This window comes from Hakea prostrata, chromosome 6 (assembly GCF_041222555.1).
Source record: "Hakea prostrata isolate BN-2017 chromosome 6, UWA_Hpros_2, whole genome shotgun sequence".
In the NCBI taxonomy this organism is placed as follows: Eukaryota; Viridiplantae; Streptophyta; class Magnoliopsida; order Proteales; family Proteaceae; genus Hakea; species Hakea prostrata.
This window is the reverse complement of record NC_142605.1, coordinates 18166656-18235529: the sequence shown is the minus strand read 5'-3', so window position 1 is coordinate 18235529 and position 68874 is coordinate 18166656. Positions and strand designations below refer to the sequence as shown.

General features: G+C 38.8%; 5 protein-coding genes across 5 annotated transcripts; 3 read left to right on the top strand and 2 right to left on the bottom strand.

Moving 5' to 3' along the window:
• Nucleotides 1-7359: 7359 nt before the first annotated feature.
• LOC149012422 (acetylajmalan esterase 2-like) lies at nt 7360-9532 on the top strand. The gene is made up of 5 exons (XM_089157904.1): nt 7360-7630; nt 8212-8421; nt 8520-8674; nt 8933-9206; nt 9312-9532. The coding sequence occupies exons 1-5, from the start codon at nt 7360-7362 to the stop codon at nt 9530-9532; spliced, it is 1131 nt and encodes a 376-aa protein (XP_089014030.1).
• Nucleotides 9533-11463: 1931 nt separating this feature from the next.
• LOC149012421 (GDSL esterase/lipase At5g03980-like) lies at nt 11464-12989 on the top strand. The gene is made up of 5 exons (XM_089157603.1): nt 11464-11581; nt 11770-11979; nt 12061-12230; nt 12391-12664; nt 12772-12989. Exons 1-5 carry the CDS (start codon nt 11464-11466, stop codon nt 12987-12989), a joined length of 990 nt encoding a protein of 329 aa, XP_089013729.1.
• SOG1 (NAC (No Apical Meristem) domain transcriptional regulator superfamily protein) lies at nt 12418-22717 on the bottom strand. Its single transcript, XM_089158840.1, has 7 exons — nt 22585-22717; nt 20669-20810; nt 15071-15257; nt 14480-14994; nt 14099-14251; nt 13540-13935; nt 12418-13430 (listed from the first exon to the last, which is right to left on the bottom strand). The coding sequence occupies exons 1-7, from the start codon at nt 22590-22592 to the stop codon at nt 13374-13376; spliced, it is 1458 nt and encodes a 485-aa protein (XP_089014966.1). The 5' UTR covers nt 22593-22717; the 3' UTR covers nt 12418-13373.
• Nucleotides 22718-27530: 4813 nt separating this feature from the next.
• On the top strand, nt 27531-31879 carry LOC149012419 (uncharacterized). Its single transcript, XM_089157602.1, has 2 exons — nt 27531-27686; nt 28151-31879. The coding sequence occupies exons 1-2, from the start codon at nt 27531-27533 to the stop codon at nt 31877-31879; spliced, it is 3885 nt and encodes a 1294-aa protein (XP_089013728.1).
• Nucleotides 31880-33429: 1550 nt separating this feature from the next.
• Nucleotides 33430-64332, bottom strand: LOC149012418 (polarity axis stabilization protein). The gene is made up of 3 exons (XM_089157911.1): nt 62048-64332; nt 61677-61869; nt 33430-34275 (listed from the first exon to the last, which is right to left on the bottom strand). Exons 1-3 carry the CDS (start codon nt 63697-63699, stop codon nt 34063-34065), a joined length of 2058 nt encoding a protein of 685 aa, XP_089014037.1. The 5' UTR covers nt 63700-64332; the 3' UTR covers nt 33430-34062.
• Between the last annotated feature and the right edge of the window lie 4542 nt (nt 64333-68874).

The window sequence follows — 68874 nt, the reverse complement described above, 5'->3', positions numbered from 1 at the left end:
AATTCCAAACCCCTCTTTTGCAAGCCCTAGAGTCCCACTTTCATTAATGTTGGGTTTAGTGATGAAAATCACTTTATCTTTGTTTAAGTTCAAATTTTGAATTCGGTGGGTCCCACTTAGTGTTTAACATGGGTAGGTGTTTGATATCATTAAGAAGGCCTTGGGAGAGGTAAATGGAGAGAGAGAAAAAGTGAGTTTCTAGTGACTTCTAAAGAGGGTTTTGTCCAAAAACGGGATTGAATCTTTGAGGTCTTCTTCTTCTTGTGGTTTTGCAAGAAAAGGGTTTCTTCTCTCTTGTGTTCTTCTCCATTGCAACTCCATTAAAGCTTGAGCTTGGATTGAAGGGTTTTCTTCAAGAGCTTAAGGTGGAAGGGTATTCTAAGGAGGTTTGAGAGGTTATGTGACCGGTTGAGGTAACATTGTATCACACTCAAATCTTGTACTATTTTGAAGATTAAAATAGTGAAATCCCTCCCCGTGGATGTAGCTAATCTCGATTATTTCGGGTTAGTGAACCACGTAAAATTCTTGTGTGTTGTTTGTATTTCCCTTTTCATTCTTGTGGTGGTTTGTTGTTTATTTGCTTTGTGATTGTCTTTCAACTTATTTGCACAAGATCCTTGGTTTATTTTGTTCATTTGGGTGATTTGTTTAATCATCCGATTCCGTGGATTGGGTCTTGTCTTCTACAATTGGTATCAGAGCATAGGTTTTGAGCATTTATTTTGAAAACAATGAGTGCTCATACATTTAGGGTGGAGCCATTTGATGGAAAGACAAATTTTGAATTATGGAAAATGAAGATGAAAGATTTGTTGATTCAAAATGGTTGTCACAAAGCATTGTTGGGAAAAGATAAGAAACCGGAGGGAATGAAAGATGATGATTGGGAAGAGATGGATCTTAAGGCCATGTCCACTATTCGGTTGAGCTTGTCCAATGAAGTTTTGTTTAATATTGCACATGAAAAATCGGCGGCGGATTTGTGGTCAAAGTTGGAAAGCATCTACCAAACAAAGTCTCTCACAAATAGAATTTTCTTGAAGAGAAAATTATTTTCTTTAAGAATGAAGGATGGTTCAAATATTTCTAATCATTTGAATGAGTTCAACAATATACTTTGTCAATTGGAAAGTGTTGAAGAAAAGATGAAGGATGAAGACAAGGCGGTGATTTTACTTTGCACTCTACCGGAATCTTATGATCATTTAGTAACGACCCTATGTTGGAGTAAGGGGGATTCTCTTGACCTTGATTCAGTTTGTAGTACATTAATTGCCGATGAACTCCGGAAAAAGGCTTCGTTGGGAAGTTCTATGGAGGTGGGTTCGGAAGCTAATATGACAAGGGGTAGAAGCAAAGAACGTCATGATTTTTCAAAGGGTTCTTCTAGAAGCAAGTCAAGACATCGTTCTAAATCCAAGGGGCATGATGGCAAATATAATTGTTGGTTTTGTGGAGAGAGTGGACATCTTAAAAAGAATTGTTTCAAAAGAAAGAAAAATGGTTTTAATTCGAGAAATTAAAAAGGTAAAGAGATTGTTGGTGAACATTCTAAGGAGGCAAATCAAGTTGTGGCTACCACATCTAGTGTTATCGAAGATGAAGTGTTGATAGTGGGTTGCAATTCGAAATTTCACCAAAATCGGGTTCTTGACACCGGTGCTACACATCATATGTGCCCACACAAATCTTGGTTTAGCACATATGAGCCATGTGAAGGAGGATTAGTGAAGATGGAGAATAACTCATCTAGTAGAACACTTGGCATTGGATCGGTACACTTGAAGATGTTTGATGGTATTGTTCGCACACTTGAAAATGTTAGACATGTTCCGGATATGACAAAAGGTTTGATTTCTTTATCTACTTTGGAGAAGGAATGTTGTAAATTTTCTGGAGGAGATGGAATACTCAAAGTTTCAAGAGGTGCTCTTGTTATCATGAAGGGAATCCGGGTTGGTCTCTTGTACAAATTGTTGGGTAGTTCCATTGTTGATGATGTTGCAAATGTGGTGGTTGACAAAGGAGATGCTTCTCTTAGGTTGTGGCATCGAAGACTTGGGCACATGAGTGAAAAATGTATGAAGATTTTGATGGAAAAGAAACTTATCCCAAATCTGAATTTTTTAGAGAATGAATTTTGTGAGCATTGTGTCTATGGGAAGCATCATAAAAGGGCTTTTAAAACGGGTATGCACACAATTAAAGGGATTGTTGATTATATTCACTCGGATGTTTGGGGTCCATCACCGGATGTGTCTTATGGTGGCGCTCAATACTTTGTTACTTTCATTGATGATTTTTCAAGGAAAGTATGGGTGACAATTCTCAAGTCAAAGAGTGATGTGTTAATGGCATTCAAGAACTTCAAGGTTGAGGTGGAGAAAACAACCGGTAGGAGTATCAAAGTTTTGAGAACGGATAATGGAATGGAATATGCAAAGAATGAATTTGGTAATTTTTGCAAAGAAGTAAGAATTGTATGGCATCATACGATTGTGCATACTCCACAACAAAATGGAGTGGCGGAACGCATGAATAGAACATTGATGGAGAGGGTTCGGGCTATGCTTAGCAATGCAAACTTAGAGAGAGAATTGTGGGCCGAAGCGGTGTTGACGGCATGCTATCTTGTGAATAGGTCTCCTTCAATGACTTTGGGTGGAAAAACTCCAAATGAGGTATGGCATGGAACTCCTTGTGATTATTCAGATTTGAAAATTTTTGGATGTGATGCATATGCATTGATTCCAAGTTGTCAAAGGAGCAAACTTGATCCAAAATCCAAGAAGTGCATTTTTGTAGGATATGCTAAGAATGTGAAGGGGTATCGATTATGGGATCCAAGTACCCATAAGACCATCATAAGTCGTGATGTACATTTTGATGAATCCTCTATGTTGATTAAGAGGGTGGAAAAGAAATGTGATGAAGAAAAATCAATTGTTGAGGATACCTATGAATTTCACATGCAACCTACAAGTTCTTTAAATGAGGATGCTCATGATGAAGATGTTATGGATCTTGATAATCAAGATGTACAAGGAGAAATTCAAGAAGAAACACCGGTTGGTGTTGAAGAAGAAATTGTGGTACCTTGGGGAGAAAGGCCAACAAGACAAACTCGTTTGCCGGAAAGGTACAAGGATTGTGTTGATCCAAATACTCTTAGAGCTTTGGTGGCTTTAAATGAAGAACCAAGTACATTTCTTGACGCCATCAATGCGGATGATGCAAAGCATTGGAAGAATGCAATGAATGAAGAATTTCAAGCACTTCAAAAGAACAAAACATGGGATTTGGTGGAATTGCCAAAAGGAAGAAAAGCCATTGGTTGTAAATGGGTGTACAAACTCAAGAGAGGGGTGGATGGCAAGGTGGAAAGGTATAGGGCAAGTCTTGTTGCCCAAGGCTTTGCACAAAAAGAAGGTATAGATTTCTTTGAAGTCTTTTTCCCGGTTGTGAAGTTGGTGACTATTAGATTGGTGCTTGGACTTGTTGCTATACATGACTTGGAGCTTGAACAAATGGATGTAAAAACAGCGTTTTTAAATGGTGATCTTCTTGAAGAGGTGTACATGAGACAACCGGAAGGATTTGTTGAGAAAGGTAAAGGGAAGCTCGTGTGCAAGTTGATGAAATCCTTATATGGACTTAAACAAGCTTCAAGACAATGGTACAAAACTTTTGACTCCTTCATTTTAAGTCTTGGTTACAAAAAAAGTGAATATGATCATTGTTTATACAATAAGTTCTTTGATGATAGATCATATGTGATTTTAGTTTTATATGTGGATGACATGCTCTTGGTGTCCAAGGATAAAGCTAAAATTGAAGAGCTCAAAGGGTGTTTGAGCAAGAGGTTTGAAATGAAGGATCTTGGTCAAGCCAAACAAATTCTTGGAGTTGAGATTCAAAGAGATAGAATGAATGGGACTTTATCACTTTCACAAAAGTCATTTGTGAAAAAAATTCTTGAGAAATTTGGCAAGTGTAAAGAAAAGACGGTTTCAACTCCATTGGGATTTCTACCAAAAAAAAAAAACTCCATTGGGATCACATTTCAAATTATCTCCCAATGATAGCCCAAATACGGAAGATGAAAAGACCAAGATGTCAAAATACCCTTATGCAAGTTTAGTTGGGAGCTTGATGTTTCTAATGGTGTGCACTAGGCCGGATATTGCTCATGCGGTTGGTGTGTTGAGTAGGTTTATGGCAAATCCCGGAAAGAAGCATTGGGAGGCGGCAAAATGGGTGCTTAGATATTTGAGGGGCACAAGTGACTACTCTATCACATTTAGTAAAGGTGGAGAGCAAATTCAAGGCTATGTGGATGCTAGTTATTGTGATGATCGTGATAAGGGGCGATCTACAATGGGGTATGTTTTCAAGTATGGAAATGGTCCAATAAATTGGATGTCTAAGCTTCAAGCGACGGTGGCATTATCAATTACCGAAGCGGAATACATGGCGGCAACCGAAGCTTGTAAAGAAGCGGTGTGGCTTCAAGGTTTGATGGGTGAGATTGGCATTGAGTCAAAAGGTATGCATTTGTTTTGTGATAATATGAGTGCAATTTACATGGCCAAGAACCCGGTACATCACAAGTGGACAAAGCATATATTGGTACAATATCATTACATTCGGGAAGTTATTGAAGACGGAAGGATCCAATTGTTAAAAGTTGGAACCAATGAGAATGTGGCGGATATGCTTACCAAGGTTGTCCAAGGAGAGAAGTTGAATTGGTGTCAATCTTCTCTTAGTTTCCAGAAACATGATTCGACAAGTAGGTGATTTCCATCAAGGTGGAGATTGTTGGGTTTAGTGATGAAAATCAATTTATCTTTGTTTAAGTTCAAATTTTGAATTTGGTGGGTCCCACTTAGTGTTTAACATGGGTAGGTATTTGGTATCATTAAGAGGGCCTTGGGAGAGGTAAATGGAGAGAGAGAAAAAGTGAGTTTCTAGTGACTTCTAAAGAAGGTTTTGTCCAAAAACGGGATTGAATCTTTGAGGTCTTCTTCTTCTTGTGGTTTTGCAAGAAAAGGGTTTATTCTCTCTTGTGTTCTTCTCCATTGCAACTCCATTGAAGCTTGAGCTTGGATTGAAGGGTTTTCTTCAAGAGCTTAAAGTGGAAGGGTATTCTAAGGAGGTTTGAGAGGTTATGTGACCGGTTGAGGTAACATTGTATCACACTCAAATCTTGTACTATTTTGAAAATTAAAATAGTGAAATCCCTCCCCGTGGATGTAGCTAATCTCGATTATTTCGGGTTAGTGAACTACGTAAAATTCTTGTGTGTTGTTTGTATTTCCCTTTTCATTCTTGTGGTGGTTTGTTGTTTATTTGCTTTGTGATTGTCTTTCAACTTATTTGCACAAGATCCTTGGTTTATTTTGTTCATTTGGGTGATTTGGTTAATCATCCGATTCCATAGATTGAGTCTTGTCTTCTACAATTAATTCTTCTCTAAATTTCGATGGGCTAACTGAAAGCAAAATCCCAAACTCGGTTACCTACTTCCTGTATCTTGAGGACCCTGGATAATAAATTCAAAGAACACCTTGGAATCAAAGATTGTATATCTTTCAAAAATGGAGACATTAGGCATTGAACTTGCAAGGGTTTCCCTAACAACCCAAGTTTATTAGCTTTAAATAGTTTGAGAAACTAAATTGTTCCTAGCACTCATTCCCTTCTAAGTTATGTTCATGATTTTAAAAAGATTATTGTGGTCTTGAATCGGTTGAGGTGGCTATGGAAATTAAAAGAAAGATGGTACCCTAACATTCAGATCTTGTGAAACCAGATTTTAGGATTTTTAAATTATTTGTACTACATACTCATGTATTTACTTTCGGTCAGTCTCGATTTAATGAAAGTGTCCTGCAACCATAGAAATTTAGAGAAAAATGAAAGAAAATGAGGCACTAGAAGCAGAAATCGGAGCAGTGGCAGAGGAAGAAGAGGAAAACCACTAGGGCTTCTACAACAAATGAAAAAAAAAATCTTATTTACATGATGCCCCTGCATCTTCTATCACAACCCTTGGATCTATTATTGTATACCTAGCAAAATCCTGACCATTGGCTACAGTCTACAGCAATTACTGCAAATAAAAATCCATGTCAGATCTGAGTGTGGGAACCTCTAGGGCAATGGAACCCTTCACAGCTCTTCTGGCGTGCATGAACTTAGTAATGGTTGGTCTGTGTGAAGTTTCAATCCAAAACATACATTTCCCAAACATCGGTCTTTTGCTATACTCGACCTATACTCCAAGGTTCAGGGTCGAGCCCCTGGGTCCACTCATGAGATGGTTGTTCAAATGGCATTGCTTCGGGACGGAGCTCAAGTACTTGACACACATTGGCATAATAGTAGGCTTAAACAAGGTGTCATACACCATGCATGAGTTAGTTCTTTGTGATTACGGGTATAATTACATGCCTTCTACATGCGTTAAGGGGATCAGTTAGTAGTTGTTACGTAGAGCCATGTATTAATGGGGGTGATAACCACAAGCAATCCACAATAGCCTACTTCCTTATTGTGTAAAGGGTTACGAGATAATCATTCTAATTAGGGAAAGTTACATATAGACTTCCTAGATTTCAAATCAATTACATCCACTATTTCTCTGAGAAAAATCGATTACAAATGCCTCCTGTTGTTAAGTGTTGGGGTTAAATGATGATGTCATTGATAAATAAATATATTAAATACCCATTTTACCCTTCTTTTTTCTCGTGCCTTTTAAAGAGAAAATTACATATAGATCCCTTAGATTTCAAATCGATTATATCTACTACCCTTAGAAAAAAAAAAAATCAATCACAAATTAAGTGTTGGAGTTAAATGAAAATATATTACACAAACCTAAAGAAAGTAGTATAAAACTCCCTAAAACATAGTAAACTTAAAATTTTCAGATGTAATTGATTCAAAATCCAAAGGATCTATATGTAATTTGCCCTTTAAAGGGCACTAGAAGAAAGAAGAATAAATTGGGTATTTAATATATTTCTTAATTGATGACATCATCAGTTACCCCCCCCCCCAATACTTAATAGGAAGGAGCATTTATAATTGATTTTTTTTTCTCGAACTTTTAGGAATAGTAGATGTAATTGATTGAAATCTAGGGAGTTTATATGTAATTTTCCCTTCTAATTAAAATTCTCTTAAGTTGAAACATTTCCAAGCTTCCTAGCTTGATTTAGTTCTATTTCTATAGTCTTTCTTCTGTATTAACTTTTCACTCAGTTTTTTCAAAGAAAGATAAGGGAGCACAACCAGGGTCTCACAGTGACATTGGTCCTTCAATATTCCTAGTCTCGCTTTACAACCATGGTCACCTCTCAAACAAACTTGATCTTCTCCTTCCTTCTGATGTTCAACTCTCTTGTTTTTCTTCTTCCCCTTCCTTCTTCTGCTGTTTATTTTTGCTACACTAATGCCATATATCAACTGGGTGATTCTTTATCTGATACTGGAAATTTCATACTTGAAAGTAAATCTCCATCTGCTTCTATCTGTGGCCACCTTCCCTATGGTATTTCTTTCTTTGGACATCCTACCGGCAGATGGTCCGATGGTCTTCTCATGATTGATTATATCGGTAACAAAATTCTCTTCAAAAAAAATCTCTCAGTATTTCATGTATTAATTTCATGCAAAGTACGACGGAGGCCTGAGAAAATCGAGTTCGAATCCTCTACCAGTCAAAGTAGAGGGTTTATGCTCCTCCCCTCACATCTCTTGGGCCTGCTGCAAATCTCACCTCTGATTTATTTTATCAGTACTCATCATAGATAGACTCTACCCTAAATTTGTGGTGAAGTATGAGAGGAGCATAGACATCTAGCCTAACGGGTAAAGAATCCAAACTCAAAAGGAGAACACCCTAGCAAAGTGGAACCATATGTTCCTCATCCAAGAAACTATCATACCTAGGGGGAAGCCAAAAATGACAATCCATGGTTTTTGGCCTTGACACCATGTAGCTGAGATTTACCTGTGTTCCTCGGCCTTCTTCAATCGTCTTAGACTTTCATCTCTCACTCCTAACTTCTCTACCTTTAACATGTTTGCATTTTAGTTTTTGAGATGGTCATGTAGACAATTCCATTTAGTTACGATAAGGCTCTCTAGTCGTTGCTGTTAAAAATCACGACTAATTCATTGTTTGATGATTTGCAGCTTTGTTTCTTCGTCTCCCACTTCTGAATCCTTACTTGGCAAAGAATTCTGATTTCACCTCTGGTGTGAGTTTCGCCGTGGCTGGTGCTACTGCTCTTGATCCATCCTTCTTTGCAAAGAAGAATATTACTGTATTGACTAACAGTACTCTCTCTGTGCAACTCAATTGGTTGAAGTCACACTTGAAATCCACTTGCAACCCAGAAAAAGGTCATTGATGTAGCACAATCAATTCTATTAGTTGAGCTTGATTTTATTATCATTTTAACCTGATGTTTGTTCACTTTGCTTAATATATAACTTCATAGAGAACTGTGAGAAGAAGCTCAGAAGATCAATTTTCTTTGTCGGGGAGATCGGTGGGGATGATTATAATGATGCCTTAATAAAAGGCAAAACCACAGACGAGATACAAAAGATTTTCGTCCCCAGTGTTATTCAATCCATCAAAACAGCTGTTAAGGTAAGGAGGTTTCGAGCCATCAATGCCAAACTTGCACCTGTAGCTACTGATGAGTGTTTGAATATTTTGATAAAATTTTTTGCTTATAAAATTTGACCCATTCAAGAGAAGTGTGAGGATGAGTGGTTCCACCAAAAAAATCTTCATGTCCCTCAAATGTAGGAAATCAACAAACTTGCTTCTTCTTTTTTTCCATTTTTTTACATTATCACAGATTTACTTGATAACAACCTTGTACTAAATTTTAATTGAATGCAGGAAATTATAAAACTTGGAGCAACTCGACTGGTAATTCCAGGGAATTTGCCAATCGGGTGTTTACCAATTTTTCTCACACTATTCCAATCCAACAATACAGCAGATTATGATGAACTCCACTGCCTCAAAGGCTTAAATAACTTCTCAACATTTCACAATGATCAGCTCCAAGAAGCCCTGCAACAACTGAGAGATGAATACCCAGATGTTGATATTATTTATGGCAATTATTATGATGCCTACAGATGGATCCTTAAAAGAGCTCCTTTTCTTGGTAATTCAACTTCAATTAATACACATTTGATCTTAGAACTGAGGACTTCTATTCACTAATGATCTTAGTTTTCTCTGATTTTTTCTCGCAATAATTAAATTTCAGGGTTTGACATAGATTCTCGACTGAAAGCCTGTTGTGGAAGTAGAAAAGGGAAATACAATTTTGATCTTTCACTTTTCTGTGGAGCTCCAAAGTCTACAACCTGTCAGATTCCTGATTCATACATGAGCTGGGATGGCATTCATTTGACACAGAAGGCAAATTGGTTCATGGCACATTGGCTTATTCGAGAGATTATACCACAGCTCAAATGTCTATTTTAGGCTTTCTTTCATTTATTAATTTTTATGTGTAGAAATACAAATTATGAGAATAAAATATCTAAAAATGATTGGGAATTAACATCAAGATCAGATTGCCAATGCATGGTCAGATCTAAGCATGCACCACTGCATGTAATGTATTATGAAGATTTGCCAATTGTATTGAATTAATTGATTTAATGGATAATACTGCAATAACATGTGTGGGAATTGAACAATAAATATTCTTCACCAAATATAAGTATATTTAACCCTAAAAAAAAAAAAAAAAAAGACTACTATTTTAAGATTCACTTATTCACACATTTTTCAAATATTCAACTCAAAAGAATCAGGTTGAACCAGCTTTGATGGACATGGCTGTCCAAGGAGATTTGGGGGGTTTGAGTTGGTGAAACATCAGTTAAGTTACTTGAGATGTTGACATGGTTTAAAGTATCCAATGATACGAAACAATGATAGCTAGTATGTATCCATACTGTGTTTTTGGTGAAAATACGTAGCCATATTAGAAACAACTAAGACAATACGTATTGATACGTCTCTCTTCTCTTTCCCAAAGGGCACGTATTGGATTGCATCAAAATGTATTAACTAGTACAATACAGTATTCAATACCGATACTCTAAACCTTGGTCATGACACAACGAAATGAAAAACACAGGAGGAAAAAATGTCAAATGGAGCAGGTGGAGAATAGAGACTACTTTTAGGACTTCCAAGAAGGAATCGGATTGAATCTCATGCTGCAGCTACATGGGTAGGCCACCTTAGCCTTGAGGGGAAACCTGAAGATACAACCCAGGATTTGTGGCCCTTATCAGGTTCTTCAGCATATTGGTGCCGTGGTTTACAAACTCAAGTAAGCTCAACAATCCATCCCAACAACTCTAAGGTGATGAGGAAGTTTAGCACACTAAGCCGATCTTCGAGCACCAAACACACAGAAGAAGAAGCAATATTACCAACAGCAGACGCAACTTGGTAGGCTTAAACAACGAAAAAGCTTATGTCCTACGCATTTAATGCACAGAATAGTCCAATGAAGCCATCCCGGCCGTCGGATGGAAAAATTTCAGTCGAGATCAAATCTCGACCGTTCGCTGCTTTCAAAAGATCTTGATCAAAACAAACAGTCAAGATTCAATCTTGACCGAAATTTCAGCATTAGACTATCGAGATGACTTCACTGGACCGTCCTGCGAATTAAATGTGCAGGAAAGAAGCAAGGTCCCTTAAACAAGGTGTCATGCACTGTGCATGAGTTAGTAATTGAAGTTTATGGGATTACTTAGTAGTAGTTGCGTAAACTACAATAGCCTACTTCCTCATGTGCAAATGGAGGTTATGAGATAGTCATTCTAATTAAAACTCTCTTAATTGAGATGTTAATTTCCAGGTTACGTAGCTTGATTTAGCTTCTACTCAGTTAAACAAGATAAGAGAGCACAACTAAAACTTATTAACACCAGCTTCTCACAGTGATATCTGATCTTTCAATATTGATAGTCTCACTTCACAACCATGGCAGCCTCACAAATAAACTTGATCTTCTCATTCCTTCTGATATTCAACTCTCTCTTTTTTCTTCTTCCCCTTCCTTCTTCTGCTTTTTTTTTATGCCACACTGATGCTATATATCAACTGGGTGATTCTTTAGCTGATACTGGAAATCTCATACGTGAAAGCAAATCTCCATTTGCTTCTGTCTATGCTCACCTTCCCTATGGTATTTCTTTGTTTAGACACCCTACAGGACGATGCTCCAATGGTTTACTCATCATCGACTATATCGGTAACAAACTTTTTCTTAAGAAATCTCTCAATATTCATTTATTAATTTCATCTATATACAATGGAGACCTGAGAAAACCCTAGAAAAAGAGGAATCATCCATTCCTCAGTGAAAGAGCTACAGGGGGAAGGCTAAAATGACCATACATGAGGTCACGAAGAAGGACATGCATGGTCTTGGCCTTGATCTGACTAGCATGACCTCAGATAGAGCTTCAAAGGGAGGAGGGAAGGTATCTGTGTTGTTGACACCATGTAACTGAGATTGTCCTGTGTTCCTGAGCTTTCTTTGATCATCTTACACTTTCACCTTTCACTCCTCAATTATAGTTTCTCTCTGTTTTGTTATGAGATGATCATATGATCAACCCATTTTTTTGAGATAAGGATTTCTAGTTGTTGCTGCTGTAATCATGACTAATGTATTATTTGATGTTTTGCAGCTTTGTTTCTTCGTCTCCCACTTCTTAATCCTTACTTGGAAAAGGATTCTGACTTCACTTATGGTGTGAATTTTGCTGTGTCTGGTGCTACTGCTCTCAATTCATCCTTCCTTGCAAAGAACAATATTTCTTCTCCATTAACTAACAGTTCTCTCTCTGTGCAACTCGATTGGTTGAAGTCCCACTTGAAATCCACTTGCCATGCAGAAGGTCATACATATAACACAATCAATTCGATTAGCTGAGCTTAATTTCACCATCAACTGATGTTTGTTTACCTTTGCTCAACAGATTACTTCATAGATTACTGTGAGGAGAAGCTCAGAAGATCAATTTTCTTTGTGGGGGAGATCGGTATTAATGATTATAATTATGCCTTCTTACTTAAACGCAGTCCCCTAAAGAAGATACAAAAGACTCTTATGCCTCAGGTTGTTCAGTCCATCAAAAGAACTGTTATGGTAAGTTTCCTACATAACTGGAACTAATTATTTTATCAAATCCAGAAATGATAATCTAAATCAAATAACTTAATCAAGTTTTTTTTTTTTTGATAGAATTTACTCTTTAAGTTCACAATATTTAATGCATCATTATAAGCTTCGATTTAATTGGATGCAGGAAGTCATAAAACTAGGTGCAACCCAAGTAGTAGTACCAGGGATTTTACCAATTGGGTGTTTGCCAAGTTATCTCACAGTATTCCAAACCAATGATACGGCAGCTTATGATGAACTCAACTGTTTGAAAGGCTTCAATAAGTTAGTAATGTTTCACAATCATCAGCTCCAAAAAGCCCTACAACAACTGAGAAACAAATACCCAGGTGTTCATATAGTTTATGCTGATTACTACAATGCCTTTGAATGGGTCTATCACAGAGCTCTTTTCCTTGGTAAATAAATCTTAATTAATAACCTTTTCTTCATTGATGAATTAAAAACATGGATTTTTATGTGCTAAATTTCTTTCTTTAATTCCCTCCCAATATTTGAATTTCAGGGTTTGACATAAACTCTCTACAGAAAGCATGTTGTGGAAGTGGAGGGAACTATAATTATGATCTTAAGAATTCATGTGGAGCTCCAAAGGCTACAGAGTGTGCCATTCCTGATACACACATCAGTTGGGACGGCAATCATTTGACACAGAAGGCATACATGCATATGGCAACTTGGCTACTTCTAGATATTATACCCAAACTCAATTGTCTATTCTAAATTCTCTTTCATTTATATTGTATGCTTTCATTATTTAACAAAATATCCACACAAACAACCATGGTAAAAGATTCCAGAATTATTGAACACTTGAACCAGTGTATCTTAAATAATGTGATTCCAATTACAGCATAAGTTCAGTGTCCATACTTACAGGTGTATTGTAATAAAAGCTCTTTGTATATATAACAAAAGAAAACAGTTGCAGCTGAAAAAAGAGCTTCAAAAAACTAAAGACGATCTTAGCGCAAACAAGGAAAAAAGAACACCTATACTTCCTCCACACCTGGCATTACATATGTACCAAAAAGAAGATAGTTGCAGAAGCTGATGATGCTAGACAAAAAATTTGGACCATCTTACCAAAGAAAGCACATAGTTTAATCAATCGACTGTCTTGGTCCCAATCCAAGCAAATAGGCTATCTTGTGATCCAAACTCCTACAAAATCATTTGGAAGATCCATTACAAGGGAATGTCAGCACAGCAGTAGTATTGGGAGTTTCAACCTTGAACAGAGAAAATGAAATTGAAAGCAACAGAAACGTACAAATTGGCTGAGTCTGACATCTGCAGATGCATCAATGTCAATATCTCCATGATCAAGGGCCAAGTTCTGGCACTCTTCTAAATCCTTCTTCAAATCTTCTGGACCCAAGCGGGCATAATCAGAAAGACGGGGTTTGGCCTTTCTTTCTTCACCATCTACATCAGGATTTGAGGACTGACTCTGAAGAAGTTCATCACATAAAGACAGCCCTTCCACAAGCTGCTGAGAATCTAAAATAAACTGTGATTCTCCTTCCCACCATTTTGGATCTTCCTCGTTGTGATCATGATCATTTACCATGTGGTCATGTTGATTTAAGACTTCTTGGCAATCTTGATCATCAAGCTTTTCCCACGAAACTTCCACTCCATCTTGTACATATGTTGTCTCAGGATGCTGAGGTAGAAGAACAGAAAAAGAAAATATTATGTATATTATACATATAATATATAATATTAGACAAGCAGGAACTGGCAACCCAGCACAGGAAGGTAAATGGGGCAAAAGTAGAAAGGGAAGGAGATCAATGAATTTAACCTTAATTTAGCAAGAAATATACCTGTGAAGGTTTCATGCAAGAAAATGTAGATTCTTGTGGAAAGTTAAGGGTATGCTGCTGGATATCATGATCTTCCATTTCATGGTGTACTTCTCCATTAAGATTTTCCCCTGGAAATTGCACCCTATCTTCACCATGTGGTTTCTCAGGATGCTGAAGTAGCAGATCAATGAAAAAAACACAAATGGTAGATATGAGAAATCTTCCGATTAGTAGCTGTCTGCCTTTGTTTTTTCCTTTTACCATTTTTTTTGGGAGGGGGGGGGGGGGGAATACAGTTGCGATACATTATATAGAATTTATTGTTTAAATGGAAAGCTTTGAAAAACAAGAAGTAACCAAAAATATGTTTAAGGGGTGCCAGATGAATCTTTCTTTTACCAGGACAGAGGGGTTTACTGAAATAATTGAAGGCAGTTGTCCAACATGAAGATCAGAATGTCGCCTATCAGTACGACGAGGTTCAGGAGTGAGTGGATCAACTTTTACAATTGGAGCTTCAGGCACATCAGAAGGAACATCTTGTGCTTCAGGCACATTGGAAGGCATGTCTTGTTCGATTGTATCACTCTGTTTTCCTTGTTGCTGATAAAAAATTTTAGAAATGACATATTCCCCATCCTTCTCATCCTCGCCTGTGCCTAGGTGATACTGGTGCATAACCCAATTAGTCTTCTCAGGTTTCCCACCCTTTGCCATGCTCATATAGAGAACCATAATTTTCTTGCATCCTCGCTGTATCCCATCTAAGATTACAGGTTTGGTCCTGCCAGTTTTATGCCAGCGGACATCACCACAATCATCACCTTGTATTTTTCGACGCTTTCGTGATCCAGTGTTGTAAGCTTTGATTGCTCTATGAAAGAAATGGGACACACTTCCATCCTGCTTAACACCTAAAAGTAGTTTTTTGAAAAATTTAGTACAGTGCAAGGGTCAAAAAGTAAACCATGCTGATACTTCAACACTGACCTGGTAAATTCTGAGGGTGGCTATAACAAATTCCTTCATCTTTATCAACGGTTAGAATGAACTCATCAATAAAAGGATGGGGTTTTGCATCCCCCTTACCAACCTTTGCAAGTAAATGCCAAATTATCTCTTGATCAGACGGATCAAATTTCACACCTTTAGGAAGACCTGGCCACTCATGACTGATCTGAAAACAGACAGATTCCACATGCTAAACATAGATGGCTAGTTCCGCTCTAAATATCAAACTGAAAATTGATTGAGGAAGCATACTACAGATAATTGAGCAACCCTTTTATCTTTTAACAAGCAATAAATGCAAAAATAAAAGAAATGACACTATTACATGCTGAGTAACAGATGCAGCCAAATTGGACAATAGTGTTGAGTAAGAAATAGGAAAGTGCTAGGAGGAATAAGGAAAAAGAAAATCTTGTTCAATCTTATTACATGCCAAGCAACAAACAAGTCTATTATTGTAAATACAAACCTGAGAACTCATAGTCCAATCTCTGTCTAACTACAGACGATTAAAACATACATGTATAAAATCAAAAGACTAAATAATATAAGATTAACTCTTTGACCAGGACAGTAACTCAATTTAGGAAATTTAAATTTATTAGAAACCAAATATCCCAAGAATCTGACTGCTAAAATAAACAGGGTAAGATAAAGAAAGACATTGTTTCCCCCAAATAATATATTTCCTGGAATCCTACTAGACCATGACTTAAACTGGACCTGGTTCATCTTGGTCTGGTACCCAGTTGGGCTTCGGTCAGTCCAAGGCTGGGTTCCTGCATCACTTTTCCCCAGCAATAGAAGGGAAATAATGAACTTCAAAAGATAGACATAGATTAAGCAAACAGAAGACTCTCTTACTGGTGATGTATAACAGCTCCTCTTTAAAAGTGAACTTATCTTCTCAGCACTTAAGCACTTGGCATCAGCAGGTGGCAAGAGACAACATAATTGGAGAACTGAACAGTGCAAAACTCTAGTTGTTTCCTGTTTGCCAGTTTATCGAATCATAAAGTTAAGCTTTTCAAGAATAGTGCATGTGAACTGGAAGGTGGTTGAAAGGATCTGACACTTCGTGTATGTTCCTTCATTTTGAATGAACTCACTCATTACAAGTGGGAGTCAAGTGTTAACAATATGGAGTAAAGGATTCAAACTGTTGCATGCTGGCACCAAATACCAATGCCTTACTACTTGGCTACACGTTCAATTGTGTAAGCCATCTTTGTTTGGGTTCCAACTAGATATAATCATCAAATGGTTTTTGAGTGCTTAATTGGTCGTTACTCCTTTGCATAGTTGCGGCGGGGGCAAATTTTCTACTCCACTGCCTTCCACTTGATAAAGGCACTTTTTCTTTATGGATCCACCAATTCTAATATCTCTGCATATTATTTTAGGCACAGCCTTCTACCCAATAGAGGCACTTTTGCTCTTTACGGATCCACTGATTCCAAAATCTGCACAGACCTAATAACTCTGCAAATTACTTTCTCCATGGCTCCATAAGTCTAGTACCGTCAGAGTAAGTTTCTCTTATTCAATTTTCTAGACATTTTCATGTCTTCTATATAGGTATTTAAGGGAGGCCTACACTGTACATAAATTTTGATACATGAAAAGCTGTTGCTGCTCTTCTTCTCGATGTTGAATATTCTTGTGAGTGATCAAGACCCCTTCTGTTTGGTCAATGTTAGTTGGAATTTGAATCATCCAAGCACCTTGCAGTTTGAAGCCCAAGCGTTTTTCCATTATATTAATTCTTCCATCTTCTTCCTTTCTATCAATTCAGGCTACTGGAAAGGGCGAACCTGCACCTAAGGCTTCCATACAAGCAGAGTCCAGGGTCCCTAGCAACTTTTGCTGAGAGGCTGCTTTGATGCCTTGACATCAGGCTACAACTGTGGTCTGCTGACCATTGTGTGAAGTCCTGCCCCTCAATTAAAGTAAGTTACTATAATTAATTGTCTGTAATTCATCCTCTATTACTTGTTCTAGTTCCTGCAACAAAATTCTGTTCAAGTTCAGATTCCTATGGAAGAATTGTTTTCATGAATTCTGATTAGGACAATCTAGCCATTAAGACCTGTTCTTCAACCCTAAAGAACCTGGCTCAGATTTGGTACACATCAGACCTGCTGATATTCACTTTATACTGAAATTTCTCTTCTGCTCCTATTTATATGTCCACTCTGGACCAATTCACCATGAATGCTGACCTGTTTTGATCGATTTCATTAATTAAAAACTTGATATGATCCTGTTCACTTATAGTTATTTCAATTAGCCAAATTTCTAACTTTCCTTCTCATAGTTTTACTAGGATTCATTCTTATCTCTAGTCCAGCCTATTTCTCTAGTCCAGCCTATTGATTACCCACAGATTTTCAGTACCTACTTCCTCCCCTAGATACTGACCTCGAATTTATTCATCTGATTTTAGGAGTGAAATGGCAAACATGATCCACAGGTATTTTTTTTAACTGGCAGGCAACCCTTGATAACTACATTGATTGGTTCTAATTTTCAAAAACAAAAAGGATGAAGTCAGCTCAAACTAAGTCCATTGGTTCAGTATGCGAGAGGATAAGGACCTACGCTAGGGACCTTCAAGAAAGTAATAAAGCACCCATACGTAGAAAAAAAAAATAAAAGAACTTGAAAAGAACAAAAGCCATCAGTTTTGATAGTCATAAGCAAACTCAAAATAGAAGAGGGCTCTTGGATCTGGGTCTTTGAGAACTGAATCACACGTAATCGAGTGGGCTAAACCTTAAATTTTAAACAGAAATAAGGAAGACCAGAACTCCTGAAGAGATCGATAACTAAAAAATTTGGTTGCTGGTACTACTGGATCAGGGAAACCAGGAAGGAGGATAAAGAGATTCACTTGTACCATTACATTAACAAACCCAAAATTCCATTCATCGAAAATCTCCCACTAAACATGAGCACTTGAAGAAAATAAACTAAAAGACTCCAAAGTCCTAATCAAATACTCCAATTCCTTAGCAAAAACTGTTACTCACTTGGCATTTAACTAGGACTCCAACTCTATCTAATCTTTAAAACAAAAATGTTCCTCAAATAACCTGGACTCTCACCTTTCCACAATTCTAACAAAAAAGAATGAATTATGAAAAACTGAAAGAAGAAAAAAATTCCCTATTTGATCCATCTTATAATTGCACCATATTGGTCTCCTTGTTGGTATTAAACACCATGTTTCCAATGTATACCTAATATCGTTTGAGTAAATGTTACCTTTAGTTAAGATATTTTTTATGCCATCCTAGTTGAATCCGTATAAACTAAAAACTCAAATGAATAAATAGTCAACCTCCATTAAGAACAAAGACAGGATTTCCAATCACCGGTGAAATTTTCAACTTTTTAATGCTAGGGTTTTTCATATCTAAAATTTTCATAAATCTTAATATGGCAAAAACATTGCAAAAGCCAAAAGCGCAGTAAACTTAATCATTTGTGTTGGTGTCAAAAAAAAATATTTTGATTCAAAGATTTTGACAATTTAGAAACACCAAATAAAGTTGAATGGAATGTACTCGTTCAATATAGATCATATTTGAACAAACTTAGAATTGCTGGAAAACTGGTTCCTGATCTACCTAATGCAAAAAGTCTCATGTAAAAATAAATCCATTAGACCGACAAAACTTCTTTGAGCACAAGAACATTTCTTTAAATTGTGAGATCCTAAGAAAACCTACAAATATGACACATTTCTAATCCCATAACTCAAATCTGAGAGTAGGTATATCATGACAGTGACCAATCCCAAAAACAGTATAAACCAACTGTTTGTTTTAAATGTTCAATACTAAAACTTGCAATGGCTTGCTTGACTAGCTCTCTTCTCTTCCAGTTTCATGTATATGTTTTATGACTTTAAGTGGCTTAATATTGATTTTCAATGACTTAATGCAGCTTAATGTTGATTTTTAATGACTCGATGCAGTTTAATGATGACTTTTTTTGTATGTACCAAGAAAATGTTAATTTTTTGTGATACAACATATATATCGTAACCGTACCAAATAAGTACAAAAAGGGGAGAAATTCAAAACACACACACACAAAACACAACAAAATTAGGTGCTTGAACGACTAGGTGGGACTGTGGGAGGCTTTGTAATCTAAGTGCTTATGCACCCCTTAACACAGGCTTGGGATTGGCTTGCTATGGTGGGCTTTCATGAGCGGGAAATTACAGGATGGGAAGAGGAAGAAGGGGAAATAGAGGCAGGGGAAGGAATCTCACTACCAAATAACAATCAGCTTATTTCATTCAATCTATTTTCTAGATCACATCCTAATACAAGCTATTTAAAGAATACAAAACACAATATCCTAGTGGAAATATGAAACTCAAAAGCAAAAAGCAAAGTCTAACTTGCTGCTGCGTAGGAAAACTAAAACAAATCAAAGACAAAAAATAAATAGGAACTATTTTATTTAACTAAGCCCACTATTATTGGACGAAACCCCACTGGACCAGTTCTTTTAGAGGTTGGACCAGAACCGACTGAACTGGCCTATTGATACTGCATCACCCTTCCATCACCTTGGATTGCCTTAATGTTTAGACAGCTATGCTTTGATCACATATGTTTACATTGTAATGGGCCACTTTAATGTGCTTATAATACTAGTAAAAGCTTCCTCATTTGTTTATTCTAATTGTTATTAAGTGTTTTTGTTAGGATGGGTTCATATTCTCTATGTCTAATCCTAATTAGAGTTAGTTTTTTCATTAACTCAGTTTTTCAGTACATTTGTGTTACCTTATTAGTTACGGATTTAGGTTAGGACTTTCAGCGTATTAGTCATTTAGTGTCAAGGGAGACTAACATTTTACATGAATTTTGATTAATGAAAAGCTGCTCTCCAAAGATCAGGAATCCTTGTGTGCCATCAGTTTGATCCGTCCCCTATGTAGGAAAATCTGATTTTTTGTTATCAATTTTATCCTTAGACTGGATTCTTCGGCATAAATATGGTTACTTGGTACTGTTTTGTTCTTAGTCTGGATTCTTTGGCATAAATACGGTTACTTAGTACTGTTTTGATCTTTCAAATAGTATTATGTTTGAGAAAAAGAGAGAGAAGTTCCCTACACCAGAAGAGAGTTTCTGGATTGCATGGTACAGTATGCTTGATTTAGGACAAAAGAAGAAGATAAAACTTGTCAGGTAAAATTTGTATTATATCAGGTCCTCCCTTGTTCTTGTAATGCAACACAGCCACTCATATAGTTATATTCCTTAAAAACAATGGCTCAGTATGTTATAGGCAACATGAAGCACACGTGACAAACCAATTCTTGCTTTAATCAAATTATAGGTTCTCTGTTGTTTTGGTTTCAAGATAGAGGTCACTTCCCCAATATGAGGATAATGCAGTTTGCTTCAGGGTTTCTCTTATTAATTTAGTCCAGTACTCATGGCCTATTTATTAACTTACAGCAGCTATCAATTAAAAAAAAATTATGCCATTTTCTTAATGGAGAAGCTAGTAAATTATCAGAAAACCTATAAAAGTTAAGGAACATACATCACTGTTATCAATGATATGACTGCACGCTGGACAAGCCTTTGTTGGATTGCTTTTCCATTTGACTTTTCCAGGATTACATGTCTCAGAGGCACTCTTGATTTTTGTTGCAATTCTCCTGCTATCAACTATCCACGATGGTCTGCATGGTTCAAAAAGTGAAAATTAATGTTTACCAAGAACAAACATGCAATTATGTCATACATATAAATCTATACACAAAGGATTAATACAAAAACACAATATCCTCAACTGATATACTTTCACTGCCAACAAACCCCCCCCCCCCCCCCCCCAAACAAAATAAAAAGACATTTCAGGGAAATACCCTCATTAATCCCCAAAAGAAAAAATGAGTTTAAAACAACAGTGGCAATATTCTTTTTAAATTCCTATACATTATTCCCCTGTCAAACACACAGCGAAAAATTTGCGGAGAACATTTTATCTTTATAATAATTTTCTCAAAAAGTACCGGAACCTTATTTTACACTGCATATATGGAGCATTGGTCCTTGTCTCCCCCACCAGTTCTTAGGATTCCCTTGTATCATCCAGTCACTCAAGAAAGCAACCTCAAAATATTCTTCTTCCTAAACTGCTCAGACTACTTTTAAAAGGAGCATCCCAATGCAAGACAATCCTGCAATTCCAGGATAGAACCACTATGTCTTATTTTAATATAAGAGGTTCCAGATCCATGTTTTTATAAAACTTAAGAAGGTTAGCAACACTACTGTTGATTGTGATCTAGCATCCAATGTGAGTCACATTAAATGCCCAAAAATGAATAACAGATAGACATGGATAAAAAGACAAACCAACACCATATCATATGTGATGTAGACCGCACTATAAAATGGACAAAGAAAGTGATACAGAAAGTTTTGTTGTTCAAGTTTTATGGTGCATTAATTTAGCACAAGTATGAAAGAATACAATATGTGGTAATAGTTCAAAACTAAGTCTAAACTACAACACATGTAGTTGTTATTACTCATACTCCTACAATACACATTTTTAAGAGGGACTTTCTGCAGAACCCTTTCAACCTATTACTTAAATAGGCGAGGGAGTAGTTGTGTTATCTTACAAAATTTTGGTTCCTTTGAGGCCATTCCGTTTAACTAACAACTTATTGTCTTCATCCATTTATATAAGCTTTTTACCTTACTGGGCAAAAATTATACAATTACTAATGGTTTTACAGAACATTTTTGACCCACCAGATATCTTTTCTAAAGAAACTCAACAGTATGAAGGTATCTACCACAATTACGCAGTTAGAAAGAGATTCATCGTATTTCCCACAATATGTGTAGTTTAATGAGTGGGGTTTATATCAACTGAGAAGAAAATAAACTAAATTCCCCTACGGTAACTACATTACATTAAAGAGTGTTATTAATTTCATGACAATACAGAGTATTACACAAGTTACAGAAAACACTACAGATACATCAACAAAAATTCAAAGGGGAAAGGCTGACGAGTGATTATTCCATATTAAAGAAAACTCCCAGACATTTGAACTGGGTCAAGAGTAGACACCATCTTGCAGGAACTGAGAAAATTCTGGGGTAAAATTTATTTAAAGGAAGAAGCTTTCTATAGTCTTCTGGATAATGGGAACCGGAAAAATCAGGGTACATTCCCACTGCTAAACCAGAAAAGGAGGAGTAAAAGATGACTACCTCCTGATTGAAGTAAGAACGATTAAAAGAAAAAAGAAAATGTCACTGAAGGATCAACGATCTAATATAGAATAGTATGAACAATATCACATCAAGTTCACTGAAAATTTAAGATAAAATAAGAACCAAAAAGGAATTAGAAAAAACCGGGTTCTACTGTTATCACTGAAAACACACTCTTTCACACAAAATCAAGTGGAGAGAGAGAGAGGAAGAACATACCCAGACATATTCAGGAGAAGAGAGAGCAAATCAAGTGATGAAAACCCTCCTTTACCTCCCTATTGAGTTCCGATCAGAAGCGTTCTAAGAAGTTTCTTTAACATTTTCCCACTTTTTTAATAGTAGGAGTCAAATTCGAAAATCGGAGGTGCAATGGAGACGCGCGGTGCCCCATATAAAACACCAACTTTAATTAATTTATTTTTTTTATTTTTTTTTTTTTTTTATGTACAAACACCCTTTTTTTATATATAGGAAAATTAGATACGGATATATTATATATGGGCCCGGCAAGGGTTGAACCACGACCTCTCTATCAAGAAGTGAGATTATCAATCATTCCACCAGCTGGGATTTTTTTACCTTATTTTTTTGGATAGAAAATAAAATATTGTATACTCAATTATTTACCGAAATTTTATCCAGTCTATTTTTGACAAGAAAATAGAGTTATGCACTCTCTATTTTTGTTGTAGATGGGTGACATATCTCTTAATATTACATCAAAAAATTAAGGTTCATGTACATGTCACATCAATAGATTGTGATTAAATTTAAAAAAATATATGTAACTTATAAATGGGCAATCCTTTAATGTGATCTTTAAATACATCTTTAACCCAAAAATAAAATCTTAAAATACATCTAACTCCTTCACATGCATAAATGGACTAGATATGTGTCCATTACTTCACTATCAAGTCTTAACAAGTGTGTAAACCCAAAAAGAGTTTTAACACGTGTGTCAAATGAAAATGGATCAAACAAAATGATGGAAATCTAACATTTTAAGTCTCAATACGTGTTTTAGACCCAAAAAGAGTCTTGACACGTGTGTCAAATGTAAATGGATCAAAAAAATGATTGAAATCTAACTAGAGTAAATCTTAGTCGTTAAATGTGGATCTTCTTCTCCAAAACAATGCCTGCGCAGAGCGAGTGGACTGCGCGAGTGGCCAAGGCGGTTCGTTGGAAAAAGAGAGTTTAGGCAAACCCACGATCACGAATGTAGTTCCGATTTCCAAGTGGTTGATATCATTATTGTGTTTTACCAAAAAAAATATCAATATTGTGTTTATATTTCTTATATAAAAAATAAAAAATAAAAAAATCATTCAGGCCCTTTATGGAGTTAAAAGCGCACTTGAAGGTATTTTAGTCTTGTTTTTTTAAATTATTAAACTTATTTATGATTTTAGACATGTCAATTTTGTCTATATTTCCCAATCTAGGAATGTGTATGCAAACTTTTTGGCTAGGGAAGCTCATCGTTTCAAACTTCTTTTGACATTGACGGAGCACTCTTACCTTGTTTTATTATATCTCCTTCTATACCTCCAAGTCTATGACCTTAGATGCGTTTACTTGATGAAAATTTCCTTAGCGTTGACCAAAAAAAATATTGTTAATAATCTTTTTCTCTTTTTGGTTAAAAAGAAATTTATTGAACAAAGGTCAAAGGTAAAAAAATCATTTACTGTACACAACAGTGCAGTACCACAATTTGACACGTGGCATATTCTTAACAAACGGTATAGATTTGAAGGCAAAGTTTTAAATTAAAATGACCCATCCCAAAAAAAAAAAAAAAAACCCATTTTTACAACCTGGTTCTAAATATGGTCGCTAGGGACTATGTCCATTTTTTCTATGGGATTTTTTGCTTCGTCCTTGATTCTACTCCTCCTTGATGCCTGATACTTTTCAAACGGTGACGCATTTCTCTAATTTGGATTGTTTCAGCGATTACTAGCGTCGTCTTTTTGAGTGATTGTTTTACGGCTAGATCTACCTCTAGTTTTCGTTATCGGTGGTTGACGATGAAAAAGAGATGCAGAGGAAGTTTCTCTTTGTGTTTCTCACGACCTGTAATCCATGGTTAGGTTTGATGTTGATAAGATAGAGAGTAATTTATAAATGGTTAGTAATTGTAGATCTGATAGATCTGTAGGTTATCATTAGGTACTTTTCAATAAATTTTGCATACAAAATCGATATCGTGAGGTGACATTTGTAGATCGGAAACTCTCTTGAGTGTTGATTAAAAGGTTGCCGTATAATGGATTATGATGCTTTTAGTCTTAGATCCATCTTAAGGGATCCAGTGTGGATGTCCTGGACTTTGATAGACAATCGTTGTTGCTTCTTTAATCACATAATCGAATTGAAAGATCGAAGAGATGGAATCGTTGAGCGTCTTTACTCGTCTACTGTTCCCAGGTGTCGGAACTATAGTCACGACTCGATGATGCCAAATAACAAAGAAACTAAAGAAGGTGCAACAACAATTGCGCACTGCAGCAACCACAGGAAAACGGAGGTTCTCCCTTGAATCCATAGTCACTTGAGGGAGATGGTCATGATGAATCGGACTAAGACTCTAAGAGGAATACCATGGGAGAAAAATGTAAAAAAAAAATATATCCTCAGCAACCATATTTGGACCGGGTACAAAAAACGGTTCATAAGATGGGTTAGTTTCACTTAAAGCTCTCCATTTCTAATCTGAGCCGTTTATTAAGAATATGCCACATGTCAAAATGTGGGGCTGCACTGCTGTGCACAATAGAGAGATGTGCACAACAGAGGATTTTCTATAGGTCAAAGGAGCTATTACAATGAATGTCATTTATGTTGGAAGGATTCAAAAGCATTCTTGAGGTGAAAAATGTCCAAGAAAATTACATTGGATGCAAACTCGTAAATGGTGGAAACGATGTGCCAAACAACCTCTTTAAAAGCAAATTCAACATGTGAACTCTGTGGAAAAAGTCCGAAGACTTTGTGGCACGTGTTCATCTCTTGTGAGTGGACAAAAAGAATCTGGGCAGCTGGTCCCCTGGGGTTGAGAACCGAAAGATGGATTTATTTATCTTTCATGGATCTTTGCTGCTCTTTCTTTTTAGACAATGGAATTGATAGAGGAACAAAAAAATGGATGGTGTCTGTCTTTATAATAACCTCTTACTTCATCTGGAAAGAAAGAAACAACAAATCATTTAACAAAATCATCCCCAACCCCAATAGACTGTTACACAACACTTTAATATGGATTCATGATTTACAGATTTCTATAAGTAATGATGTATAAACCTTACCGAAGCTCTGCAAGCACTTCTGATCAAAAATTTTCTCCTCCTCTGTGAGTGAATGTTTTCTCCTCCTCTGTGAGTGTATGTTTTCTCCTCCTCTGTGAGTGTAGTTAACCTTAGTGCTGGTATTTTCTCTGTAAGCATCAGACCTTTCTCCTCTCAGTTTCTTATGTGACTGTGTCTCTTCTCAGAAATTTTCCATACCTTGTTTGAATATTTAGTTGTTTTCAAGGGGTTGGTTATCTGGCTTTCGGTAATCTCAACAGCATTGAGTCTACTTACCAGTAGTCATCAGACAGGGTTAGAATGGCTTTCGGACAGGGCAGAGGAAGAGGAGGTGGGAGAGGCCCTACTCAGAGACCATCGTTTCAGACTGATAATGATGCATATTCAGAAATTAGTCTTTCAGATGATGAAGGAATTGATGTGCCCGATGAACTAGAAGATATAGCATACGAAGGCAACGAGAACACACTAGTTGGATGGGTATTGACTGGGAAACCTTACCGAAGGCAAGCAATTTTTGAAGCCCTCCCCAGAGCATGGAACCTAGTAAAATCTCTGGAAATCACACAAATGAAGGAAGATCAGTATAAATTTCAATTTGAACATACCCAAGACATGTTCAATGTTATTGAAGAGTCACCTTGGAGTGTAGGAGGCAACGTGCTTATGCTGGAACCCTGGAGAGATGACAAACAGTGGGTATTCACACACATCGATTTCTGGTGCCAATTTCATGATATACCAACTGATTTGCTCAATATGGAATTTGGGTTTCAATTAGCAGCACTGATAGGCGAACCAGGAAGAGGGATGCTCATAAGCGGGACTCAGTGGGGAGAAAGAACATGCTATTTTAGATGCCGTATCACCATTGATCGCAGGAAACCCCTCAAATCCTCAATCCCGGCTAGAAGGCGATCAGGGTCAGTGGATAAAATTCTGGTTAAATGGGAAAGGCTTCCTATGTACTGCTATGGGTGTGGGGTTTTAGGGCATGAAGAAGAGAGGTGCCCTACCCTATTTTCACCTCAACATCAGAGAAGAAATTACAATAGATCTGGCACAAATCTGCGAGCATCTCCACCTGATAAACGGCTGATTGAGAAAGCAGTTTCCATGCACTATGCATTTTCAGAACATTACAGGAGAAGAAATCCGGCTACTACATTGGAAAAAGCTGCTGGCAAAGGAGATGATGAAGGAAACACAATCCCGACCACATCTACCACACCGTCCTTGGTGCCAGTCGGTCAAATCTTCAACTCCATATCGCAGAGCCTGAGTTTGGGACCACAAACGGCCATGGAGAGCATACCAACTGTACTGCCAACCCAAAATGTTGTTCCGACAACCACCCTGCAGCAGATCGTTGAAATCGCCCAACCTCACCTTGCGGGTAACTTCTCCTCTCTCTCCTCTGAAACGGCAGCCAGCTTTTTTAATCCTGAGCTTCAACGTCTTCTCTCATCCTTAATCCCAAACCTAGCATCTGTTTCACTTATTAACCCTAACACATCACAAATAATTCCCAACTTGTCCCAAACGAATTTAAACCCAATACCATCAAGCCCAAGCCCAAGCCCAAGCCCAAATACTTTATGTCACTATTCCCAACCCGTTAGCCCATCCTCACCACACATACAATCTACCCCTTCCAGCCCATCCTCCCCAACCCAAATAATGTTACCAACCCACTTAACCATCTCAAATCTTTCTCACACACCTGAAGACAATACTTACATGCAACAACCGAATCTTCAAGGAAGAAATTTTCAAATGTCCCATAACACAAATCAGCTTTTGACCGGTGCCTCTACACTCCCACCCGAAGCTAGCTTTCAACAGATTATGCAATATCAGCGGGAAAGTGATGCTCAGTTTGAGATGGACATGGCTACTGAAAATGTAAATAAGAAGAAGAGAAAGGGCACTCAGGAAGTAGAAGCTCAGAGTGGTCAGCAGAGAGAGGAGGATGATGAACATTTTTTAAAGCTTACCCCCGTGGTGCGTGGTGGAGACCAGCATCACGGGTCATCATGATCATCATATCTTGGAACTGCAGGGGTCTAGCGAGTCCCCCTTCAGTTCGAGCTCTTACAAATCTCACCAAGAAATGGAAACCAGACATCATGTTCTTGATGGAGACTAAGGTCAATGCGAATGAAATAGAAAAAATGAGGAAAAAAATTGGAATGGAATATAGCATGACAGTGGACCCAATAGGAATGGCTGGGGGGTTGGCATTATTCTGGAATGATGATGTTAAGATGGAAATTCTAGATTCAAATAAAAGAGTAATTGACTGTTGCATTACTTACAAGAAACAACAATCCTTTCTAACACTAGTATATGGGGATCCCAAAAAACATAGAAGAAAAAAAGTGTGGGAAGCATTGACCAAAATGAGTGATGGAAGACAGGGGAATTGGCTTTGTACTGGTGATTTTAATTCCTTTCTTTCTTGGCAGGAAAAAAGTGGAGGTACATGTACAGGAAGTAAGGATGTATGGCAATTTCAAGAAATGGTGAACGGATGTGGCTTCACTGATTTGGGCTCACATGGTGCATCTTATACATGGAGTAATAAGAGAATTGGTGCAGCTAATATTCGAATCAAGTTGGATAGAGCTTTGGGTAATTCTGAATGGCTGTGTAATTTTCCAGAAACTGTCGTATTTGTGGAGACTGCCTTATCTTCTGATCATGCCCCTTTGGTTATTGATTCGTATGGAAGACCTAGAAGAGGTCCTCGACCGTTTCGATTTGAAGCCATGTGGCTGAAGAATCAAAATTGTGAAGGTGTGGTTAAGAAAGCATGGTCAAGAGAGCCGGATACCCCTCCACCTTCATTGTTATTTAAGAAGTTAGAGTGGTGTCAAGAAGATCTTAAAGAATGGAATCGAAATTCTTTTGGAAATATTCATACTCAAATTGAAAAACTCAAAAAGGAGCTTTCTCAATTACAAGGTAATAGAGTACAAGAAGATTCCCAGCTCAAAGAGAATCAAGTGGCTAAGGAATTGGAACAACTAATGGCTTGCGAGGAGACATTATGGAGACAAAAATCCAGGGTTGATTGGCTCCAGGATGGTGAGAAAAACACTTCATTCTTTCATGCAAAGGCAGTGGCAAGAAGAAGACACAACCGAGTCTTTAAAATAAAGAATGAAGATGGGGATTGGTGCTCTAATGAGGAGAATATTTATAGCCTATTTGAAGTATACTACCAAACCCTCTTCACCTCTGAAGGGGTTGAGGATAGGGATCTCACTTGTGTAATTCAGGGCATTCAACCAAAAGTTTCAGAGGAACAAAACTATATGTTACTTGCAGCCCCTACCATTGATGAAGTGAAAATGGCTTTGTATGCCATGGGTCCTCTGAAAAGCCCTGGTGTTGATGGCTTCCCCCCTCTATTTTTTCAAAGATTTTGGGAGCTAACCCATGACGAATTATTTAAATTCGTTTGTGATTTTTTCTCATCAGGTTTTCACCCCGAGGGTACAAATGATACATTGGTATGCTTAATACCAAAGAAGGATGCTCCTGAGCTTGTGGAGGATTTCAGGCCAATAAGCTTATGCTGTGTTGCTGTGAAGGTGGCTACCAAAGTGCTGGCATCCAGACTTAACTCCCTGTTACCTGATCTTGTTCCTTCATCCCAGACAGCCTTCGTGAAAGACCGACTCATATCAGATAATATCTTCATGGCTCATGAAGCTTTCCATTTCATCAGAAAGAAGAAGAAGGGCAAGAAGGCAATGTTGGCTCTCAAACTGGATATGAAAAGAGCATATGATAGAGTTGAATGGAGGTATGTTGAAGCCATTCTTACTCAATTGGGGTTTAATATTAGATTTGTTGATTTAATATTAAATGTGCTATTCTCTGTGAGATACTCTTTTTTAATCAATGGATCGGAGAGATTTTCAATAAATCCGGAACGAGGCCTAAGGCAAGGAGACCCTTTATCGCCAGCACTTTTTGTACTCTGTTCACAAGGATTGACTCAGATGATCACACTTGGAGAAAGTAGAGGTGAAATTAAAGGCATTCGCATCAAAGGAAGAACAGACCCTCTCACACATTTGATGTTTGCAGATGATTGTGTACTTTTCTCTGAAGTCAACCTGAAGAGTGTCCATGCTTTAAAAGAAGGAATCCATACTTACTGCAAAGCTTCTGGCCAGATGATAAATTACAACAAATCCAATGTGTGCTTTAGTCCCAACACAGTGCAAAAAGTGAAGAGGTGGTTCTCAAAAATTTTGAAGGTATCCTATGGAGAAGGGCCAACCAAATATCTAGGGCTTCCAACGGACTTTGGGGTATCTAAAGTGGCATTATTTCACTCCCTTAGTGATAAGGCGGAGAGTAGATTCCAAGGATGGACACATAAGCTCTTGAATCAAACTAGCCGAGAAGTACTTTTAAAGGCTGTAGCTCTTCCATCCTCCAACTATGCAATTTCTCACTTCAAAATCCCAAACTCCATTCATAATAAGGTGAAAGCCCGAGCTGCAAGATTCTTTTGGGGAGGGACTAGGGAAAAAGCAAAAATACATTGGATGTCTTGGAAAAGATTGTGCAAAGAAAAGGCAAAGGGAGGAGTGGGCTTCAGAGATCCATTAATGCAGAACAAAGCTATGTTAAGCAAGGTAGCTTGGAGACTTCTCTCTCAACCCGATGCATGTTGGGCTCAATTCCTTAAGAAGATCTATTTCCCAAATACAACATTCATGGAGGCACGTTTGGGCAATAATCCATCTTGGGCATGGAGAAGTATCATGGAGGGTAGAGAAGTACTCAAAAAAGGACTAATTTGGAAAATAGGAAAGGGAGATCTAATCGATGTTTGGAAAGATCCATGGATTCCTACACTCAAGAAGTTCAAAGTCCTTTCTACAAAGCCAACTGATTGTGGGATTTCAAAAGTGGCAGACTTGATAGATCAACAGTCGAGAGGATGGAACAACACAGAAATCATTAGGTGGTTTTCTCCTGAAGAGGCTAATGCAATTCTAAATATCAAGTTGGCATTGTTCCCTAACGAAGATGCTCTTGTTTGGGGCTGCAGTAGAGATGGAAAGTTCTCCGTGAAAAGTGCATATAAAGTACTTGTACAACACCAAGAGGAGGAGGAAAGGAAGACCCCTTCAACATCAAAAACTCATAGTTGGAATGAGTTGAGTGAAGAGCACTGGAAAGAGATATGGAAGTGTAAAACATGGCCAAAAATCAAAAATTTTCTATGGAGGGCGTGTAATGAATGTCTTGCAACTACATCCAACCTAATCTCCAAGAAGATTGGGGTAGATGCATTATGTGGAGAATGTGGCTTGGATGAAGAAACAACTTCCCATGTACTACTACATTGCCAGTTTGCGAAGAGTGTATGGTTTGGTTCTCCTCTCTCATGGAGAATTTCGGATGATAAATGTAGATCTCTTCAAGAATGGCTATCTATATGGAAGGAATTTAGCAAGTTAAACAAGCATGATGAAGAAATTATGAAGAGTCTTAGTTCCTTTGTAGTGTGGTGGTTATGGAAAGCTAGAAATGATCGGATCATGGGCAACAAGAACTGGAAACCCCAGGAAGTGGTGGAGAAGGCAGACTACTCCATGCAAGAGTTCTGGAACAATCAAAAAACAGCCAAACCCACATCAGAAAGGGGGTTGGGCAACGAAGAAAATGGTCGGTTGACTTGGGAACCTCCTCCAAGAGGATTTGTGAAAGTGAATGTAGATGCCTCATGGGTTGCAAGAAATAAGAAGGGTGGTGCAGGTATTATTATTCGAGATGCCGAAGGAAAGCTATTGAGTGCTTCATCAGTACCTGGGACCTATAATTCAGCTGAAGAAGGTGAAATACTTGCTTTTAGAGTAGGATTATTGGAGGCACTTGCATGCGGTTACGAGTCAATTTTAATTAAGTCTGACTGTAAACAGATAATCAGGTACCTTGATGGTGAGCTTCAACCCCCGATGGTAGTGGACCCACTGATCCAAGATATCCATTATTTAATGGATAACTTTACACATTGTATCCCTGCCTTTATTCCTAGGAGTTCTAATGTGATTGCAGATCTCTTAGCCAGGAAGGCCCTTTCGGTTTCGGGCCCGAAAGATTGGCCATCTTCCACTGTGTGGTTGGTGGAATTATGTTCCTCCCCACCCCTTGCCCGCGTTGAATAAGATTGTTGATTACCAAAAAAAAAAAAAAAAAAAAAAAAAAAAAAAAAAAAATAATTACTTCATTTCATATATAAATAATTAATTTTTTATTTATTAAATAAATTATCTTTTTACCTTTTTTTTTTTTTTGTTGGGGGGGGGGTGTGGGAGTAATGGTAAAAGAAAGGGGGGGGGGGGGGGGGGGTGTGGGGGGGGGGGGGGAGGGTGGGGGGGGGTGTGTGAGGGGGGGGGGGGAGGGAGGGGGAAGCCACACTTGTTGGAGTGAAACATGGAATAAATCAAGCAAAGATAAGGAAAATACAACTAGAGGAAATATGGTCCAATGAACAAGAAGTGATAGATCTACTCTCATCACGGAGTGATAGATCTACTCTCATCACGGAATCACAACAAATGGTCAATAATACATGTTCCGAATTTGGTGGATATTATATGTAATAATAAACATACCAAACCCAAGGCTCCAGGAAGTCCGACACTCCAGCAATGGTTTAATCATTTTGCATTTACAGCATCAGTAGACTATCTACAAACATTTGTTGTATTAGATTTTAACAAACTATGTCTTTGCTACAATAATTAATAGAATCTTTCTTTAGCAAAAAAAAAAAAAAAAAACAATAAGAAATTAAGCACCTATCTCTTAAAAGCAATTTACCACATGAAAAAGATAATGGAAGTTATCTCAAGGGATTGGCATAGTCAACAAAGACTAGCCTCCCAATTAAAGGTGAAGAGTTCAAATCTCCTTTGAGTGAGAAATCCCCAATATATAAATCATCCCCCTCTCCAGTGTAGTAGTTCCGAAAAATAGAAAAGGAAAATTTCCTAGATGGTCAGATTTTAAAAAAGATTTATTCAATAAGATATTTTTAAATTTTTTTTTACTTAAATGAATCCTATTTTTGAAAATAATTACCAAATCCCAAATTGTGAAATAGTTTTTTCCGTCAAACTAATATCCTACCATAAACTACCCAAAATTATCCTCAAATCTTTTAAATAAAAACAACCTCTTTAAAAACTCCATTCAATCTCTTAGTAATTCTAGAGCCAATAACATCTTGTGTTGTGTAGCTCTTAATCTTCGTATCATTCTTTAATTAATTTGAATAATTCATGGAAGGATATTAGTTGGGCTAGAAAATGTATCACAAAATTTGAAGTTTGATAATTATTTTTAAAAATAAAATCTATTTTAGTAAAAAAAATTAAAAATATCTAAATTTTTTTTCTTAAATCTGATCATGTGGGAAAATTTCCCAAAAATAAAAACAACAAAGAAATCTCACCGACGGAACTCATATTGAAAAGGACCTTGAGATCCAAACAGTTCTCTACTCGGGTTTGCTCTTTGGACATCAGAATCAGGGAAATTCTAGACAAACTCGAGGGCTCGTTGAGAATTCCTGGGCAACAGGGGCCCAAAGAGGGAACTTTTCCTTGTCTTTCAGAATAACTTCTGACATTCAATCCGTTGATATGAAATTCATTTCGTCAGTGAATTCCCTTTGACAGATTTGTCTAAACGGGAAGTCTACATTGACATTGTTGGAGCTTAAAATTGAATGGAAAACAAATTTCATTGAAACTGAGAAACCTTAAAGGGTAAGTTAACTGCACTACTGCATCACAGTGACCTGAAGACCTGATACATGGTTTTTACAGGGATTTCTCTTGTACAACAATGAATTCCAAAGATACAAAGAACTTGAAATAATAAATATTCTGAAACATGGTTATCTTCCTGATCCTTGCCTCTGCCCTTGAACAAGCAATTACTCGGTCAACTTGATACAGATATACAGCATCATTAATGTAGTGAATTATGTCTCACTATACCTTGATTGGCAAGATGTCTCCCTTCTGTTGGATGCAAAAGTTTCAACAAATTGTTAAAAGCAATGTCATGCTGCCAAGGGGACTAAGCAGCATTTAGCAGAAAAGCAGAGAAAGAGCTTGCTGATCCAACCTAAAAAGGATTAGTTTTTGCCAACCACAGAAACTCAAACCAATCTGGCAATGGAGAGGATGACGATAAAAAGGGCCAGCAAGTTCCATGTTCCTCCAATAACAAATTTCTCTTCATTGGAGCTGCTAACAGCAAGTTCCATGTTCCATTCAACAACAAACTTCTCCTCACTGGAGCTCCCAGCTGCCACTGAACAGACCAATACCAAAGTTTACCTCGGTGAGCTTGTAGAAATGACCCCAAGTTGGATGGAAGGATGCCCAGGAAGCTTCATCAGTTCAAGGCTACCTTGTAAAAGGGCTGCCCTCTGTGGATTGAAAAGAAGAAGCTCTTGCATGTCTTCTGGAAGCACATTGAACACTGCCTGCAGATCTCCTTTCAGTTTCTGGCAAGCTGCTGCAGAGTCTGGACTGCCCCTGCCAGACTGTTGTGGCAAGAAAAAAAGAATTGAACTAAGTTGACTTGAAGCTACATTTATGAGACAAATAAGTACAATTTTTTGTAACAATCAGCAAATCAGATAAAGCTAATATCTGCCTAGTCCATTCCTCAATCAGTTTCAATTAATACGCTCTGGTGCTACAAGAAATTAAGAATTGATTCCCACTTTCTTCCACTTGAGATTGGCAAGAATATATTAGAAAAAAGAGATGTAAAGTTCGCAAATTAACATGTAGGCATATACCCAGACACATGAAAGTATCCAGAAAAAGAAAAAAAAAATCAGCTTCCCTATAACAGGTAGTAATTTTCTCGAGTCACCAGTTTTGACAACAGAATCAAGGAACCCAATTAGACACCACTGACCCAGCCACTAATGATGAGTCAAATCCCCCCCCCCCTTCTCTTTGTAATTCCTATGTCGATAGCCTTTGAAAACCAAGCAGTAGAGCAGAAAACTGTGCTTCAAAATCTGTAGAAACTCCCAAGTAATGGCTCAAATGCACCCATGGGAAGATACCCGTTGTTTCTAAAAATAAGAATTACTCTAGCCCATCTGAGTTTCACAAGAGAGCTCTCACCAGCATTCAACTTGACTCCCTCTCATAAGTTCGCAATATAGCCTCCAAAATTTTAGGAGCTTGAGGCAGGGGCCAAACAAAGCCCCAAACTCTTGACCATAAGTCATACACAGCTTTACGCTGAACATTTCATCAATGGCACCACTTCTAAGACCTCTGTTGTGATTAAGAGTAAACATCCGGGGAGAGGTCTCAGATTTCCCTTCAATAGGCACACAAATTCCTTCCAAACCATATGTGAAAAGGGATAAAGTCCCAAACTGCTTTCCAGAAGTCTTTCAGCTTTAAAGCCCTCCAAAGATATTGCCACCATTGATAAAATCATGAGATCTCCAAGCAACCCAAAGCGGCCAGCAAAACCTCCTCCAAAGAAACTAAAAATGGGTATCATTTTACAACAAACTCAACATAGGTCACCTCCAGAAACAAGGGGCACTATGCGTTTGTGAGGTGTGAGTGAGGGAGGGGTATCAGTGTGTTTCTGTTGGGTTTGGGGAAGGTGACTTGAAGGAGAGTACTGTCCTCTCATAGCTAGGCTAGAGTGCTTGGTTAATGTTCTGCTTCTGTTGTGTCTTGAACTGCGTGGATTTCTCCATCTACTCTTAAGACTTACTGTGTGAGAATTCAAGAGGTGATTTTACTGCTAAATCTGGGTTCCTAACAGTCTGCTAACATTATTACCCATAATCCAGTTCCAGTCTACCAATATATAATCAAGAATGTTGACGTTAGCCATCATTTAACAGAGAGAGATTGGAACTAGGACTGATTTGCACCACCCATTTCAATTTTGGAGACCAGTTGGCTCATGCAAGGGTTTTAAGTAGTAATGCTTTTGTCTTCTTGGATGCAAATTGGGCATGTGTGATATCCATAAACCAACTTTAATGGGAGTGTTCTGGGGTATGACGGTAAAACGGTCATCAGGAATTATGTAACATTGTCTTAGGGACTTTACTGTCTTTATACCTATCAAATTATTATTATTAGTGTCAGTATTATGATTGACAGAATCACCATTCCCAAAAGCATCAGCCAGAATAATAAACAAGACCAGGTCAACAAATTAGAAAATAAGATGACAACAGGATTTAGTGTAGAAACCAAACCTCCAGCTGGTTGCAACCAAACTTAGGTCGCATGGGACAAGACACAAGGATACCCTCTGGTTCTACAGCAGCAGATGGTTTCACAGTTACAGCACAATGAAAATAGACGAAGAAACAGCATACATTGATGGGCTATCTCAGCCCAAGGTCGCTCACCTACAGCCAATTCAGCTTTTTTGAACATGGAATTTTTTTTTTGTGGGGGGTTGAATATGTTGAACATGGATTACTCAAAAGTGATGGCAACATGGCCTGCAAATTTGATTTCTCCCAAAATTTTATCTTCCATGTCAATGAAAGGGCCTATTTATGGATTGGCTAAAGCTTTACAAGAAATAGAACCATCATAAACTGAAATTGGAAGTTGAAACTATTTAGTAACTTTGACAATAAATTATTATCGAAATAGGAACTACTAGGCCCTATAATTCAGCCACATGCATGAATAATACTAAGATAATGGTAGAAACTAAATAAAATCTAATGATCTTTGATCTCCCAAAGCTACAAATGATGTAGATGCCAAACTGTTTGGTAAGAAATATAACAAAAGAATTAAGAAGAATAGGGCTGGTTAACTTCTGAACCAACCCCTTGGACCAGTAAGGCCAATTGGTTGCATAGGCAGGCTTCTCAAAGAGCCAAAACACAGTTCATGTGAAGAGTAACGTGAACAACATCCCAGCCTTGCTTTGGATTTTAATGAGCAGATTATGGAAGATTTGATTGGGGGGGGCCCAACCATGTACAGCTGTTGAGGACTGACGACTATAGTAAATTTTCTTTCGTTTCCATTTTAGTTGTTTCTTGAGTTCTAAAAGTTAGTTTCTACTTTAGTATTCATGAATGTGGTTGATTTACAAAGCCTATATTCTAATAATCTAATTTAGTAAGTCTTTATTTTTTTCTGGGTTGCTGAGAATATTAGCTAGAGCAGCAAAAAATTCTCAGCCCATTGTTTCTATATTCTATAAATATATAATAGGCTGTTCTCAGCCTACAGATTTTTAAGAACTTATTAATGAAGCTTTGCATTGAATTTAAAGTTTTTTCCAGGGCGCCCACTTAACTACGCCTATAATTCTTCACTGCCCACTTAAGTGGGCAAAATTCCATGGCGCCCATCTTTAGGTTTTTGCATCATTCCAAGTTATCCACTGTTAGTGGTCAAAGTTTTGACCATTACCTTTGTTGGTCAAGTGACTAATATACCTCTAAACAACCAAAATGACTTAAATACCCTCTCACTCAATTAAGTGACCCAACCCCCTAAGTGTTCTCCCTTCACCCATCTTCTTCCCATATCTAGCCAGAAACCCCATCACCGCCCCTCCCCTACCGGTGACCATTGCACCTCCCCTGCCATTGTCGGAAACCAAACTAGATTTGAGAAACCATACCAGCTTCTTCCCCTGTTTCTACTAGGAATCACACTCTCTAGAGCCCTTCAAAAAAAAAAAAAAAAAAAAAAGAGAGAGGAAGAAATGATTTTCCATTTTTGGCAAAATATGGGGATCATTACTTGCCCAAATTGTCAAACCACACTCTGCAAAAAAAACACTAACATTCCCCTCCACAATCTTCTTGACATCCTCATGAGAAAAACCAACCCCTTTTCCATTTTGTTGCAGCTTTGAAGAAGATGGGGTCATCCTGTTCCCATCATCCTGAACCCACAAGTCACAACCTATCCTAGCTCCATCATTCTCCTTCTCAACCACAGATGTCACCCCTTGCAGATACTCATTGAAAGAACCAACAAAAAGTACCCATTTAACATTAAGATCACAATCAAAGTCAATAGAGCAAAAGCAAAGAACCAAGCGTAGAAATCTAACCAATTGTATAATTCTTCCTATGATCATGGTTGTCCATCTCTTAATTCAAGGTGACCCAAGTCAAAGAACTCCATATTCAAGAAAGTTGAGGCAAAAAGAATCATAACAAGTCTTGGAAGTACATGAGAGATAAATGGAGTTTTCATGTGTTTGTGTCTAGGGTTTTCGTGTCTGTATAATTGAACAAGAAAACCCTAAAAATAGATCAAACACCGGAAATTCTTCCTCTTCTAAAATTCCCCTTAAATTTGTTTCTTCGCATACTAACCTGGATCAGCTCCAGTATCCAGCAGATGAACAGATCGATGGCAGACCGAAAACAAACAAGATTTCCAACATCCTCCTAGTGTGCTTTGCTAGATCAAAATCAAAATTGAGGCATGATTGAAGGAAGAAACAAAAAAGGCCTGCTGATACAGGTTGGATTTGTCATGGGATTTGAGATTATCTCAGGCAGAGGGAGGGGGCGGTGGTGGGGTTTCTAGCGATATAGGAAGCCAATGGGTAGTGGTTGGGTCACTTAATTGAATAAAAGGGGGCATTTTAGTCATTTAACTCATGTAGGGGTATTTTAGTCACTTGAACAATAAAGGTAACGGTCAAAGCTTTGACCGTTAACAATGGGTAACTTAGAATTATGCAAAAACCAAAAGGTGGGCGCCATGGAATTGTGCTCACTTAAGTGGGCAGTCAAGAATTATCGGCCCACTACTGCCCACTAAAGTGGGCACGCGGAAAAAAACTCTTGAATTTATTTTCTTGTGTCTAGGTTTGAGTGATAAGAAGGGTGAGGACCTTGCTGTCGAGAGCTAAGGACCTAGGGTTGAGGAACCTAGCTGAGAGAGCTGAACCAGCTTCATTCTTTTCTCGTCTTCTCATGTTTAAGCCTGTTTTGAAATTGCTTCTGTATTGAACTACTGTGTTCTTGATTCAAATCCTGATCTACTTTCTACAAACTGGTTTGGCTATACCCCATATACTTCCATTTCTGTTTCAGTTCTGGCTTTTCTGATTTGCAAGTTTAATTGGGGCTAAGTCCTCCTTGATCTTAAGCCTAACATTATTTGGTATCAGAGCTATGGTGAAATAAGGTAGTTCTAACAACCTAATCATGCTCCAATTCTATCAATGTTCAATTTCAAGCTCTACTAAGGCTGATGGACAGAGTTGACAACATGGAGAGAGAGATGCATGAAATCAACGAGAGTACAAGGCAAAATACTACAAGTAGACTTCCACCTCATCAACAACTTTGGCTACCGGGTCCTCAAAGGTCCAAATCCAACATGAAGAATATAATGATAACTTTGGTGGGGAGCGACAAGATGACAAACACAAAATTAAGATGGAATTTAAGGATTATAACCGGAAATCTGATCCCATTCTTTTCTATAACTGCCTGCACCTTTGCTGACTATCTCCATTCATTCTCCTTGACAGAGGAACGAAAACTAAAGCTCATTCATGTTAGCTTTACTGGACCAGCAAGGGAGTGCTGGAGAAATTATGAATCAATGTTGCGTCACCTACATGAAGAACCAACCTCATGAAAACAAATGAAAGACACTCCCTCTTAAGGTGAAATTCCTTGCTTCTGCCTTCAGTAGGAGGCTAAAAGATCAGCTTAATACCATTCAGCAAGGCACTTTTCCCATTGAATAGTACATGGACAAATTTGAAAACCTAATTGCAGATATTGCGGTAGATGAAGATGATGACCAGCTCCTCTCAAGCTTCAAGTTGGGGCTGAAAGTGAAGATTCATGACAAGATGGGAGTAGCACCCATTATCAACCTCAATGATTGCTTTGAAAAGGCCCTTGAAGCTGAAGACATTGAAGAGAGCCCCTCAATGTTACAACTCCCAAGTTGTTGAAGGTAAGAAGCCCTACAGACCTTTTAAATCAAATGGACAGCCTTCTAAACCTCCTTTTACTGCCCAAGAAAAAGGAAGGACGCCCATGGTTAATAGGGATAAGATATCGATCTGCTGCTTTGATTGTGATGGCATTGGACATGTCGTTAAGTATTGTCCCAAAGGAAACAAAACTAACATCGGCATTGCAGCCTTGGAAGACAAGCCCGAAGTGTTGCTTCGTGAACCATAGCTTGGTGATGATTAGGGTATTGACATTACTCAAGAATGAGAAGAAGCGGACGACACATGGTATAAGATACTTATGAGGTCACGGTGGTGACCAAAATCTTATTGACTCAACAAAAAGGTGAAGATTAGAGGTGACAGTATATTTTTTTCACACGCTCATGGGAAGCATGGTTATCAAAGCAGCCGCCTAGGCGGCAAAGCGGTTTTTGAACCGCTTAACTAACTGGCTGATTTCTTGCCGGTTTTTTGCTTAGGCACTACCGTTTTGCCACCTTTTGCGCCATATTGCCGCCTAGATACTAAAGCAGTCGCTTTTTTTACATTTTTTAATTTGTAGATATTATAATTATTATTATTATTTTAATCATAATTTATTCTACAATGCCATATATAAATTTAAATATGTGAGCCATTTCGGAATCGAAGCCCAATTTGCAAATGAACTCCAAGGCCCAAAGTGCCTGTCGGCAACAGAATGTGAAGCATGAGCCATATTCAACATTAATAATCAATGAATCATTAAATAAACAATGACTTGGAAATCGGAATAATGAGATCTATTAATTTATCATGTCGGCATTGTTTGGTTAAAAAAAGGGGAAAATGGATACATCAATTCTGATTCCAATTCAAATATTATTCATGTATATTTAACAAAAAAGTCATGTTAAAAATAATTTGTGAAATAATTTCACTAAACTATATATGAATAATATTGTTATTCATAATTGTGATTCTTAATTGTTTTTTATTTTTATTTTTATGAAGTGATTGTTGAATGTTTGTTTAGTACTTTAGTTTATTATAAAAAGTATTTGTATTAAAAAGTAGTTTAAAAGTAGTTATATTAAAAATATTGACTAAACCGCTTTGGTCGCTTTATTGCCGCCTAAGCGCCACTTAGCCGCCTAATCGCCAAGACGGATCCCCAATCGCTTTGCCGCTTTAATAACCATGATGGGAAGTGGACCAGCCGCAGCCCAAATGATTGTTGATGGTTGCAGTTACGTCAATGACATGTCACAAGATTTTGTGGTGGATGGACAACTCAAGATCGAACCTCACCCACAACCTTACAAACTGTCTCTGTTAAATAATGAAACTTCAGAGGTTAAGAACCATTATTCTGCCCCTTGAAAATCTCAGACTGGGGAGAATGTTTGATGTGATGTTATCCCCACAGTGCTTAGTGATGTGTTGCTTGGACGCCCTTGGATGTAATGACAACAATGTCATTGTAGGCAAGGTTTTAAATTTTGCCAAGATTTTGGTGTTCCCAGTAGGACGAAATGAAATGATGGCTGAAACTAAAAAGTTTGAAATTTCAGAAATTTCCAAAATTTCTTCACGGCAGTCCTTACTCCTTCCCCTTATGACACCTTCTTTAAGATGAATGGGCTGTTTTATAGATGATACTACCTACAGAAGGGCAGTGTCTAACTATACGCAGCACTATATGGGTTCGATGACATGGGCTGAGTATGTCCACTGTTTGCGGAGGCAAGCCTATGGGGTTGAGACGATGGAGCCATCACGGCACAACAGCTATTATTAGGTTATTCATAGGTGTGATGTGTATTGTAAATTAGGAAGAATTCATTCATATACTCCTATAGTTATACACTTAACACTGTTTCAACCCTATAACATTGACTACTGACATCTACACTTGTACTTGACTACTTGAATATTGAATTTTAGTTGTTATCTTTTTTTGTTGCATTTTAATATAGATCTTAGTATTCTCTTGCATCATATGATCATATCCATTTTAATATTGGATAAAATTCATGTTCCAGACATCCAGTTTCGCCCACATACAGCCGCGCATGTGCCGATCAAAACACCACTTCAATTTAGGTTTTAGGTAACAATAAAACTCCTCGTGTGTTTATTGACCTCAAATTAGGTTGCACACCGAAAACCAAGCTAGAATGATTGCGAAAACCCACCGAGATTAAGGATCAAAATTAAAAATTAAAAAATAATATAATAAATAAATAAAGATTCTGAAATTTCGGCAAGATTTTGCCGAAATTTTGGAATTCTGGTCATCTCGTTATGTACTGAGATGACCGAGATGACTAAATTTTCAAAACTTGCTTGTAGGTGATGCAAAGAATCGATGTACCTTTGATTTCAAAGGGAAGTGATTGGTGTTGAATCCCCTCAATGTACCGTTAATGAAGCTCAAGTTGAAGGCATCCCACGCAAAAAGGCAGCAAATAGTGAAGTCTACTACCAAGCACCCAAAGGTAGAAAGCAAGAAAGAGATGGGACTTCTTAAAGGGCAGCAAACTCAGAAAAAAAAAATATTGCTAGTCATCCCTCACCATGACTTCCTTGCTACAAGTGAAGAAAATTTTTCTAGGCATCATTTTAGCACTTGTCACTAAAGAGGCAGAACCTAAGAACAAAGAGGTGCAATTCCCAAGATCTATCAGAGAGCTACTCTCTGAATTTGCAGAAATTGTTCCAGAGGACTTACCAGTACGCTACCACTCATGAGGGACATCTAAGATGCCATTGATATGGTAGCCAGTTCTATTCTAACAATTCTGCTTTGACTCAGCCCAACTGAGCATGAAGACAAATAGAATAGCTGCTGCAAAATTACTTTGTTGTAGAAAGTAAAAGCCCCTGTGCTGTACCAGCTTTGCTGGCATCCAAGAAGGATGGTTCTTAGAGGATGTGCATCGACAGCTGAGCCGTAAACAAGATCACAGTCAAGTAATTTCCTTTATCAAGATTAGATGATATGCTAGACATGTTGTCCAGCTCTTCCATCTTTCTGAAAATAGATTTGAAGATTGGCTATCATCAAATCCACATATGACCCTGCGATGAATAGAAGACAGCTTTTAAAACTAAAGATGGGTTGTACAAATGGAAGGTAAATGCCTTTTGGACACACTAATGCACTAAGCAACTTCACTAAGGTGATGACTCAAGTCCGATGACCATTCATTGGGAAGTTTTGTGTACTTTGATGTTATACTCATTTACAGCTGCAGCCAGCAAGAACAAGTTGAGCATCTGAGGGTGTGATGAAGTGCGCACATGATGAATAGCTCTACATCAACCTCAAGAAGTGCTCCATTACACTGCTCAATCGTCTTTTTCGTTGGTTTCATTATTCCTTCAAAGGGAGTAGAAGCTGATTCAGAGAAGATTTAAAAGTGTAGTTGACTGGCCCATTCCAAAGACCTTGACCAAGGTCCGTAGTTTCCACGGTCTTGCCTGTTTTTTTGAAGATTTATCTGGAATTTTAGTGCTCCCATGACACTTATCACAGAGTGCATGAAAGGGGGTAAAGTCCAATTCCAATGGATACAAGCAGCCACTAAGGCTTTAAAGGAGATGATGATACAGGCACCTATCCTACACCTCCCCAGCTTTGATTTGATATTTGAATTTAAAAGTTGCTAAATATGCTTCACAAGTTGGGATTGGAGGAGTTCTTAAGCAGGCCAGTCATTTCATTGCTTTTGTAGTAACAATGATGCCACGAAGAGGTATTCTACCTATGATTTGGAGCTCTATGCCGTCATCCAAAATCTGAAGCACTGGAGACACTACATAATTGGTGAAGAATTTGTCCTATTTTCAGATCATGCAGCTTTGAAGTACCTTCATTCCCATAGGTCTATAAGCAACCACCATGCCAAGTGAATCTCATACTTGCAAGAGTTCATATTTGCCTTGAAATACAAGGCTGGAAAAGAGAACCAAGTGGCTGATGCACTTAGTAGACTGCTGGTTATGGTGAACACCTTTGCAGCCCATAGCGCCAGGATGGAAAATATCAATGATGAGCATCTCTCAGATGTTGATTTTTCTAACATTTTGCAGAAAACTACAGCAGGGCAGTAGTGATCCTAATCACTTGATGATGGTTATCTTTTCCAAAGGACATGCCTTTGCATGCTTAACACATCCACGAGGCAGCACCTAGTTCATGAGCTACATAGTGGGAGAAAATTTTGGGAAGGACACAACCTATGCACTAGTGGCTGATTTGTAATTTTGTACTACTGGCCACACATGCTTCATGATGTACAACATGTGATCCAACAATGTCATGCTTGCCAACTTGCTGAAGGAGATAAGAAAAATATCAACTCTACACTCCATTGCCCATTCCTTATGTCCTTGGCAGCACCTTAGCATGGACTGTCCTTGGGTTACCACCTACAGCAAGAGGTCTGACTCAATTTTTGTAGTAGAGGATCGTTTTTCTAAAATGGCATGCTTTTATCCCTTGCTGAAAGACAATAGATGCAAGTCATGTAACAAAAATATTCTTCTAAAACATGATGCAAATCCATGGATTGCCAAACTCCATCGGTTCTGATCGTGGTGTGAAGTTTATGAGCTACTTGAGGAAGACTCTATGGCCGCAAAGCTGAAGATTTCAACAGACCCTCAAACAGATGATCAAACTGAAGTGAAGAATAGGAGCTTAGGTAACCTCCTCCAATGTTTGGTGCGTGATCATGAGAAAACACAGCCATAGGTGTTGGACACAGCTGAATTTTCTTATAACAGCTCCATCAATCCTACCACCCGGAAGACACCTTTTGAAATTGTGCTTGGACAGCAACCCAAGTAACTCACTGATTATGTGCCATTGCCACCACAAGTAAGAGTTAGCAAGAGGCTGATGAGTTCTAAAGGCACATCACAGGGGTGCATGCAGTGCAATGCATGGCATTAACAATGAAGGCTACCAAGTTTCAGCCCAACCATCATAGACGCTATGTGGAGTTTTAGTCAGGAAATATGCTTATAGTACACATTGCTCCAGAAAGGCTACCACCAAGTGCCAATCACAAGCTACATCTTACAAAGATGAGACCCTTTAAAGTGTTTAAACACATTGGTACTGATGCATGCATGTTAGAGCTGCCGCCAAACACAAAGATCAGCAATGTCTTCAACGTGGCTGACCTTACTATTTATCTTAGCCCTCATTTCGACAAATGAGATTGTTGAGAAAGAAGATTGTGGTAATGGCTTGAATGGATCAGTGAGACCCCAAGCCCTTTACTTATAATGAAGTAGAAAAGGCACCATTACACAAATACCCTTACTTGAGCAACAAGAAATAGAAAATTACATTAAAAAATAAATTCCTAATAGAACTGAACTCCAAACATAACTGAACCAACCAACATCCCCCTCAAGTTGAGGCATATATGTTAGTCATGTCCAACTTGTCTACAATAGAAAGGAAATCTCCTTCCTTCAAACCATTAGTTAAAATATTAGCCGCTTGGTCTCTAGAACTTACAAAAGGCATCCAAATCATCCCTTGTTCCAACTTTCCTTTGACAAAAAAATCTATCACTTTTAATGTGCTTAGTTCGATCATGTTGCACAAGATTATTGGCAATACTAATGGCTGCCTTGTTGTCACAATACAACATTATAGGGCTTGAAACTTGAACTCCAATAACTTCTAGTAGACCTTTCAACCACAATAGCTCACAAATTCCATAAACCATAACTCTATATTCAGCTTCTGTTTTAGATGAATCTACCACGTTCTGTTTCTTACTCCTCCACGTAACTAGATTACCTCCAACAAAGGTACAATAACCTGAAATTGACTTCCTGTCAGCAAACCCAGCCAAGTCTACATCAGTATATGCTTCTACCCTTTAGATTATCAATGGGTTTTATATGAGCTGAATATGGATATATGCATGACTGGCTCACCATTCCCATGGCATAAGCAATGTTTAGCCTGGTGTGAGGCAAATAGATAAACTTCCCTACCAGCCTTTGATAGCTTCCTTTGTCCACTTGTTCTCCCTCTTTCTCCTTAAGTTTAGCTCCAGACTCAATAAGGGTATTAACTGCTTTACACCCCAACATTCTCACTCTAGAACATACTTCCTCTAGGAAAGATATATACCCTTCTTTGATTAAGCCACCTCAATTCCTAGGAAATATTGTAACTTCCCTAAATCTTTAATCTCAAACCCTTTACCAAGAAAGTCCTTCAACCTTTGTATATCCTCACCATCATTCCCTGTGATAACAGTATCGTCCACATAAACAATGAGAAGTGTGATCTTAGTAGCTAACTTCTTAACAAACAGTATATGATCAATATTGCTTTGGTTGTACCCAATAAAGGTCACTGCCTTCCAGAGGCAACCAAACCAACATCTAGGAGACTGCTTCAACCCATAAGTTGACCTCTTCAATCCACAAATTTTTCCTGCAGTATCGTCATCAAAGAAACCATGTGGGATTTCCATATAGGCTCCTTCCTCCAACTCCCCATGTAAGAAGGCATTCTTTACAATTAGTTGATACAAGTCAAGTTCAGTCTTTGTTCACAATTACAGCCAAAAGAACTCTAATAGTGTTTAGTTTTGCAACAGAGGCAAAAGTCTCTTGATAATCAATCTCATGGGTCTAGGTAAACCCCTTTGCAACTAGTCTAGCTTTCAACCTATTGACTGATCCATCCATATTTTGTTTAACCACAAACATCCACTTACAGATCACAGGTTTTTCTTTTCTTTTCTTCCTAGGGGAAGTGTAACCAACTCTCAAGTATCATTTTTCTTCATTACCTGCATTTCCTCTACCATAGTTACCTTCCATCTCTTATTAGCATAGGCTTCCTACAACCTCTTAGGAACAAAAACGGATGATAGAGAGGATATAAAAGCATGGTAAGAGTCATACAAAAAGTCATAAAAAGCAAACTTAGCTATGGAATGTTACGTATATGATCCAACTCCTTTTTTAATAGCAAATAGGAAGATCAAAAGAAGATACCTCAGGAAAAACAGTAGAATCTGATTCTGGAGCAAGAGATTGAAGTGATAACATGTCAACTTGCTCCACCTGCTTTAGCCGACTGTAGTCCTTCCTTTGATAAGTATGCACATCCTTATTCTGGTCAATTTTGTTTTGAAACACCTCAATAGTGTGCCTCACAAAAGTGGTCTCCCCTTGACCAGGTTCACCACAAGGTTCAGAAAAAGGAAGAGGAGAATTAGAGTCCTTAAGTATACTAGCCAAAGTCTCCCCTTATTCAGGAAGCTCTTCCTAAACTCCTAAATGTCATGGTGGTGTGTGGGAATGTGTGTGTGGCAAGAAAGTCCAAAGCTCGAAGGAACCTAAAAGGAGGATGATAACATTTGTACCCCTTTTGAGTAGCAAAATACTTAAGAAAGATGCAGCGTAGGCCATGGGGAGCCAGCTTACTCTGGTGGGGTTGTGATTCTGGCATAACACATACATCCAAAAACCTTTGGGGGAATAAAAAATAAAGTTTCCCTAGAGAATCTCATTAGAACACCTAAAACTAAGTATCCTACAGGGCATCCTATTCATAAGGTAAGAGGCAATAAATATAGCATCACTCCAATATTGATCAGAGACATTCATAGTAATCATAATAGAATGGGCTATCTCTAATAAATGTCGGTTCTTCCTTTCAGCAATTCCCATCTAGGCAGTCATTTCAACAAAACTAGTTTGGTGTATTATGCCAAAGTCAGAGAGATGTCTTTAAAATTCACCATCAATATATAATATGCCATTGTTAATGCAAAGGATCTTCAAAGTAGCATTGAACTGAGTTTTATCATATTATAAAAATCACGAAAACATCGAAAAACCTCTTCTTCTTTTTTGTTTTAAAAGATAAATCCAAGTAGATCGAAAGTGACAATCAATAAAAGTAACAAACTATTTATGGCCGAAACAGACACGTGTCAGTAAAGGCCCCACACATCAATATGAATTAACACAAAATGAATAGATTTTCTATTATGAAGAGAAGGTAAATAGGCAGAACGAGTCTGCTTCCCAAAAATGCAGGCTTCACAAAAAAAAAAAAAAAAAAAATTGTCCTTATTACAAAGAAACTAAATCAAAAAATACTTTCTTAAGAGTTTCTAAAGGGGGTGACCTAGCCTACGATGCCACTGATGAAGGTCTAACATAACTGAATGGACCCGGTGAGAAAATGCAGCCAGAGCAAAAGTAGATCCTCCAATCAGCTCTAGCAAATAAAGCCCGTTGTCCAATTTACCATGTCCAATCTCCTACCCATTACCAAATCTTGGAAGACATAGTAGGATGGGAAAAAATCACTTTACAATACAAGTATGTGTAAAACTACAAACAAAACACAAGTTAGTAGAGAAGGAAGGAACATGCAAAACTTTAGACAAACAAAGTGATGAAGAATGTTGAATGGTCCATTTTCCAACAATGGAAGAATAAGAGCCACCAGCAATTTGAATTTTATCTTTCCCAAAAGTTGGAGAATAATGTAAGAAAAAGATGATGAACCTCTTATATGATTTGTGACTCCTGTATCAATGATCCAAGGAGCAAAAATCAAAGAAACATGGAAGCCTATAAAAGTTTTACTTGAAGTGGCAAGGTAGAAGTTGGTACGGGTAGCAAAGGAAGCAATAATAAAAGTTGTACCAGCAATATAAGACTACAGAATACATCGCAAAGTAGCTAATTCCTTTTGTGAAAAACCAATGTCTACAGAAGGTGTTGTGGGAACAATCTCAAAAATATTAGCATTCAGTTTTCCCCTTCTTTATGCCCCTTTATGCTAAAAATCAGCAGGCTTCCAATGGCACTTCCAACAATTAGCATTGGTGTGATATGGTTCTATGACATTGCTCACACTTGACAATCTCCTTGGTTGAATCAGATTTAGTGATAACAAACTGTAGGCTAATTTATCCACAATAAGAGCATGAAGCATGGCTAATCCACAATTTTTCTCACACTAAACATGGGCATAAGACTGTTCTAGCGTAGGAAAGGGAGAACAACTCAATACTTGTACCCTAATTTGATTGTACTCCACATTCAAACCAGCCAAAAAATCATATACCCAAATCTTATCAACGTGCTTCCTATAAGTAGCCACATCATCAGGATTCATGGGGTGATACTTGCCAAAGAGAGCGTGATTCAGCATAGTATTAAGCTACAATCAGTTCCTTTTAGGTAGTCTCATGAAGCTTCTTTCGTAACTCATAAACATGTGCATCATTCCCCAACTGTCCATATATTTCTGTAGTAGCTTTCCAGATCTGGGCCGCAACATCAAGTAATAGGTATACAAGGGCAATAGTTGGATTCATGGAATTCAAAAGAAACAACATGATAACAGAGTCATTCGATATCCATTTATCCTGAAAAACACGTGGTTGTAGACTTAATAGTGATGCTCATTATGTGCCCAACAAGTCCTCTTTCGGCAATAGTCAAGTATGCAAATCGAGACCAAATCAAGTAATTTGTTCCATCAAATCTCACTGAAAGAGAGGAAGAGTGGGAAAATATTCAAAGCCAGTGGGAGCAATAGTACCATCAGTGGTTGGTGTCTCAAAAAACTTGCTATTGTTCTTCAATTTTCACCATTTCGAAACAACTAAAATGTCGCAAAATTGAATAGGCTAACCACCCAAAAAACCTAGGGAATAATAGGATTCATGGGATAAGGAGTAACATTTTTTGGCGGGGGTATTGTCACAGGTTTGGAAATAAATCATTGTCGTAGTCGCTGGTTCAATAAGGGGGAAAAAGTTCGACAGAGTGTATAATGGAAGGAAAAATAAAATAAAATTGCAGCAATGGCTTTTTAAGATTCGACAAAGGGCAGAGGCAATAGGTGATAGTTCATGGCAGAGAAAAAAATGCAGCGATTGTCTTTTAAGAAGTTTGTTGAAAGAAACGATTGTAGTAGAATGGCTTATTGATCCATGATCTCAAGCCCTTTATTTATAATAAAGTGGAAAGTAGACTATTACAAGGAATAGAAGTTTACATGAATGCAAACTCTAATTTAACTCCTATACAAATTCTTATTAGACTCCTAATAGAATCCAACACTCCCCCTCAAGTTGAGGCATGGATATCACACATGTCCAACTTGACCAAAAAAGTATAAAACATCTGTCCAGGTAAACATCTGCAATTTGATCTTCAAACTTATAGGTTACGACTGCCATATAGACTTCCATTTGATTTGTCCTCATCTTTACTGCAACTTTATGTCTCCAAGGAAGAACGCCCAAGTAAAAAAGTAGAATCTTCAAATGTTGAGAAGACTAAATTTCTGCACAAATCTGAGGGAAAATATATTTTTGGGGTAACAATAGCTAGGGTAAAACAGTCAAAGTGAAAGTTTTGATTGGTAGCAATGTTAGATCTTTAAAGGGAAAGTTTGCCAAGGGAAAATCTCCAAAGGTAGGGGAAAATTTTTCAAGATAAGTGACAATCTCCAAAGGTAATAGAGATCAAGTTCGCAAAGGTCAAACGACAAGTCTTTTGCAAGGTTAGATCTCCGAAGGGAAGATGTCAAGTTAAGGGAAAATCTCCGGGGTTAACGAGATCAAGCGCCAGTCAAAAGATAGCTCTATAGCAATGTTAGATCTCAAAAGTGGAAGATTGCGAAGGTAAGGGAGGTAAGGGACAAACTTTCAAAGGTAACAAAGATCAAATTCTACATAAGGAAGTCTACATGAAAGGCTTTGAATTGTAGACATCTTCAATCTCCCCCTCATGTAGCGTACACGTGGGAAGATAATAACAAAGGAAATTCCAATGGGGAAACTTGGAAAGGAAGAAATTGTAATGGTAAGATAAAAGTATCGGAAAACAAATCTGAGAAAATGACAAAATTTGAAAGGGGTTGACCGAGCCCACGGTGCCACTAATGAAGGCTCCGATATTACCGAATGGACCGGATTAGAAGATGTAGTCAAAGCGAAGTAGATCCTCCAACGGCCGAGCAAATAAAGTCCATACCACGACCAACTCCCCCCAGATCCCGAAGTAGCTAGGTAGGAGTTGGTAGGGGTAGTAGAGAAAGATGGTCGAGGCGACCGGCAGAAGAAGAGAAACCGCAGAGTAGCCGAACTCCTCCCGTGAAAAACCAACGCCCAGAGGGTGTGGTGGAAACCGCCCGAAAGATTAGTCTTTGGTTTCCCCGCGTGCTCCTGCCAAAATCAGCAAGCCCCAGCAGCCAACAATTTTCCGGTATGAATGGTTGGAAGTGCTCACACTTGACAACTCCAGCCGGACAGAAGCGCGAACAGATGAAAGCTGATTTCTCCATAATAGGAGTACGAAGCATGACTAATCGACGACCCCACACCGAACAAGAGCATAAGACTGTCTAGTGTAGGAAAGGGAGAACGACTTAAGACTTGCACTCGACCGATCGTACTCCACGCTCAAACCCGCCAAGAAGTCATATACTCGAATCTTATCAATGTACTTCTATATGTCACCACATCATCCGGATTAGTGGGGTGATAATCCCCATAATGATCCAACTCTTGCCAAAGAGATCGCAACTCAAAGATAATAGGGGCCACAGCTAGTTCCTTGGGTAGTCTCATGAAGCTTCTTTCGAGCTCATAAACCCGTGCATCATTCCCCAACTGTCCATATGTTTCAGAGTAGCCTTCCAGATGGGCGCAGATCAAGTAATAGGTAACCCGGCAATATTTGGATGCATGGAATTCAAAAGGAATGGCATAATAAGAGAGTCGTGATATCCATACCGAAAACACCTGCGGTAGTGGGCCTGATAGTAGTGCCCGTAATGTATCCAACTAGTCCTCTTCCAAGAATAGTTAGGTAAGCAAATCGAGACCAGATCAAGTAATTTGTGCCGTCAAACTACCGAAAGAGAATGAAAAGTGGAAAAATATTCGGATCCAGTGGGAGCAGAGTATCATCAATAGTTGTCATGTTGACAAAATTATCGCAACTTAGCTCACCCTTTCAAAGTAACAGAAACGTCGCAAAATGCAATAGGCAAACAACTCAAGACAATTTTTCTCCTTTTTTTTTTTTGGCAATAGAACTAGAGAAAAATCTAGTCGGTCACGGTTTTGGCTAATAGAACCAGAGACAGAAAAGGAAAAATATGGTTTGTCTATTTTGGATAATGAGCCAAGAACTGAACCAAACCAAGCTAAAAAACCGAACCAAAGGTTGAACCCAAAATACCAACCAAATAAAATAACCAACGATATCTTCTTCCTCACACGCTCACACCTGAAAAAATTGAAGACTACCGGTTCGATGGGAGGCGATGGTAGAGGAGCAGCGATCGATCGAAACTCAAGAAGAAGATAGAAGAAGATGGGTTTGCGGAGTTCTTCCCTCTTCTTCCTTTTTTTTTTTTTTTCTGTTCTTGGTCTTTTCTAATCGAGCTCGGTCAGCAGAACTGAAGAACCGCAAAAAAAAAAAAGCGATGGGTTTGAAAAAATTAGGAGCTTCAACAGTGTGCGATGTGATTTCTCTTCTAATCAAAAGAAGCAAGAAGAAGCAAAAAACAAGAGGAAGCAGCTTGTGAATCGGTCTTGTTCTTCTTCTTCCCCTCCCTCTGGCCTTCCCTAATCGAACCTATGAGTGCACGAACAAAGAACAAAGAGAGAAAAAAGGACGAACCGCAAAAGAAGAAAGAAAAGAAGGTCGAACAAGCGATGATGGTTCTCTCTTCTTCGATATATTTTCTCGTGGTCTTCGCAACAGAAAAGATAGTGCGGAAGAACGAGAAGAAAAAAAAACCCAATCGAATTTGCAGCAGTAACTGAAGAACGAAAAAAGATAGTGCAGAGAAAAAAAAAGGAAAGAAGAAAAAGATCCTAATCAAATTTAGGCTCTGATGCCATGTTGAAAGAAACGATTGTAGTAGAATGGCTTATTGATCCATGATCTCAAGCCCTTTATTTATAATAAAGTGGAAAGTAGACTATTACAAGGAATAGAAGTTTACATGAATGCAAACTCTAATTTAACTCCTATACAAACTCTTATTAGACTCCTAATAGAATCCAACAAAGTTTTAGGTAGTGGCAATGGGTTTTTACGAAGATCCAGGTCTGGTTTCAAGTTTAGAGGTGGCGGAAGTTGCAGGTCTGATTGCAGTGATTGAAGAAGCAGAAGAAGCGATGGGAAAGTTGCAAAAAGGTCTGGTTGCAGGTGGCGATGGGGAAGAAGATGCTATGGCGATGGTGGATCTTTTTCTGCGAGAAAAAATTGAGAGATGGCAGTGGCGGTGGTGCAGTTATCTTCGTAGGTGAGAACTGAATCGAGGAATCCAATCCCTTCTTCTCCGTTATCGGATTTTTCCCTTTTCTCTTTCTTTGCTTCCCTAATCAAATTTTGGCTCTGATGCCATCTTGAGAAAGAAGATTGTGGTAGAATGGCTTAAATGGATCAATGAGATCCCAAGCCCTTTATTTATAACGAAGTCGAGAAAGCAGTTTTACACAAATACCCTTACTTGGGCAACAAGAAATAGCAAATTACAGAAACCAAGCTCCTAATAGAACTGAACCAACCAACAGAGATTCAGCACATGCCTTGCACCTACCTCAATTTGTTACGCGAAATGAAGATGCTATTAAGGAGGTACTTGATGACAAGTTACCGTGATGAAAGGAGGCAAAGGTTATTACTCTTTCCTTGTCAAATGGAAAGGCAAGCCCATCACGGACAGCACTTGGATACATGCGAATGATTTTAAGCACCTTGACCCAAAGCTTTATGATATTTACACGTCTTTCATCCATTCCTTGAAGATGAATGATTCTAAAAAGGGAGTTCATGTAGATGTGAAGCTGTTTGGCAAAAAAAACGAAAAAAAAAAAAAAAAAAAAGGGGGGGGGGCGCGGGGGCCAGGGGCCAATTGGTTGCATAGGCTTGGCTTCTTAAAGAGCCAAAACACTGTTCACATGAATAGTAATGTGAACAGTGTCACAGTCTTGCTTTAGATAATGAATGGATTATGGAAGATTTGACAGGGCCCACTTGGACCTCCAGCTTTGGAGGGCTGAAGACTTCAGTAGATTTTATTTAGTTTCCATTTTAGTTGTTTCCTAGGTTCTAAAAGTCAATCTCTATTTTAATATCCATCCATGTAGCTGATTTATAAAGCCAAGATTCTAACAATTTAATTTTAGTAACTTTTTATTCTTTTTTCTTTTTTGTGTGTGTGGGGGGGGGGGGGGGGGGGGGGGGGCTGAGAATATCAGCTTGATCAGCCAAATATTTTCAGCCCATAGTTCCTATTCTATGTAACTTGGAGAGCAAATATTAGCAATCCACAAATATGTAATAGCTTGTTCTCAGCCAGCAGAATTTATTTTTTTTGGGATGAATAAAAATTATAATAAAGAACCTGAAAAAGGAGAAATACAAAGATACAAAGAGGGAAGAAAAAGAGAGGGGGGGGGGAAGCAAACAGTCAAGGAAGCGACTGAAGGGGGAATCTAAGACTCCAAGAGCTAACAATCAACCTATTCTTTGGAAAGTCAGAAATAAGGGGATGGGGAATAGAAGATAGCCTTGAAGAAATATCAAAGTAGATGGCCTTCCAAATCAAGTTACGAGATCTAGATTTGGAGGTCCATCTACTCATGTTGCATTCCCATAGCAGCAAAGACTAGCTTCCCCACTAGGTCGCAAATCGAGGAGCCAAAGAAAGATCTCTGGACCCAATTCCAATCTCTAGCAAAGCCATAAGCACGTCTCGATCTAGGCCAAATATAAGCAAGGGCTAAACTCCAGATAAATCTAGAGAAAGGGCAGGAGAAAAAAGGTGGTCAAGGTCTTCAACACCATTCCAACAGAAGGTACAACTTGGATTGGCAGGGATGTGACGGCTAATGAGGAAGGAATTGGTGGGAAGGGCTAGGTTGAGGAATCTCTAGAGGGTGAGGGAGTAGCGGGGAATGTGGCCTTTGAACCAGACTAGAGGGGCCCAAGGGACAGTGGGGGAGGTGGTTCTAAGGAGATTCCAAGCAGAGGCAGTGGTGAAGGTATTGGTATGGGATAGGGACCAGATGGGGGTATCAAAAGCAGCGGAAGAGAGGGGAGGGAGGGAGAGAGTTCCAATATATGTGTGAGACTAGGGTGGGGGGAGGAGACCATGCGCCATTTAAGACGAAAGAGGAGAGAGGTGATAGCTTTGGGGATGCGGGAATCATAAACAGCTCAGGGACCAAGAAGGGAGAATAAAATACCCATTGGATGCCAGGGATCAAGCCAGAAGGAAGTGGAGAATCTAGAAGAGATTTGAATAGAAATAGCAAAAAGAGCACACGATCACAGAGATAAGAGTTTTTTCCAGATACAAGAAGAGATGGAAAGAGTCGAGATAGTCTAGATGGAGTCCATTTTGAGGAAATATGAGTGGACCCAAGAGACCCAAATGGAATCATCCTTATTGACAATTTTCCAAATGAGTTTGAGGAGGCGAGGCTAAGTTCACATCATAAATCCTATGAATGCCAAGACCTCCTTCAAATTTAGGACGGCAAATGGCAAACCAACCAATTGATAGGCGGATGAAACGAGAGGTTTCTTGGCCCTTCCAGAGAAAAGCAGAGAAGAGAGATTCCATGGTATGGTATGGATGGTGGATTTGGGGAGAGGGAAGATACCACACCAATAGAGATAGGAAGATTGGAGAACAGAGCGAATCACACGACCAGCAAAGGAGAGGAGCTTGCCTTTCTAGAGTTGAAGTTTTTTCCGAATGTGGTCAAGCAAAGAGGAACAATGGTGGCGAGTGAGCCTACCAGGGATGAGGGAAAGGCCTAAGTAGGTTAGAGGGAAGGAGCCAAGCTTAAAACCAGAGAGTTGTAAAAGGGAAGCTCGAGAAGAATCAGAGATGCCCGAGAGAAAGATAGTAGATTTCTCCAGATTGACCTTAAGGCCAAACAAGGACTCAAAGAAGGAGAGGGTGGAGAGAACGTTGGAGATAGAAAAATTGGTCAGCTTTTTAGAAGATCATGACATCATCAGCGAAAGCAAGGTGGGTGAGGTTGAGGGCTTTACATTTGGGGATAGGAGCAATGAGAAGCTGATCAGTTTTGGACTGGAGGAGGTAGGATAAGACTTGCAGAGCCAGGGTGAAGAGATAGGGAGAGAGCGGCCATCCTTGTCGAATTATTCCTACTCGAGAAGGCAAATAGCCAACGGGGAAGCCATTAGTGATGATGGAGAAATGGGGAGAAGAGATGCAAATCTCAAATCCAATAGACAAAGGAGGGAGGGAAAATTATAGTGGAGAGGACCTCATTGATAAAAATTCCCAGCGGATACAATCAAAAGCTTTATGAAGGTCAATCTTTAGAAAGGACAACCGGGGAGTGGGAAGAATTATCAAAACCTTTAACAATTACCACACAGGAGGATATTATCAGAGATGCTACGGCCAAAAATGAAGGCAGACTGATTTGGGCTCACAAGGGAAGGCAAGACGAGTTTGATCCTGTTGACAAGGATTTTGGAGATGAATTTGTAGAGGATATTACAAAGGGAGATTGGGCGGAAGTCAAAGACAGAGGAAGCTCCAAGTTTTTTGGGGACAAGGCAAAGGAATGTTTGGTTGAAGGAAGCAAGCTGGGAGGGATTAAGAAAGAAGTTGTAGATGGCAAAAACAAGATCATGCTCAATGAAGTCCCAAGCAACAAAGAAGAAACCCATACTGAAACCATCAGGGCCCAGGGCACGATTAGATTTATGGGAGCGAATGGCAGAGATGATTTCCTCCGAGGAGGGAATAAAGCGAAGAGAATCAAGAGAAGAGGGATCAATGAACTTATTTAAGGTGGGGGGGGGAAGAGGGGGCCTAGAGGGGAGGAAGGAGGGAGAGAGGATCCTAGAGAAATAGGAGACAACTTCAGTCTTGATACTAGGAGGATCATAGATCCAGGAACCACTACTAGTAAAAAGACAAGAAAAGGAGTTGTATTAGAGACGAGCTTTAAGGGATCGATGAAAGTAGGCCATATTAGCATCCCGAGCTCAAGCCACTTGATTCTCGCTTCTTCCTAAGGAAACATTCTTCTTGGGAAGCAAAGGAAGCCAGATTAAGAGAGAGGGATTTCTCTTCCTCCAATAGAGACGAGCTAAAAGGGTCATCATGGAGGAGGCTTTGGATCCTAAAGAGGTCCCCTCAGCAGGAGGAAACACGAGATGAGATATTGCCAAATAGTTGAGGAGTTCCAAGACCGGAGGGCATTCTTAGTATTCCGAAGCTTACGGGCAAAAGCCACAAGAGGGATGGATAGATTCATGAAATGGCAAAAGACCTACTAAGACCATGCAGTCTAGATAGTGGGAAGAAAAGAAGGATTGGAGGTCCACATATCAAATAATTTAAAAGGCTTGGGACCAAAGGATGGGAGATCAAGGAGATGGAGGAGACAAAGGGAGTTGTCAGAGAGGAGGGGGAAGAGAAATGGGCATGGGAATCAGGAAATTGGGAGACCCAAGCAGCATTTGCTAGGAAACAATCAAGCTTAGAAGCGATGCGAGCCTCACCACTTCTACAATTATGCCAAGTAAACCAATGGCCTAGCCAACAAAGATCAAGGAGACTCGCATCCTCAATCAAGGAATTCATGACTTCAATAGTTGTGAGGTTAGGTAGGCTGCCACCTACACGCTCATGAGAATACCGGACAATGGTGAAATCGCCTCCAATGCCCTAGGGCATCCCAACCATGGAGGGAGAGATGTAGTGGAGGTCATCCCAAAGGGAAATACGATCTACGGCACGATTGAAGTCATAAACAATGGAGAGGAAGAAGGTGGGAGCAGAGGGGGAGGAAAGCTGGAAGTGCATAAGCTGAGGAGAGGAGAAAAGGAGGGAGGGAGGGAAAATTGAAGGGTTCCAAAGAATCCAAATACGACCATTAGGGAAAATCGAAGAATTAAAGAGAAAGGACCAAGAGGGGGCTATCGCCCAGGCAATCCGATGGGCATTATCATTATGGACATGGGTCTCAAGGAGAGCACAAAAAGAAGCTTTAGAATCTCGAATGAGAGATTTAACTTCAGCTTGTTTTGCAAGGGAGTTAAGTCCCCTAAAGTTCCAAATAAGAATATCTGACATTTAAACAATATGGGGGGAGCATCAAAGGAGCTATTAGGGGGAGGGGAGGTCTCACACAAAGAGGAACTCAAGGGGGAGGGGGTCTCAAAAATACTAGGATTGATAGAGATCATCCAGAACTAAAGGGGGTACCGATGAGAGAGGAGGGGCAAGGGTTCAGTTTAGGGGTAAAGTAAGGGGGTAAAAGAGGGGTGGTCTAGGTAAGGGAGGAGATGGGAGGGGGAATGGAGCTCTCGGGCGATGGAAGGCTAGTAGGGACCGAAGGTGTGGAGAGGTTAAAGATAGATGGGCTATGGGTTGGGTTTACAGGATAAGAAGGGTTGAGGGTTGGAGAGGCACTCGACGTTTGAGGGCTGGAGTGTTTAGATGGGCTACGGTTATGGGGGCCATAGGTGCGGGAATTGGGTTTTTTGGTGGAAAGGGTTTTATGTTTAATAAAAGTATTTGGGCTTGGATTGGTTCGAGCAATAGAGATAAGGGAGTTAGTGGGAGGGTGGGCTAAGTGGATTGTGCCGGAGGATGAAGGAGATTGATTTAAAGAGTTAGTGAAGGTTTTGGGTTTGGGCTTGGGAAGAAATGGGCTTTGGGCTTAGGGCTGGGGTAAGAGAGATGGTTGAATAGATTTAGGCTTAGGGTTGTGAGGTTTAAAAGGGGGCGGTGTGTTTAAACATAGGGCAGGCATCGAAAAGGTTTAAACATAGGGCAGGCATCGAAAAGGTTGGCAGCTGCGCAGGGGGCGAAGTCAAGGCTGCAGCGGAAAAGGTTGCAGGTAGGGAAAGAGGGGTAAAAACCAACAATCGAGACAGACTTATTTCCTGCAAGAGGAGGAGAGAGAGGTACCTGAGGATTGCTCTAGTCATCCACAAATCGCGGCTTCAAAGGATCAGCGGATCTCTGACAGCAGGTAGTAGTGGCAGTGGAGGAATCGAAAACATCACCAGTATGGGCAGGAGGCGAAAGCAGCAAACCAGCAGCAGCAGAGACAGTAGCAGGCATCTTCAGAGACAGACAGTCAGCGGAAGCAGAGGAACAACCCTTTTTCTTAAGCCGATTATTAACTTCTTAATGAAGTTTTGCTTTGAATTTATTATCTCTTCTCTTTGCTTGAGTAATATGAAGCGTGAGGACCTTGCTGTTGAGAGCTAAATACCTAGGGTTGAGGAGTCTAGCTGAGATAGGTGAACCACCTTGTCCCTTTTCTCTTCTTTTCTTGTTCAAGTCCGTATTGAAATTGAGAATTGAACTATTTAGTCCTTCTTCCAAATCCTGATCTAGTCTCTACAATCTGGCTTGGCTATACGTCTTAGACTTCCAACCTTGTCTCAGTTCTGATTTTTCTGATTTGGGTTTAGTTGCAGCTAAGTTATCCTTGTTCTTAGTTTTAGATTAATGAATGCAGGTGGGCCCCCAATTCTTCAAATAATATTCTCATTAAGACCCAGAGAAGGGTTTGTGACACTGTTCATGTAACTGGTTACCTGAATAGTGTTTTGGCCTCTTTTTCAGTCCTCCTAGAAGACCAGCTTGGCTGATCGACCTGGTCCAGTTGGTCCAATAAAAGCTGGTTGGTTTTGCCCAGGTCCTATATCAGTGGGAGTTTGGACTCTAATTGATGCAGCAGCTGATTGGAGCCTTTAGGGGTCTTGGTTAAAGGTTTGAGGGTCCTAGGAGGCTGCTGGAATCGAGGAAAAGTCTGAGAATAACAGACTTTGAAACCCTAATTCAAAATTTGAATTTGGAGGGGAACTTAGGGTTCGGCTGGGATGGAGGAGAGGGCTGTGGATGCAGGTTCAGAGGTGGTATGGTGCTGTAATGGTGTTTCCAGAAGTCCAGAACAGGTCTGAGCAGATGGGGATAGGAAGTAGGAAGTTTCTGAAAATTTTGGAAATTCCAAATTTTCTGCAACTCGTCCAAGAACTAGGGCTGTAATGGGGTAAACTGAAGTTAGAAGTCAATCCTATAGACTAGGGCGACTCCATTGAGGGTGGAATGGGGCTAATTTGATGAGGGAATAGATGAATCCTATTAGGGTTAGGACTGAGGACGTGGGGAAGAAGAAGGGTTGCAGGAAATTCTGGCTTTTAGGGTAAAAGGATTATTTGGGAAGGGAGCTGTAAGGGGATATTCTAAGGCTTGCTGCAACTCAAGGGGAAGTGGATTGGGGTCTAAGGGGGCTGGGGAAGTAGGCTTAACAGTGGGGGAGGGGTGCTGATATTGCAGGAAACAGGAAGAGGGAGGGGAAGGCTACGGTTGGGCCTGGAGTACCAGGGGAAGGTTGGGAAGGGATTGTACTTACTTGAAGTTGGTTGCTGTTACAGAAGCTGAAGAAGAGAACTTGAAAAATTGCAGAAAATTCACACCAAGCCAGCCGCAGGTTTCAAGGGAAACCCACAACCCTATTTCTCAACCTTAACTCAATTCATTAATCCAGATTTTTTTTTTTTTTTTTTTTGGGTGGGGGGGGGAGCTTACACTAGAAAAGCTATTTATAGCCTAAACAAAAGACTTAGACTCCAACTGGGTTTCTCTGACTACTAGGGCCCCACCACAACTTAAATTAGACTTGACAAACAAATCTAATTCCTACGCAATCTCAGCCCTTGGATCTGAGATTACACTTAAGTTACCTAATACTAATTAGATAATAGACAAACTGGACCCAAAAGGAAATAACAGTTTCCTAATTTAAGTTATCCTTAAAAGTAAGACTTCTTAATAGGAAACACTCCTTTACAACTCTATGACTCTCTTCAAAATAAACTAAACTACTAGACTTGGGTCTTCAATATAACTTGATCCAAGTGTAGGAATTGACCATTCTACCCGGGATGGATTCGGCCTCCCTGACTCCAGTTGGGCTTGGGCTCATTGGGGGGGGGGGGGTTCCAACCCTGGATACATCACTAATCCAAGGTTCAAGACTAAATGTGCCCTCCAAACCTCTGCCAGATCAGAAGTTTTGATGGTGAGAAATTGGAGAACAAAGCTGCAGGATAAAACCGAGCATAACAGTAGAAACAAAAGGTGATTACTGCCTCCTTTTGGTCCAATGTCAAAAGATCTGCACTTAATTGAAGGATCGACTCTAGTCTTTAAGTGGTCTTTAAGCAGCAGTTGTAGCAGTCACAAGGTAGTCTTAGCAGGGGAGATCAATTGAGGAAGGAAGAAGATAATATAGAAGAAGATTTAGATGGGAAATTGTAATTCAACTCTCACCAGCTTAGCTTTCTCAGCCCTTCATCCTCACTAGGACTAAAATTGTATGCACAGAAGCAATCAATCAACTTCATAAATTGTGGGGGAGGCTTCTAAAACTTTACAAATATACAGAGGACAATAGCTTGCCTCTCAAGTTATAAGGCATGAGAAATTAACTCAAGAATGTTCTAAAATTAGAAACTAGGAGATAGGATTGGATAAAAGTAAAAACAAAATATACTCTTCTTGAAGTACATAAGCTGACTCCTTTCTTGTGAGCCACACTGATATTTCCTTGTGAATTTGGAGTCGTGATTCTCACCATGAGTACCCATTGGCCAGTAGCTAGTCATCATAGGATTACAATAATACCCCAATTATCTGGTCCACCAATTGGTAAAGCAAACCAACTCTTCTTATAATTAAGTCTAAAATAATGCCTTCCAAACATCAGCTTGTCTATATCACTAACACACACATTAGAGAGTAGATTAGGCTTTTTCCTGAACTGTGGGTGCAGAATATTCAAACATTAGTTATCATAGAAGTTACTCTATAGTAACAAGAACATCATACTATACAGGAAATGACCAAGATATCTACAAAAAGGAAGAAGAGATTACCTGTATCACCCCAAGTAAGTGTTTTTCAATGGAATGGAAAGAATCAACAACCTCCAGTTCAGACATCTTCGGTATAAATTGCTGAATGTCAGTCTTTATTCTAGCCTGTCTCCACAATCTGTGTTGTTCTTGTTCAGCAACAGCACGCCTTCTTTGGAACCATGGCAAAAAGTTCTGCCCTTTTAAAAAGCGCCTTAGAAATTACAGGGGGGGGGGGGAATCAGTGGCAAGACTTCCTTGGACCAATTATCAGAAAATGAAATTAAAAACACAGAATAAAAAGTGAAACACAAACTGGGGGTGAGGGAAATGATATAAATCAACAACCAGTGGAAGTACCAAGAAATCCAGTAGCCTTTGCTCTGATTTACCTGTATAGGTCCAGCCAGTTTGATCTCATCCTCTTGGACAAGAACTTCCCAGGTCCCCTTGCTGATAAGTTTGCAATGAATTCTTCAGCATTAAATGGAGGAAGAGGAGGAGGATCTACAAAGGGAGAAGTTCCTTCTGAAGGAGTAGTGGCTCTGAAGTATGGACCAAAAGGAGCAAGGAAGTTTGTAGTAAGCTCCAAGAAATGCCGGCGTAATATCTCATTGTTAACAACAGACATAGATTCCTCAACCCTTGGTGACATCCCTGCATCAATAAGCCTATTCAAGATAGCAGTGTCTGGCTTTGTTGTCGGAACATAGGTGCTCCAAAGGGCTTCTTTGTGTTCTGTCATCAGACAAAGAGGTCCTTCTCTCCTCAACTTAACTGCATTTAACAAATTTGAAGGAGAAAAGTTCTTTAACGATAGCTGTGGACGAAATCCTTCTGGTTTACCAGAAACTTTACCAGCAGGGGACTTAGTAGAAAAGGGAACCCTGCTTGAGTTAGAAGCCGGACTACCAACCGAAACAATATGAGGGATATTTCGAAGTGCCTTCAAAAAGAATAGGTTAGTCACACCCAAAACCATAGGAGGAAAAGGCTCTCCTTCAGTGAGCGAGTTAAGATTGGCAAAATCTGGGCCATGGATGGTGAAATAAGGCCTAAAGTCGACACTGCATGGGAGTGGTGCCACCAAACTCACAAGAGTTGCAACAGCTTCGCAACACTGAGGTGGCGTTGGTGCTATAATCAGAAGAGGCTCACCAATAATCAAGAGCTCCCATAGCACCCAAAGCTGCAAAAGAAGCCCTCTGAATGTACCAAAAATATCTGCATCATGGAAAAGCCCTTGTGGAACTGACTGATTAGTAGGAAGAATAGGAGCCATCGATGAGGCAGACTCATCGGACAAGAAGACTCCACACTCCAATGGCAAACTATGAGCTGGTGGCAGGTTTGTTTTCAGTGCAACATTTCCAATTGGGAGCTCCATTAACTTCCCAGGCATTGGAGCAGGCCACTTTGAGACATAATGGGCGATATGCTCCACAGCAATCTTACCAATATCAAAATACAAAGGACCCAAGATTTGCAACAAACGCCTGAAAACACAGGAGTAAGGACAGTACGATAAGATAACCACAGACTTCTGCTCTCCACCTCGCTTTAACCTCTCATCCTGCCTCTGCCTATTGAACACAAAACCATACAAATAACCTGGAGGATTGGACCTGCGGCTACTGCTGGACCTTCTTAGAAACTTATCATCCAATGACCTTGGAGACCTCGGAGACCTTGGAGATCTTGGAGATCTTGGAGAGCCCACTTTGTCTTCACCCTCTGTTATCTGAGATGAAGACAAATGGGCCAAATGAGTATTCTCTCGCCTTCGTACTCGGAAGAAAAAGATACAATCATGTATGCTCGATCGGTTGTGGTGCTGAGACACTGAATCTGGGAAAGAACTGAAGGCGATCTCAAGCTCCTCATCTTGAGTTATAGAATCAGGTGGGTAACACTCCTCAATGACCTGACCTTGTTCGAGATCAAACCTAATGATACAAAAGGCAACAACCCATCGTCTCAAAGCTTTTGGGTCAAGCTTAGAATTGGGCTCTGACTTCAAAGAGAACGAAGGCGAGCGGCTCATTTCACTGCTTGAGAACTTCAGAGGAATTTAACGGAAGGCCCTAATATTGACATTTTTAGCTACAATATCTTCAAAACCTTGTCTTTTTCCATTTTTTAGCCTAAATTTCCAAACTTAGGGTCTAGAATCAATCAAACTGGAAAGGATTCGTAAGATTTCATCCAATGACAATAATTTGGAGAAGATCTGGGGGCCAGAAACTTCCTTACCTTAAACTGTTGAACAGAGCAGCGCAAAAGCATCTAGCAAACAATCGTGGATCAGAGTTGTAAAGGTATGGAAATCCACCATAAATAAATGCCCATTTGTTCCATGAAAATCGAGATCATTGTGTTGGTTCTTGTCACAGGCGAGAAACACACCAGAAACACAATTTCCCTTCTCTGTCTCTCGCTGTCTATATCTCTTTTAGTTTTCTAATTTTTTTTTTTTTTCAGTTGGGTTGTTCATCTGATTCTTTTATTTTTGCGATTATCTAACTTCTTCAGGTCGCAGACACAAATTTCAAAAATTGCATTCTCACTCAGACAGAGAGAGAGAGGGGAAAATCATGGCGTTGTAGCTCCATCTGGGCATAATGTTTGGCGGTCGATATCGATATCTTCTGTCTCTTTTTCCAAATATTTTATGTGATAGGGTGCATTCAGATTAAACACCCTTTCTCTGTCTTACCCTCCCTAAACCAAATGTAGGGAATTTCAGGACATGGTGGCACCTGTTAGGACGTATATCATGTGAATTTTATTGAAACATCATTCAAATCTGTGGATTTTAAATCTATAGAGTCATGGCAAAAGCGATGGAACTTGAGACATGAATCCACAGATTCACATCTTTTTATACAAATCTAGTGTTTTCACCCAATATATAGTATCAAGGGTGAAATCTAGTGTTTTCATCCAATCCATAGGAATCCAAAAAATCTAATTTTTAGGCAAAACTTGAAACCCGTGAATTCATGAATCCATAGATGTTTTCCAACCAAACACTTTTAAAAATTTGATTCATAAATCTATAGATGTCAAATTTCTGGATTCATCCAACCAAACAGGCTCTAAATTCTAATTTGTCAAAACATCATGTGTCACATTTAACCAACTTAAGTGAAACAAAACTGATTCCTTTTTTTCTTTTTTTTTTTGCGAACCCGGTGTTCATTCTTGATTAATCCGGTGCTCAATCGCACACGGCCTACCCGAACCCCCTTTTTTTTTTGCCACGGTTTCCAAGGCAAAAGGCTGTGGTGGGTGAGTCTTCCAGCGGAGATTTTTTGCATCCACAAGGTTTCAATACCGGAACCTTGCTTAAGTGGACCAAGCTGCTTACCACTTGGACCAAGCCCCGTTGGTCAAAACCAATTTCTTTTAAAAATGAACAAAACCATGTTTTGAGCAATTGGAATTTAATAGAATCCATGTGGCGTGCATCCAATGGTAGACACCACCACATCAGACACACCACACAAGTAAGATCCGGTTTTAACCGCCTAAGTCACCCCCTATTATTAATGTCATCCTCTGATTTATCCAATACACCAAATAGATCCTCTATCACTAACATCATTAGTCTCATTAGTTATTCATTTTCAATATTTACCCCACATCCTAAGTTTAAAAGCACTTTCCATGAACCATAGCTCCCAGACTTTGTGAGGACTTGTAATTAGGAGAAAAAGAAATCGTAGATGGTATAAGGAGAAAATGAAAAGAGTTGAACATAGGATTTTTCATTAAAAAATATTCTTGTTCTAATAGTAGGGGTGTCCTAGACATATTTTTCACTCTACTGGGGTCTAATTAATGAAATTGTCTTCATTACCTTCTTTCGAGGTCAAGCAGACTCAATTTCACTATAGGATTTGCGAATGAATGCTAGGCCACCTTGAATGGCGTGAGCCGCATGCAGGGAGACCCGCACGTACGGTTTTTAGGGGGATCTGGCCGAAAGCCACCTCAGTTGTTAGAGCCATTCAATCGAAAGAATTGACTCTTCGACACATGAAAATTAGCACCTACTGAGAAATGCTTAAGTGGAATCTCAACCATATCTGCTCTTTTCTGTTAGATATTCCCTTACTCCGGGGGCCGGTCTTTCTACTAGACGCTTAAGATCCAGTATCCTCCCCCACAAACATCATCTAAACCCACATGCATTGTTATGTTTAACAAAAGCTGGTAAATTAACTGCACATTTTTTTCTAGGAAACTGATGATAGCTTATAAGATGGCATTAAATTTATGGGATAACTTGAGGGGTGACACTGAAATTTTCTTAGCAAAAAAAAAAAAAAAAAAGGAGTTTTTTACTTGTGACTCCCTTCAATGTTACTAGCTACTCACATAATAGAGTCTTCTTCATTTTTTGAACAAATTGCATTGGCACCCCAAAATGGAGGTTTTAGAACACTGACACCCCACTTTATATTTGAAAAACACAAACACCTCAAAGTTGAAATTTTCAATGAACATAATAGTCCAATTTGTCATTGAAAACCATTAAATCACTATTAAATCACTTTTTATTTTCTTTCAATTCCAAAAATATCCCTATCAAAGTATGAAGGGGAAAAAAAGTGATTTAATGGTTTGCAGTGACAAATTGGACTAATGTGTCCAATGAAATCCAATTTTGAGATGTATGTGTTTTTCAAACATAAAGTGGGTGTCAATGCTTTAAGTCCTCCATTTTTGAATGCCAATGCTTTTTTTTTTTTTTTTTTTGAACAAAAACATAACAAAGTCAGTTAATCTCCTAAATTACTTTTACATTCAAAATTCAAATTCAAATGATTTTTGCCAAAATTAATTCGAATTTTCACATGAGTTATGCTATCTGTTATGTTTTGATTTTTTTAAGGAGTAAAACCTTTTTTTAGCAACCTTATGAAGTAAATTTTTTTTTGTTAAATACTATATATCAAAGAAATTTTCTCAAAGTATGGGCAAGGGGTTAAAGGCAATATTATAATGTCATAAGACGTTAAGGGCAATTCAAGAATTATGAAAGTCTCTAACAATGACCTAACAAAGTTTGTGCCATTGTACAAATTTAAAAGACATTTTGGGGTGTCTTTGCCAATTTTATATATTAATGAGATATCTGTATTTTTTGCTATTCATTTTGGAATGTCTTTGAAATTTTCCCTTAATTATTATTTTTTATAAAAAAAAATAAAAAAAATATATATTAATACACATAAAACTAGTAACAAAGCCTCTTGGCTCATACATCAAACTGCTTATGTTGTGTGACAAAGAAATCCTGCAAATGGAATTATTATTTTGTTGTTGAATATAAACTATCTTCAAGAAGGAAGAAACATTTTGTAGCTCTTTGGCTTAAAGTGGAAGAAGCATCCATCTTACTCTCAAAATCAACCACAAAAATCTTAAGCAGGCCACCCACAATTCGAAGAAGCGAAAAGGAGTGAAACCATTTTTCCTTATCTTTCATCGCGACTCCATATCATAACTAAATTTGTATTGGATCTATTGAAAAGCTCCAATCATTGTAGCGACACTTGATTTAAGTGCCACACATCTCTAAAATGGAATGTCATGGGCAAAAGTCTCCAAATTTTAGATTTTTCGACCTCGTTTGTTATTGGTAATAAAATACTACAAATCAGACTAATGGACCAAAATCATATTCACTTGGTTTACGTAAAAAATCACAAAGAGTGAAGTCGTATTAGACACTTGAAACCAATAATGTCTTAAAGTCAAAATTATTTGTGGATTGAAAGATATGCTTCAACCTAATAAACATGATAAAAGGTTTAACCCTAACTTTACCCCCTAGTTTGGTGCATGAATTTGAAACCTAATGGTTACTATCAAGCAAAAAATGAAAATACATGTCTCAATTGTTCTTCTTCCATTTCGATTATCCTCTTTCCTCTTGGTCCTCTTCGTGCATTTTTATGTTATTTTATTATCTTGCACAAATTCTTTATACGATATCTTATTATCTTGCACAAATTATTTCTTTCATTTTAACTTTTTCTTTTTCTAGTCTACTCTTATTTTTGTTTCTCATTATTAAGGATAGTTATGGAAACTCAGCCAAAACCCTAACCACCACTCTTTTTCAAGCATATGCGGCTAGGGTTTCCTCTCAGAAGCATGCGGTTGGTAAGACCCTAGCTGCCACCACCTACGAAGCACATGACGATGACAAGGACTCTATCTTTTTTGCAAAACTTGAGGTGTTTGAACCTAATAATGATTCTTGTAAAACATTGGCCAAAATATTATCCAGTATTTTATGTAACCTCAAACTTTTATCCAGTACTTCATGTAAACCCAAATCCTACAAGGCTTGCTATATTGGGACACAATAAGTGTGAAATTCCCTTGAATCCTAACCCATTAGCCCATGGTTTCAAGTCTGCGAACTTGGAGCTCAAGTAAAAAGTAACTTTGAACCATTCCAGTTGAGTCCGGAGATTCGGAAATCGAACCTATGGAGGTGGATGACCATGAAGAAGACCCGGCCACTCTAATGAAGTTTAGGAGGAGAGAGAAAATTAGTCTAGAAGGCATTAAAAGAAGATGTTGTCATGCCCATAAATCAATGCTAAATGACTCAAATGGCAAGGTAAAATATACTAATGATTAGGCCTTGAAATAAACTTTCTACCTACCCTTCGAAGGCCATCAAAATAGGCCTTCACATGAAGGAGAGAGAGGGTCGGTCGATTGGGGCAAGTTGCACGGCTGGATCAATCGCCCTCTATACCTAAATTCATGGCAATTTAGGGATTTTGGGTTTAAAACCCTATTTTATGTCTCTTCTACCTCATAAATGTATTGTTTATGCTAGAAGGAGGCTGAGAGCTTGGGAGTGGTGAAGATCTTGAAGTTTGATGGGACTCTTGCATGTGGGGAAGTGTCGAAGCGCAATTCATCGTGGTAAATGCGTGTAAAAGTAAGACTGTAACAACCCCCGTATTTCTAACCTGGGATCCGTATTGTAGGTCTGAGAACCTGAAGGTCTAGCCAGGTAAATTTGTGGAGTGTCCAGATAGAAATCCATGATCCATACCCTGAACCCATGGATCTGGATTCTCTTGATGATGAACCTGTCTTGCTTGGAAGTTGGACCTCTGGAAGGCAAGTGGTGTCTGGAGTTGTCCGGATTTAAGGTAAGACCTCCTCCATGTGTTAATTAGGG

What these genes read in the sequence shown, in the direction of transcription:
- LOC149012422 (XM_089157904.1), top strand. Translation starts at nt 7,360, where the DNA reads ATGGTCACCTCTCAAACAAACTTGATCTTCTCCTTCCTTCTGATGTTC. An exon ending in CACTTGCAACCCAGAAAAAG is followed by an intron (nt 8,422 to 8,519) that starts GTCATTGATGTA and finishes ATAACTTCATAG; the next exon opens with AGAACTGTGAGAAGAAGCTC. An exon ending in CCATCAAAACAGCTGTTAAG is followed by an intron (nt 8,675 to 8,932) that starts GTAAGGAGGTTT and finishes AATTGAATGCAG; the next exon opens with GAAATTATAAAACTTGGAGC.
- LOC149012419 (XM_089157602.1), top strand. Translation starts at nt 27,531, where the DNA reads ATGCAATATCAGCGGGAAAGTGATGCTCAGTTTGAGATGGACATGGCT. An exon ending in TTTTAAAGCTTACCCCCGTG is followed by an intron (nt 27,687 to 28,150) that starts GTGCGTGGTGGA and finishes CTTTCTTGGCAG; the next exon opens with GAAAAAAGTGGAGGTACATG.
- LOC149012421 (XM_089157603.1), top strand. Translation starts at nt 11,464, where the DNA reads ATGACCATACATGAGGTCACGAAGAAGGACATGCATGGTCTTGGCCTT. An exon ending in ATCCACTTGCCATGCAGAAG is followed by an intron (nt 11,980 to 12,060) that starts GTCATACATATA and finishes TTTGCTCAACAG; the next exon opens with ATTACTTCATAGATTACTGT. An exon ending in CCATCAAAAGAACTGTTATG is followed by an intron (nt 12,231 to 12,390) that starts GTAAGTTTCCTA and finishes AATTGGATGCAG; the next exon opens with GAAGTCATAAAACTAGGTGC.
- SOG1 (XM_089158840.1), bottom strand. An exon ending in CCACCCTCAGAATTTACCAG is followed by an intron (nt 14,995 to 15,070) that starts GTCAGTGTTGAA and finishes AACTACTTTTAG; the next exon opens with GTGTTAAGCAGGATGGAAGT. An exon ending in ATGTCAGACTCAGCCAATTT is followed by an intron (nt 13,431 to 13,539) that starts GTACGTTTCTGT and finishes ATGATTTTGTAG; the next exon opens with GAGTTTGGATCACAAGATAG.
- LOC149012418 (XM_089157911.1), bottom strand. Translation starts at nt 63,699, where the DNA reads ATGAGCCGCTCGCCTTCGTTCTCTTTGAAGTCAGAGCCCAATTCTAAG. An exon ending in AACTGGCTGGACCTATACAG is followed by an intron (nt 61,870 to 62,047) that starts GTAAATCAGAGC and finishes GTAATTTCTAAG; the next exon opens with GCGCTTTTTAAAAGGGCAGA. An exon ending in ACTTACTTGGGGTGATACAG is followed by an intron (nt 34,276 to 61,676) that starts GTAATCTCTTCT and finishes TTGCCACAACAG; the next exon opens with TCTGGCAGGGGCAGTCCAGA.